The sequence below is a fragment of the Coregonus clupeaformis genome, chromosome 20 (genome assembly GCF_020615455.1).
Source record: "Coregonus clupeaformis isolate EN_2021a chromosome 20, ASM2061545v1, whole genome shotgun sequence".
Taxonomy (NCBI): domain Eukaryota; kingdom Metazoa; phylum Chordata; class Actinopteri; order Salmoniformes; family Salmonidae; genus Coregonus; species Coregonus clupeaformis.
In genome coordinates, this window is record NC_059211.1 from 10,484,525 (window position 1) to 10,556,613 (window position 72,089).

General features: G+C 42.8%; 1 protein-coding gene across 2 annotated transcripts; it reads left to right on the forward strand.

Annotated features, from left to right (window-relative positions):
- Positions 1 to 18,165: 18,165 nt before the first annotated feature.
- Positions 18,166 to 55,635, forward strand: vtg3 (vitellogenin 3, phosvitinless). 2 transcript variants are annotated; one of them, XM_041839103.2, is made up of 28 exons: positions 18,166 to 18,251; positions 18,344 to 18,364; positions 18,468 to 18,619; positions 18,818 to 19,069; positions 19,188 to 19,349; positions 21,133 to 21,281; positions 22,311 to 22,461; positions 22,598 to 22,755; positions 22,924 to 23,089; positions 23,268 to 23,399; positions 23,630 to 23,848; positions 25,871 to 26,088; positions 26,182 to 26,279; positions 26,411 to 26,535; positions 26,628 to 26,729; positions 26,848 to 26,967; positions 27,129 to 27,318; positions 27,415 to 27,502; positions 27,879 to 28,064; positions 28,162 to 28,297; positions 28,386 to 28,554; positions 28,911 to 29,020; positions 29,116 to 29,211; positions 29,446 to 29,658; positions 30,013 to 30,158; positions 52,603 to 52,741; positions 54,798 to 54,906; positions 55,141 to 55,635. In XM_041839103.2, exons 1-27 carry the CDS (start codon positions 18,212 to 18,214, stop codon positions 54,903 to 54,905), a joined length of 3,846 nt encoding a protein of 1,281 aa, XP_041695037.2. In that variant the 5' UTR covers positions 18,166 to 18,211; the 3' UTR covers position 54,906; positions 55,141 to 55,635. The 2 variants fall into 2 exon arrangements, with proteins under 2 accessions (XP_041695037.2, XP_045061247.1); XM_045205312.1 differs by lacking the exon at positions 55,141 to 55,635 and adding an exon at positions 55,039 to 55,134.
- The last annotated feature ends 16,454 nt before the right edge of the window (positions 55,636 to 72,089 follow it).

Below are 72,089 nucleotides of genomic sequence, written 5' to 3' on the forward strand. Positions count from 1 at the left end.
TTTTCAACCTCTCCCTGACAGAGTTTGTAATACCTACATGTTTCAAGCAGACCACCATAGTCCCTGTGCCCAAGAAAGCGAAGGTAACCTGCCTAAATGACTACCGCCCCGTAGCACTCATGTCGGTAGCCATGAAGTGCTTAGAAAGGCTGGTCATGGCTCACATCAACACCATCATCCCGGAAACCATCGACCCACTCCAATTCGCATACCGCCCCAACAGATCCACAGATGACGCAATCTCAATCGCACTCCACACTGCCCTTTCCCACCTGGACAAAAGCAACACCTACGTGAGAATGATGTTAATTGACTACAGCTCAGCGTTCAACACCATTGTGCCCACAAAGCTCATCACTAAGCTAAGGACCCTGGGACTAAACACCTCCCTCTGCAGCTGGATCCCCAGGTGGTAAGGGTAGGCAACAACACATCTGCCATGCTGATCCTCAACACGGGGGCCCCTCAAGGGTGTGTGCTTGGCCCCCTCCTGTACTCCCTGTTCACCCACGACTTCGTGGCAAGCACAATACCAACTCCATCATTAAGTTTGTTGACGTCACAACAGTGGTAGGCCTGATCACCGACATCAATGAGGCAGTGTGGTGCCAGGACTACAACCTTGCCCTCAACGTGAGCAAGACAAAGGAGATGATCGTGGACTACAGGAAAAGGAGGGCCGAACACGCCCCCATTCACATCGATGGGGCTGTAGTGGAGCGGGTTGAGAGTTTCAAGTTCTTTGGTGTCCACATCACCAACAAACTATCATGATCCAAACACACCAACAAAGTCATGAAGAGGGCACAACAACGCCTTTTCCCCCTCAGGAGACTGAAAATATTTGGCATGGGTCCGCAGATCCCCAAAAAGTTCTACAGCTGCACCATCGACGCCTGAAATGGCAAGTGCTCGGCATTCGACCGTAAGGCGCTACAAAGGGTAGTGCATACGGCCCAGTACATCACTGCGGCCAAGCTTCCTGCCAACCAGGACCTATATACTAGGCATGTCAGAGGAAGGCCCAAAAAATGGTCAAAGACTTCAGTCACCCAAGTCATAGACTGTTCTCTCTGCTACAGCACGGCAAGTGGTACCGGAGCGCCAAGTCTAGGACCAAAAGGCTATCTGGACTATCTACACTACCGTTCAACATTTTGGGGTCACTTAGAAATGTCCTTGTTTTCCATGAAAACATACATGAAATGAGTTTGAATAGGAAATATAGCAAAATGAATAGGAAATGTAGTCATTTGCAAGGTTAATTATTAATTACTTTGCTTTCGTCAAAGAATCCTCCATTTTCAGAAATTACAGCCCTGCAGACCTTTGGCATTCTAGTTGTTGATGTAATCTGAAGAGATTTCACCCCATGCGTCCTGAAGCACCTCCCACAAGTTGGATTGGCTTGATGGGCACTTCTTACGTACCATACGGTCAAGCTGCTCTCACAACAGCTCAATAGGGTTGAGATCCAGTGAATGTGCTGGACACACCATTATAGGCAGAATACCAGCTGACTGCTTCTTCCCTAAAATGTTATTGCAAAGTTTGGAGCTGTGCTTTGGGTCATTTTCCTGTTGTAGTAGGAAATTGGCTCCAATCAAGCGCCGTCCACAGGGTATGGCATGGCGTTGCAAATTGGAATGATAGCCTTCCTTCTTCAAGATCCCTTTTTCTGAGATATGGCTTTTTCTTTGCAACTCTGCCTAGAAGGTCAGCATCCCAGAGTCGCCTCTTCACTGTTGACGTTGAGACTGGTGTTTTACGGGTACTATTTAATTAAGCTGCCAGTTGAGGACCTGTGAGGCGTCTGTTTCTCAAACTAGACACTAATGTATTTGTCCTCTTGCTCAGTTGTGCACCGGGGCCTCCCACTCCTCTTTCTATTCTGGTTAGAGCCAGTTTGCGCTGTTCTGTGAAGGGAGTAGTACACAGCGTTGTACGAGATCTTCAGCTTCTTGGCAATTTCTCGCATGGAATAGCCTTCATTTCTCAGAACAAGAATAGACTGACGAGTTTCAGAAGAAAGTTATTTGTTTCTGGCCATTTTGAGCCTGTAATCGAACCCACAATTGCTGATGCAACAGATACTCAACTAGTCTCTCTTATTGCTTCTTTAATCAGCACAACAGTTTTCAGCTGTGCTAATTTGCTAATAATTGCAAAAGGGTTTTCTAATGATCAATTAGGCTTTTAAAATTATAAACTTGGATTAGCAAACACAATGTGCCATTGGAAGACAGGACTGATGGTTGCTGATAATGGGTCTCTGTAGATATTCCATTAAAAATCAGCAATTTCCAGCTACAATAGCCATTTACAACATTAACAATGTCTACATTGTATTTCTGATCAATTTGATGTTATTTTAATGGACAAAAAAATTGGTTTTCTAGGTGACCCCAAAGTGTTGAACGGAAGTGTCCATTGACAATTTTTACTCGCTGTTTTTTATCTATGCATAGTCATTTTACCCCTACCTACATGTAAAAATTACCTTGACTAACCTGTACCCCCACACATTGACTCGGTACCGGTACCATCTGTATATAGCATAATTATTGTTATTTTATTGTGTTATTTTTTACTTTAGTTTATTTAGTAAATATTTTCTTAACTCTATTTTCTTAAATCTGTATTGTTGGTTAAGGGCTTGTAAGTAAGCATTTCACAGTAAGGTGAACCTGTTGTATTTGGTGCATGTGAGAAATAAATTTTGATTTGATGTATTGCTACCACTGTATCATCAAATGTATTATCTAAGTGAGTTTCAGAGATACTCAGAATATGAACATAATCTGTTACTAGCAAGTTATTGAATTAATGAAACTTGTTTCTGTCACGATCGCTAGACGGAGTAGACCAAGGCGCAGCGTTGGAAGCAAACATACTTTATTAATCGAATGATAAACACGAACAGCGAAACAAAACAACAAACGATACGTGACATCCAAAGGACAAACCTAACTAGGAACAAACCGAAAGGAACAAGATCCCACAACTATTGTGGGAAAACAGCCTCTATAAATATGGCTCCCAATCAGAGACAACCAGCAACAGCTGACACTCGTTGCCTCTGATTGGGAACCACTCTGGCCAACACAGAAATACAATACATAGAATTTCCACACCCTGGCTCAACATATAGCGTCCCCAGAGCCAGGGTGTGACAGTACCCCCCCCTAAAGGCGCGGACTGCGACCGCGCCTAAACATCAACAAACCAGGGGAGGGCTGGGTGGGCATTCCTCCTCGGAGGCGGTTCCGGCTCCGGGCTTGACCACCACCCTTCAACCTTCCCCCCATGGCGCCCCTGGTCCGGTCTGGCCCCACTGACTGGAGCTGGACTGGACATCGTAGAAGCGGATTGCTTCAGCTCCGGTGTGGAACAGCTGACCGGTACCTGACCAGGCACCGGTGACCCAGGCACGGGTTGTGCCGGACTGACGACGCACACCCCTGGCCTGGTGCGTGGAGCAGTGACGGGCCGGACCGGGCTGACGATGCGCACCCCTGGCTTGGTGCGTGGAGCAGCTACGGGCCGGATCGGGCTGACGATGCGCACCCCTGGCTTGGTGCGTGGAGCCGGAACGGGCCGTACCGGGCTGACGATGCGCACCCCTGGCTTGGTGCGTGGAGCAGCAACGGGCCGTACTGGACTGACGATACGCACCCCTGGCTTGGTGCGAGGAGCAGGAACAGGCCGGGCCGGGCTGGCAACGCGCACCGTAGGCTTGGTGCGTGGAGAAGGAACAGGCCGGGCCGGGCTGGCGACGCACACCGTAGGCTTGGTGCGAGGAGCAGGAACAGGCCGGGCCGGGCTGGCGACGCGCACCGTAGGCTTGGTGCGAGGAGCAGGAACAGGCCGGGCCGGGCTGGCGACGCGCACCGTAGGCTTGGTGCGTGGAGCAGGAACAGGCCGGGCCGGGCTGGCGACGCACACCGTAGGCTTGGTGCGAGGAGCAGGAATAGGCCGGGCCGGGCTGACGACGCGCACCGTAGGCTTGGTGCGAGGAGCAGGAACAGGCCGGGCCGGGCTGGCGACGCACACCGTAGGCTTGGTGCGAGGAGCAGGAACCGGCCGGGCCGGGCTGACGACTCGCACTGTAGGCTTGGTGCGAGGGGCAGGAACAGGCCGGGCCGGGCTGGCGACGCGCACCGTAGGCTTGGTGCGAGTGGCGGGAACAGGCCGGGCCGGGCTGGCAATACACCTCAGTACCTCTCGCCGTGCCTCTACAACTTCCTTCCCTCCTCTCACCAATGGCTCCCGTAACCCGGTGGCCTTCTCTCCTCGTCTCCCATTTCGCCCTGTGGCAGCCTCCTGCTGCCCAGTCGCCCATGCCATGTGCCCCCCCCTAAAAATGTTCTGGGGTTGCCTCTCGTCCGTCCGACGACGACACTGTTGACGCCGTTGCTCCTCTCTCGCCAGGGCCTTAATCTTAGCCCATGGCCCCTTGCCCCCGAGCATGTCCTCCCAGGACCACGATTTGCCCACCTGGGCCATCGCCAACCTTTCCAGCTCCTTTCCCGGCGCTTCCTCCCATGTCCAGGCCGCCTGCTCCTGGACACGCTGCTTGGTCCTGGTATGGTGGGATCTTCTGTCACGATCGCTAGACGGAGTAGACCAAGGCGCAGCGTTGGAAGCAAACATACTTTATTAATCGAATGATAAACACGAACAGCGAAACAAAACAACAAACTATACGTGACATCCAAAGGACAAACCTAACTAGGAACAAACCGAAAGGAACAAGATCCCACAACTATTGTGGGAAAACAGCCTCTATAAATATGGCTCCCAATCAGAGACAACCAGCAACAGCTGACACTCGTTGCCTCTGATTGGGAACCACTCTGGCCAACACAGAAATACAATACATAGAATATCCACACCCTGGCTCAACATATAGCGTCCCCAGAGCCAGGGTGTGACAGTTTCTTAAGCTACCAATGTTAATCTGGGCTATTTTTAGCACTTTTCTGTGATGCTTTACTGGGAAGCTTAGCAGGAGTAGACATGCTCATTTTATTTATGTTAGTGCAGGGTGAGCTGCACACAGTGGACTTCCTACTAGGGCACTCCGCCTCAGTGCTAACAGTATAACTCTGGTTCATAAGCACATGACAACTGCATACAATAGCTGTAGGATCAGCAGAGGCATTCAGGGCAGTTAGAGGGACATAAATTAGGTTATTTATATTGTGTCTGCCAATGCCCCTGGGATAATGTACATTTGCTGAAGCATTATGACAACTCAGCGACACAATGGTAGGGATTAACTGAGCTGGGCTTGGGTCATTGATAAGTAATTGTCTCAAATCAGCCTTATAATGCTGTGAAAGGATCCAGGAACCCAAATTGTTTGGGTGGATCCCATCCTCCTCATAAAACGTGTTTTGTTTCCAAAAGGTGTTGAAATTGTCAACAAAAGTTACACCCATTGTTGTGCAATAATCACGTAGCCAGTTGTAAAGAGAAATAATCAATGCCACGATTCAGAGAGGGCACAGGGTCAGATATGATGGGTCTTTTTATCAGCGTCTAGCAGAGAATCAATAAGCTCTTTAAAATTCAGTTTTGACTGTTCAGAGCTGCCGTTCATAGTGTCATTAAAACCCACATGGACTATGATAGAATAGATTTCCATGTCCTGGTGTAGAACATTCGGGAGCAGCTTAGTAATGTCATTTACTAAAGCTGCAAGATAGCACAATGTTTTTGCACCAGGAGCAGTTCTTACTATGGAGCTGCCCAAAATCACGGCTGGGGAGAAGGACAAGGAAATCCGCGTACTCCCACGCTTCACAGGATCCAGAGAAACTTTTAAGGACGGGCGAGAGGCAGAATATCTTGAGCCCTGTAGCTCCCGATGTCTGGGCAGGCCTCCGACAGATGACGAAACCCCGCTCGTTCTAGAGCAGGGACGGAAGGTTGCCGACGTCGACTTCAAAATCGTAGGCGAAGGAGTAGGCACAGCGGCCATAGACACAGGTATCCCCAGCGATGAAGGTGCAGGAAGATCAGGCTCCAGGGAGGCGAATCTATTTGTTGTTTGTATCCAATCCCAGCCTCTCGTTGGGGTGTAGCCTGCGTTGAGGGAGGCCGTTGTCTTCGGCTTCCACGGCTCGTTGATTGGCATGCTCCTCTTGCTGTGCTCCTTCGATTCCGCTATCAGATGGGGGAGGAGATTAAGGAGATTGCTCCCCTGGCGAACGAACTCCGGGCAACACCGGCCTTTCGGACAATGACAAACGGCAAGGCGGAGATGCATCCAACAAGCCCGAACATCGTCCAGCCACCGGCGCAGAAAAGTTAAACATTCCACTAAAATTTTCTTACGTAGACTGGCGACCTGCTTGATCAAGGAAGCCACTTCAATCCTATAATCCTCATCAAGCAAACAATTGCCGCATTGGAACTCCAAGTGATTTAGCTTGTCCCGAAACTAATCATAGTAGATACAGCTCCTACAGCGCTGTAAACGTTAATTTACTTCTCCAGACAAGAAGGGCTCCATTGCAAAACTCATCTGGGACTAACTTCGTTAGCTTGATGGTTAGCAGCTTAGCTAGCTAGCTAGCTAAGTTTAGTGGCTCTGTCAAGCAGGCTTCAACTTGTCTGCTAAGCGGGATTCTGGGACAAGAAATAGCAGTCCTAGCTGTTAAAAGCTAACCGCATCTCGGAATCCATTGAAAAACAAGTTCAGTATTTACACTTAACTTAGATTGGTTACTTTTAGTCAAAAACAACAAACCGAGCATCCAAGTGTTTCCAGCATACAAACCAACCAAGTGTCAAAGTGTTTCCAGCTTACAGTGTTCAGCTGTGCACTCTGATGAATTATTATGGCTTGGATAAGTTTTAGCTTGGTCGGGGCGGAGGAGAGTGAGAACAGGGTGGATCAAGTCATGTAAGCGACAAAGTTTGTACGGATGATCAGATTGAATGGTGTGCGCTTGTAATCAGCTATATTGACTGCAGAGACCGTGGCATGAGTGAGGCGAGGTTGTAGATATAATGGGTTATCGTAAACTATGGAGTTCGACAGGATTATCTAGGTTTATGCTTTGGCGTCATCTATGGGCTGAATGTTACGTGGTTGGACCAGTTATCGATCTCCTTCCAAAACGTGGTTAGACTTGTATGAACTTCAAGTAATACTGAATACAAACCCCCCTAAAATGGTTTCACCCAAATCTGGCAACCCTGTTTAGCTTTCGCACTATGGCTAGGCTACGCAGTAGGCTTGTATTTGAGGTGATAACATTTGCTTTGTGATTTGTCAAAAACTGTAAATGACTTGTCAAGTCATATGCTCTGGTTCTTGTATACACTGTAAAAAGCACATAGAAGATTTGTAATATGCTGAAAAGTGGCCAAACTAAGTTGATCTTATTCGGGCATTGGGTGCAGCCATCTTTGACTTTGACTTTGTTTATTTGTGTCTTATAGTGAATGGCATTCTGGGATTAGGGAGTTTTCGCTTGTCAAACATAAACAAACATAGCTGCCATCAAATAATTTAGTCGCTATTAGCTTAGTTGACACGTATCTCTTTTCTAAACAATATTACATTTCTCCCTTGTGCTCACCAGAGATGTGGTACATTGTAAACAAGTCTAGCTGTTAAGATCGCTAACTTATGTTTAGTTTTTTTGTCAACGCAACCTGTTATTTAGACTGGTTTATGGAATGAGTTTAGCTGTGGATGTGTTCCGTGTGATGCTTGGATGATGAAGTTTGCATTTATCTTTTACAATAAAAGGTGAAATTGAGGAATAAAGTTGTGAAGACCTTTATTTTCCATCAGTACAAAACATTGAGATGCTTTTCAGACAACCATGCTGTTGACGCGTTTGTTGCATCATAGGTTCTGTTGCTACTGTTCCAATCACATATTTGCGATGGTACACTGCAAGGACCATTCAACAATAATCACAAATATGTGATCGTATGCGTCAAAGGGTTAACAGTCTTAATATATTCAGTTACTGCCAGCACATTTAAACAGACACAGCATCACACAAAGGAGAAATTCAATGCAGTGAGGTATTTATGTGAGTCTCCTCCGGTTCAGTGGGGATAGATGGCGGAGTGGTAAGCAGGGAAAAGCGGGCCAGTGGTCCTGGTGTTGGAGCTTTCAGTCAAAGGAGCTGCTTCCTTTTCATAGGAGCTCATGCGTATGCTCAACATCCTTTCTCGGTTCAGTTCTCAATTTGTTCAGTCCGAAGCGATAAAGTTTGTTAAGACACTGGGGTTTAATATAATTTTTGGGTCCCTTCTGGGAGAAATAGGAAACTCAATGGTTCGTCGTGATTGATCAGTGTGTTGTTCAACAAAGTTCCTCTCAGGTGATTGTTTCCAGTGGTGGAAAAAGTACCCAATTGTCGTACTTGAGTAAAAGTAAAGATACCTTTTTAATAGAAAATGACTCAAGTAAAAGTGAAAGTCACCCAGTAAAATCCTACTTGAGTAAAAGTCTAAAAGTATTTGGTTTTAAATACACTTAAGTATCAAAAGTAAATGTTATTGCTAAAATATACTTAGTATCAAAAGTTAAAGTATAAATAATTTCAAATTCCTCATATTAAGTAAACCAGACAGCACCATTTTCTAGTTTTTTTTTTAAATTTACGGATAGCTAGGGGCACGCTCCAACAGTTAAACATAATTTACAAACGAAGCATGTGTTTAGTGAGTCCGCCAGATCAGAGGCAGTAGGGATGACCAGGGATGTTCTCTTGATAAGTGTGTGAATTAGACCATTTTCCTGTTCTGCTAAGCATTCAAAATGTAAAGAGTACTTTTGGGTGTAAGGGAAAATGTATGGAGTAGAAAGTACTACATTTTCTTAAGGAAAAGTAAAAGTTGTCAAAAATGTAAATAGTAAAGAAAAGCACAGATACCCCAAAAAAATGACTTACTGTAAGTAGTACTTTCAAGTATTTTTACTTAAGTACTCTAAACCACTGATTGTTTCTCTTGGAGTCGGATGGTAAATGTCAGACCTGCGTTAGGTTTCTAAAGCGGTGAATCATTGAAACTCTAAGGTGGTGGCAACACCTCCCAAAGTTCCGATTTGATTTCTGGTTAGTAAGTCCTCATATTTATAGGGAGACTCACAGAAGGTCGGTCTGTTTAATTGGGACCGCCCTGCAGATTGTAAGGATTCAGCATAGCAATGTTCATATGATATAAACCTGAGATTTGCCCATAAGTGTTCACATAATGCCAAAAGGTGATGTTGAACAAGAAAAAACCATCTCCAGCATGAAATACAGTGGCTTGCGAATGTATTCACCCCCTTTGGCATTTTTCCTATTTTGTTGCCTTACAACCTGGAATTAAAATGGATTTTTGGGGGGTTTGTATCATTTGATTTACACAACATGCCTACAACTTTGAAGATGCAAAATATTTTTTATCGTGAAACAAACAAGAAATAAGACAAAAAAACAGAACTTGAGAATCTCCCACATGCCTTTTGGCAAACACCAAACGTGTTTGCTTATTTTTTTCTTTAAGCAATGGCTTTTTTCTGGCCACTCTTCCGTGAAGCCCAGCTCTGTCCTCTGGACAGATAATCCAATCTCCGCTGTGGAGCTTTGCAGTTCCTTCAGGGTTATCTTTGGTCTCTTTTTTGCGTCTCTGATTAATGCCCTCCTTGCCTGGTCCGTGAGTTTTGGTGGGCGACCCTCTGGCAGGTTTGTTGTGGTGCCATATTCTTTCAATGTTTTAATAATGGATTTAATGGTGCTCCGTGGGATGTTCAAAGTTTCTGATATTTTTTTATAACCCAACCCTGATCTGTACTTCTCCACAACTTTTTCCCTGACCTGTTTGGAGAGCTCCTTGGTCTTCATGGTGCCGCTTGCTTGGTGGTGCCCCCTAGCTTAGTGGTGTTACAGACTCTGGGGCATTTCAGAACAGGTGTATATATACTGAGATCATGTGACACTTAGATTGCACACAGGTGGACTTTATTTAACTAATGATGTGAATTCTGGAGGTAATTGGTTGCACCAGATCTTATTTAGGGGCTTCATAGCAAAGGGGGTGAATACATATGCACTTTTCCGTTATTTATTTTTTATAATTTTTTGAAACAAGTAATTTTTTTCATTTCACTTCACCAATTTGGACTATTTTGTGTATGTCCATTACATGAAATCCAAATAAAAATCAATTTAAATTACAGGTTATGATGCAACAAAATAGGAAAAACGCCAAGGGGGCTGAATACTTTTGCAAGGCACTGTACATAGTCTGCAGAGTTCAAGGATGGCCCTGGTCAAATATCTACCTTTTCATATTACACTTATTATTACACTTAGTACACTTTTAATACATAAACTCAGCAAAAAAAGAAATGTCCTCTCACTGTCAACTGCGTTTATTTTCAGCAAACTTAACATGTGTAAATATTTGTATGAGCAAAACAAGGTTCAACAACTGAGACATAAATTGAACATGTGACTAACAGAAATATAATAATGTGTCCCTGAACAAAAATCCAGAAAATCACATTATATGATTTTTAAGTAATTAATTTGCTCACCTACCAACCAGTAAGAATTCCGGCTCTCACAGACCTGTTAGTTTTTCTTTAAGAAGCCCTCCTGTTCTCCACTCATTACCTGTATTAACTGCACCTGTTTGAACTCGTTACCTGTATAAAAGACACCTGTCCACACACTCAATCAAACAGAGTCCAACCTCTCCACAATGGCCAAGACCAGAGAGCTGTTTAGGACATCAGGGATACAATTGTAGACCTGCAAAAGGCTGGGATGGGCTACAGGACAATAGGCAAGCAGCTTGGTGAGAAGGCAACAACTGTTGGTGCAATTATTAGAAAATAGAAGAAGTTCAAGATGACGGTCAATCACCCTCGGTCTGGGGCTCCATGCAAGATCTCACCTCGTGGGGCATCAATGATCATGAGGAAGGTGAGGGATCAGCCCAGAACTACACGGCAGGACCTGGTCAATTACCTGAAGAGAGCTGGGACCACAGTCTCAAAGAAAACCATTAGTAACACACTACGCCGTCATGGATTAAAATCCTGCAGCGCACGCAAGGTCCCCCTGCTCAAGCCAGCGCATGTCCAGGCCCGTCTGAAGTTTGCCAATGATCATCTGGATGATCCAGAGGAGGAATGGGAGAAGGTCATGTGGTCTGATGAGACAAAAATATAGCTTTTTGGTCTAAACTCCACTCGCCGTGTTTGGAGGAAGAAGAAGGATGAGTAAAACCCCAAGAACACCATCCCAACTGTGAAGCATGGAGGTGGAAACATCATTCTTTGGGAATGCTTTTCTGCAAAGGGGACAGGACGACTGCACCGTATTGAGGGGAGGATGGACGGGGCCATGTATCGCGAGATCTTGGCCAACAACCTCCTTCCCTCAGTAAGAGCATTGAAGATGGGTCGTGGCTGGGTCTTCCAGCATGACATCGACCCGAAACACACAGCCAGGGCAACTAAGGAGTGCCCTTTGCCTCTCTCCTTAGAAACATGGAACAGAATATGAACTTTCTGCACTTAGTAACGTTCCATTAACCCAGTCCCTATCTACCCTTCATTGACCCCATCATTTACATTCCTTATACATGTAAAGTAATCAATAACTTCTAGTATGGTAACATGAATAAGTATATTTCAAGCTAGAATCCAACATAATGTATTAATTTTCAGTCCTGTGGCCTTCACCAAGTGAGTTCCTAGGCAAATATTATAATTAAACTCTTTATGACAATGCATTACATACCTCATAAGGCCTTATTTTGAGGCCTAGCTTTACACTAATACAGTGGCCTGAAACTAATGGATTACAGGCCACATCAGGCCTGCAAGTAAGGTTGCACAATTCCAGTATTTTCCCGAAAATTAATTGGTAAAAAAAAGGAGGATTTTGGGAGGATTTCCAGGAATCTCCCAACAGGGATTTCTAGAAAACCTGGAAAATTTACCAGAATTTTGCAACCATGCCTTCAAGTCACATTATGCTGGCTTGCAAAGTGATGTATATTCCTGTTGGAATCCAGCCAGAGTCAGGATATCCAACAGTTGGAATTGTTATTCACCCACAACCTGCATCCATAATGAGGCCAGGGTTAGGAACAGTGTGAGGAGACTGCCTAAGCCATTTAAAACTGGAACAACCATTTCAGTAACAGGTGCAAAAAATCGAACTAAATGATTGGATTAGTTTATATATATATATTTTTATATTTGTATAGCATAAGATTAATCAATCAATCACTCAATGTACATGCAAAAGCACAGATATTAAGAACATTATTTTTTTTATCTTGACATGGACAGCTGCTGGATTTACAGAGGTATTCAGGGGAATTAGAGGAACATAAATGAACCGCACTAGAGGAGAGAATATGCTTTCCATGTCCTCTGTTGCTAATTATGACAGGGAGGACTGGAACACTACCAGACCCAGGCTGTTTGTCTTTCATCCCCCCCCTCCCAAAATCACCCTGTTTTGCTTTTTACTTTCAGATATTGATAAATGCAAGAACGGCCAAATCTGTGGACCATTCTCAATTTGCCACAATAGAAATTGATCTTTCTTTTGCACCTGCCAAAGAGATTTTCTCTCTACTTCAGGCACTAAGAGAATGGGATAATATGTCAAAGTAAGCATCTGGATGCAAATCTGCATGGAATATCAATTCACCCTCGCGCAAGTTTTGAAAATAAAGGTTTTGAGGGAAATGGGAGGATACAATATGCAAATTATTGAGGTTACCATATTATATAAAATCTTTGCTGAGAATTAATAAACAAATTGTGAGGAGTGCTATCATAATTACCCTTTAAAACTTAAATATGTAACAATTTTGGTATGTCCTGATGATATCATAGTTGTACATATTTAGATACTGTTAAACAAACCAGCAGTTTTGAGGTTACTCTGGTCGACTGTCAAATTAGTATTGTTTTCCAGAGCATCCCAAGAAAAATTACCATGACAACATTGTGTGCATAACACAGTGTCAACAGAACACTTGAATATGTAGGTACACCAAAAAATGAACTAGGGAAGTAGTACCACTTATAACATTATTTATAGGAGGACACTGCCCTCTGATGGTCACTGTCAAGACATAGATGTATTTTCTTTTCTTCCTTTCGTTTCCACAGTCATTTTTAAATGTGGTAAACAATTTGGTTGAGAAGGATGAGTTTTTGGCTTGGAACAGAATCAAAGAGGAGCACTGGGGCTACACCATCACCAAACTCTTACACACAGTGGAGGAGAGTAATCTGACCTTGCCCAGGAATTATTAAATAACAACTGAGATTGAGATCAAAGAGAGTGAAATTGGTAAGAAGACCACAATCGTGTCTCTTACATCTGACTCCAACACCCAAAGCTTTTCAACACCCACTTTTGACCTTAGCCATTTTGATTGTATAAAATACGTTCTGCAGATAATTCCTGTATGCTTAATTGTTAGACAAGGTCAATGATTGATTTTGTAAGGTATGATGCTATATAGATATATTTTTTGTATTTTATTTTTACCTTTATTTTAGCAGGGAGTCACCATTGAGACCAGTGTATCTTTTTCAAGGGAGCCCTGCATATACAATTTCATAGAATAAAAATATCTAATATAATATAAAACAAGTAAAATACTCACAACACAAATTGCAGAGACAAACATAAATATACACAATATACACAAAACACAATCAACTAAAACAAAAACATTCTTCATTATAAAATTCCTCTGTCCACTCTCTAAACTGCCCCAGGGACACTAAGGCATCTATATGTACTGTTTTTGGGGAGATTATTCCAAACAAAAACTAAAGTTCGATTTACCTAACTCTGATGACACCAAAGGTCTCCAGAGTTAACCAAACCTGTGAACTGGTTTTGGTAACTTGTCATTTCAAATCTTAATAGTGAAGTTAGGTAAGTCGGAAGCTTGTGGAGCAGGGCTTTGTAAACAAAAAGAGTGTAACGATGTGATCTACGTGACTTCAAGGAGGTTCAGCCAACCTTTTGGTAAAGAATATAGTGATGAGTAATAAAACTGTCTCCTGTGATAAAACGAAGGGCGCTATGAAGAACAGGTAGAAAGGTTGACTGCACAATTTGCTTCCTGCTGACTACAGAGAGACAAGATCTGTTTCTGTAAAAAAAAGCCCACTTTAAATCTTAGTTTCATAACAAGCTCATTTGTTTGTTTTTTAAACAATAAATCATTGTCAATCCAAATACCAAGGTATTTGTATGTAGAGACTCGTTCCATTTTATAACCATCCAATGAGTGAAGATGTAATCCATCTGAGACCATTTTATGAGAGTTAAAGTTAGTTTTATGCTGAAAAGTGTAATCTAGGTTTTTGGAAATGTGTTCTTCATTGACACAGATGCTGTATCAATCAAATTATTATTATTCCACACAACTGAATAATTTCTGTTCTTTCACATACAGTGCCTTCAGAAAGTATTAATTCCCCTTAACTTATTCCAAATTTTGTTGTGTTACAGCCTGCATTCAAAATGGATTCTATACATTTTTTTTTCTCTCACCCACAATACCCCATCATTTTTTAAACATTGATTGAAAATGAAATACAGAAATATCTCATTTACATACGTTTTCACACCTCTTTGCTATGACACTCCAAATTGAGCTCAGGTTTATCCAGTTTCCTTTGATCATCCTTGAGCTGTCACTACAACTTGATTGGAGTCCACCTGTGGCCAATTCAATTGTCTGAACATGATTTAGAAAGAAACACACCTGCTTATATAAGGTCCCACAGTTGACAATGCATGTCAGAGCAGAAACTATACCATGAAGTCCAAGGAACTGTCGATAGATCTCCAAGATAGAATTGTGATGAGGCATTTCTCTGGGTATAAAACAACTTCTAGAGTGTTGAACGTTTCCAAGAGCACAGTGGTCTCCATCATTGGGAAATTGAAAAAATTGACTCTGCCTAGAGCTGGCCGTCCAACCAAATTGACCTTGGTCAGGGAGGTGACCAAGAACCCAACAACCACTTTGCCAGAACTACAGAATTCCTTGGCTGAGATTGGAGAAACTGCCAGAAGGACAACAGTCTCTACAGCACTTCACCAATCAGGACTTTATGGGAGAATGGGAGAGTGGCCAGATGGAAGCCCCTCCTGAGAGAAAGCCACATAACAGCATGTCTGGAGTTTGCAAAAAGGCACATGAAAGACTGAGATCATAAGGCAAAATATTCTGTGTCTGATGAGACAAAAATTGTACTCTTTGGCCTGAATGCAAAGTGCTATTTCTGGAGAAAACCAGGCGCAGCTCATCACCCGTCTAACACCATCCCAACCATGAAGCATGCTGGTGGCATCATCATGCTATGGGGATGCTTTTTAGTGACAGGGACTGGCAGACTGATAAGGATAGAGGGAACAATGAATGGAGCCAAATACAGGTAAATCCTTGATGAGAACCTGCTTCAGAGTGCAAACAACCTTAGACTGGGGCGAAGATTTCCATTCCAACAGGACAATGACTCCAAGCATACAGCCAAAGCAACACTGGAATGGCTTCAGAACAAGAATGTGAAAGTCCTTGAGTGGCCCAGCCAAAGCCCAGACTTGAATGCCACTCCCCATCTAATTTAACAGAGCTTGAGAAAATATGCAAGGAAGAATGGGAGAAAATCCCCAAATGTGCAAAGCTGATACAGACATAACCAAGACGACTCAATGATGTAATCGCTGCCAAAAGTGCTTCTACAAATTATTGACTCGGGTGTGAATACTTATGTAAATGAGTATTTCTGTATTTAATTTTCAATACATTTACAAACATTTCTCAAAACGTGTTCACCTCGTCATTATGGTGTATTGTGTGTAAATGGGTGAGAAAAATTAAATATTTAATTAATTTTGAATTCAGCCTGCAACACAACAATGTGGAATAATTCAAGGGGTATGAAAGCTTTCTGAAGGCACTGTACAGAAATGAAACTCTACACTTTTGATGTCCGTCAAACAATGACAACCAAGCTGTCTGTCTTCATAGGAGGAGATCGTATCAATTTAAATCCAAAAAAACAGGAGGGAAACAAAAATGGTAAGAGACCAGATAAAAGGGAAAACAATCACTATGACAACATTAAGGCATATTGTCAGCAGCAACAGATGCATTTACATGTGACAAGAATCCTATCAAAGTAACAAGTCAAATGTTGTTGTTATTTTGGGTGGAACCATTATACAGTGGGGGGAAAAAAAAATCAGCTACCAATTGTGCAAGTTCTCCCACTTAAAAAGAGAGAGAGAACTGTAATTTTCATCATAGGTACACGTCAACTATGACAGACAAAATGAGAAAAAATTTCCAGAAAATCACATTGTAGGATTTTTAATGAATTTATTTGCAAATTATGGTGGAAAATAAGTATTTGGTCAATAACAAAAGTTTCACAATACTTTGTTATATACCCTTTGTTGGCAATGACACAGGTCAAACGTTTTCTGTAAGTCTTCACAAGGTTTTCACACACTGTTGCTGGTATTTTGGCCCATTCCTCCATGCAGATCTCCTCTAGAGCAGTGATGTTTTGGGGCTGTCGCTGGGCAACACGGACTTTCAACTCCCTCCAAAGATTTTCTATGGGGTTGAGATCTGGAGACTGGCTAGGCCACTCAAGGACCTTGAAATTCTTCTTACGAAGCCACTCCTTCGTTGCCCGGGCGGTGTGTTTGGGATCATTGTCATGCTGAAAGACCCAGCCACGTTTCATCTTCAATGCCCTTGCTGATGGAAGGAGGTTTTCACTCAAAATCTCACGATACATGGCCCCATTCATTCTTTCCTTTACACGGATCAGTTGTCCTGGTCCCTTTGCAGAAAAAACAGCCCCAAAGCATGATGTTTCCACCCCCATGCTTCACAGTAGGTATGGTGTTCTTTGGATGCAACTCAGCATTCTTTGTCCTCCAAACACGACGAGTTGAGTTTTTACCAAAAAAGTTCTATTTTGGTTTCATCTGACCATATGACATTCTCCCAATCCTCTTCTGGATCATCCAAATGCACTCTAGCAAACTTCAGACGGGCCTGGACATGTACTGGCTTAAGCAGGGGGGCACGTCTGGCACTGCAGGATTTGAGTCCCTGGCGGCGTAGTGTGTTACTGATGGTAGGCTTTGTTACTTTGGTCCCAGCTCTCTGCAGGTCATTCACTAGGTCCCCCCGTGTGGTTCTGGGATTTTTGCCCACCGTTCTTGTGATCATTTTGACCCCACGGGGTGAGATCTTGCGTGGAGCCCCAGATCGAGGGAGATATCAGTGGTCTTGTATGTCTTCCATTTCCTAATAATTGCTCCCACAGTTGATTTCTTCAAACCAAGCTGCTTACCTATTGCAGATTCATTCTTCCCAGCCTGGTGCAGGTCTACAATTTTGTTTCTCGTGTCCTTTGACAGCTCTTTTTTTCTTGGCTATAGTGGAGTTTGGAGTGTGACTGTTTGAGGTTGTGGACAGGTGTCTTTTATACTGATAAGTTCAAACAGGTGCCATTAATGCAGGTAACGAGTGGAGGACAGAGGAGCCTCTTAAAGAAGAAGTTACAGGTCTGTGAGAGCCAGAAATCTTGCTTGTTTGTAGGTGACCAAATACTTATTTTCCACCATAATTTGCATATAAATTCATTAAAAATCCTACAATGTGATTTTCTGGAGAAAAAAAATCTCAATTTGTCTGTCATAGTTGATGTGTACCTATGATGAAAATTACAGGCCTCTCTCATCTTTTTACGTGGGAGAACTTGCACAATTGGTGGCTGACTAAATACTTATTTTCCCCACTGTATGTACTTTGTGCATTTAGCACACTTTGTGCATTCAAATAATGTCAAAGTTGTTGAAATATAAACAATTCTTTGTAATAGACAATATGTGAGTTTCATAAAGCACATATTATTATTGTCCATTTCAGATCACTGTTTATTTTTCCTGAATTCCCTCCTTTTGCATGTCAGACTGACCACTGTCACCGGTCACTGGTTACACTCGTCTGACACACCTTTGCCCCCTTGTTACTTTATGTCCCTCATTGTTGCCAAATATGTGCTGTGCAGACACTGGGTCATGTACTCGTTTAGCCATTGTGAACACAGCATTGCATATAAAATAAAACGTTGAGCTGCAGGATCCCACTCCTGGATTTCACCATGTGGGGGTTCGTTCTTTGTCTCCTTGTGGCCTTGGCCGGTAAGTGTAGCTGAGAAGCAAAAATATAGAAAATATTTTATTGAGCTAATTATGACACTGGTTTTGATTATATATTCATTTTTTCATTTCAGCATGTAACAATATCAGTTATGGTGAGTTTGTTATCCAGCGATTTGAAATGTGTCATTTAAACCTAACCTTGCATTCAAATGAGCATTTATTCATAAATAATGGTATATCAATGATGTATTGTAGAGCCTGGCTTGAACCCTAAGAAAACCTATGAGTACAAATATGAGGGAATGGTGACTATTGGGCGTGGCATGCCAAACCTTGCAGAGTCTGGTGTGAGACTCATGTGCAAAGTCAAGATCATTGGTGTGTCTGCACAAACATACCTTCTCCAGGTATGCATTCAATTAAAATGACCAATGCGAGGTACTTCATAGGCATTTAGCTCATATTTCAGAACAGAAATATACTGCATGTGTTATTTTAAGGATCTAAGTTTGTTTTGATTAAACTAATTTAAAAACTTCAATTAATCGTAAATAAACTAACAAGTAATTCTACCTGGTGATCCAATTATATTTTCTTGTTTTAAGGTTTCAAACTTGAACTTCGAGGAGTTCAATGGCATTCCAGGGAAGAATGCATTTGATGCCTCACCAAAGCTTACCAAACGGATTGCTGCCGAGCTCAGCAAACCCTTCATGTTCGAGTACGCCAAGGCACGGGTTGGTGACATTCGCACCTCTGCTGAAATATCTGACACCATTGTCAATATTGTGAGAGGCATACTTGGGTTCTTCCAAGTCACAGTCAAGACCACCCAAAGAGTGTATGAGCTTGAGGAGGTAACTAAAACAGGTTTTACATAAACAATACTTACAGTATGTAATATTGCATTTTCATCTGTAAAGAAATTGCAGAGAGCATTGTTAATGTGAGGTTTTTCTACGTATTTGTTACCAGTTCGGGATCCATGGATTGTGCCAGAGTACCTATGCCATTGAGGAGGATGCCAACTCCCAAGAATTGTCAGTCACCCAAATTGTTGACATTAATAACTGCAAAGAAAAGGCAGCCATTTACAGAGGAATGGCCCTAGCTGTCGACGACAAACTCTCCAAAGAGGTTTGTCTTTCCTATCCATAGACCTATATGTGAACATGCACAATTCTATTTAAAATAGTATTCAGTGCCAAGACTACAGAGAATATCACAGTACAGTTGAAGTCGGAAGTTTACATACACTTAGGTTGGAGTCATTAAAACTCGTTTTTCAACCACTCCACAAATTTCTTGTTAACAAACTATAGTTTTGGCAAATCGGTTAGGACATCTACTTTGTGCATGACACAAGTAATTTTTCCAACAATTGTTTACAGACAGATTATTTCACTTATAAATCACTGTATCACAATTCCAGTGGGTCAGAAGTTTACATACACTAAGTTGACTGTGCCTTTAAACAGCTTGGAAAATTCCAGAAAATGATGTCATGGCTTTAGAAGCTTCTGATAGGCTAATTGACATAATTTGAGTCAATTGGAGGTGTACCTGTGGATGTATTTCAAACTCAGTGCCTCTTTGCTTGACATCATGGGAAAATCTAAGGAAATCAGCCAAGACCTCAGAAAAAACTATTATAGACCTCCACAAATCTGGTTCATCCTTGGGAGCAATTTGCAAATTCCTGAAGGTACCAAGTTCATCTGTACAAACAATAGTACGCAATTATAAACACCATGGGACCATGCAGCCATCATACTGCTAAGGAAGGAGACGCGTTCTGTCTCCTAGAGATGAACGTACTTTGGTATGAAAAGTGCAAATCAATCCCAGAACAACAGCAAAGGACCTTGTGAAGATGCTGGAGGAAACATGTACAAAATTATCTATATCCACAGTAAAACGAGTCCTATATCGACATAACCTGAAAGTCCGCTCATCAAGGAAGAAGCCACTGCTACAAAACCGCCATAAAAAAGCCAGACTACGGTTTGCAACTGCACATGGAGACAAATATCATACTTTTTGGATTAATGTCCTCTGGTCTGATTAAAGAAAAATAGAACTGTTTGGCCATAATGACCATCGTTATGTTTGTAGGAAAAAGGGGAACGCTTGCAAGCCGAAGAACACCATCCCAACTGTGAAGCACGAGAGTGGCAGCATCATGCTGTGGGGGTGCTTTGCTGCAGGAGGGACTGGTGCACTTCACAAAATAGATGGCATCATGAGGAAGGAAAATTAGGTGGATATATTGAAGCAACATCTCAAGACGTTAGTCAGGAAGTTAAAGCTTGGTCGCAAATGGGTCTTCCAAATGGACAATGACCCCAAGCATACTTCCAAAGTTATGACAAAATGGCTTAACGACAACAAAATCAAGGTATTGGAATGGCCATCACAAAGCCCTGACCTCATTCCTATATAAATGTGTGGGCAGAACTGAAAAAGCATGTGCGAGCAAGGAGGCCTACAAACCTGACTCAGTTACTCCAGCTCTGTCAGGAGGAATGGGCCAAAATTCACCCAACTTATTGTGGGAAGCTTGTGGAAGGCTACCCGAAACGTTTGACCCAAGTTAAACAATTTAAAGGCAATGCTACCAAATACTAATTGAGTGTATGTAAACTTCTGATCCACTGGGAATGTGATGAAAGAAATAAAAGCTGAAATAAATAATTATAAATAATAATTATTCTGACATTTCACATTCTTAAAATAAAGTGGTGATCCTAACTGACCTAAGACAGGGAATTTTTACTAGGATTAAATGACAGGAATTGAGAAAAACTGAGTTTAAATGTATTTGACTAAGATGTATGTAAACTTCCGACTTCAACTGTAAATAGTACATTTTAACAGTCACTCACTTTCAATCCTTTTTGTATTCCTTTACGTCATCTAGAGAGGTGACTCTGTCATTTCAACAGTGAGATATGTCTACACAGTGAAACCAACAGTTGACGGAGGCCTGATCAAGAAGGCTCATGCCTTGGAGCACCAGCATTTCTCCCCATTCAACGTGAAAGGGGGCAACTCCAAACTGCAAGCCATGTATGACAAATCTCATTGTTTTCTTTCATTTCACTATATCAAATTGGGTGTCTGAAAATGAGAACCACATGTAGTTGGACTGGAAAGAGATGTCAGGTTTAGAGGCGTAATGACTAAGCAGGAGTTTAGTAAAAAAATAGATAAATAAAACATAAAAATATAAAATAATTAAAGAGCAGCAGTAAAATTGTCTCCCGAGTGGTGCAGTGGTCTAAGGCACTCTATCGCAGTGCTAGCTGTGCCACTAGCGATCCTGGTTTGAATCCAGGCTCTGCCGTAGCCGGCCTCGACCGGGAGACCCATGGAGCGACGCACAATTGGCCCAGCGTCGTCCAGGGTAGGGGAGGGAATGGCCGGCAGGGATGTAGCTCAGTTGGTAGAGCATGGCGTTTGCAACACCAGGGTTGTGGGTTCGATTTCCACGGAGGGCCAGTATAAAAAAAAGATATAAAAAAAATAATGTATGCACTCACTAACTGTAAGTCGCTCTGGATAAGAGCGTCTGCTAAATGACTAAAATGTAAAAAAAACACCAACATATAGAATAATAGGTGAAAGTGGTTTATTTGCCATGTACACACTAAGGCTGCATTTACACAGGCAGCCCAACTCTGATCTTTTTTCACTAATTGGTATTTTGACCAATCAGATCTTTTGCCAATAATTGGGCAAACAATCAGAATTGGGCTTCCTTAGTGAAAACACAGCCTAACACTAGGTTATGTGAAGGAATGTCCAGAAGGAGAGGTTCAGACATGAGTTATAAGGCTGCATTTACACAGGTAGCCCAATTCTGCTCTTTTGCCCAATTATTGGAAAATGAGATGATCTAATTGGTCAAAAGACAAATTCTTGAAAATAAATGATAAGAATTTGGCTGCCTGTAAACGCAGCCTTAGATGAAGTGCAGCGAAGAGGTTCACTGAGAGGTTCTCAGTCTTGGGGCTACAGTGAGGAACAAACCATGATGACCAATTACCTGCCAGAGTTTGTATGTGTAAGGTGCTCTTCTTGTTGACGCTTCTTTAGGAAAGAGCTTGTGCTGCTCAGTGTAACTGACACAGTGGTGACCCCTGCTGTTGGTCCCGTGATTAGCCGAGGAAATCTGGTTTACAAGTTTGTGAAGGTGCTGGCCCAAATCCCCATTTTGATTAAGAAATTGGATGATCCAGTGCCCAAGGTAAACAACAGGGTATATCAACAATACTCAAAACCTACTTGCTCTAAAATTGTTTTTTCCTCAACCTGTCATGAAGATGTTTACGGCTCATGATTATTTGTAATATGCCACAAAAAAAACACATTGTTGTTCACAGATTGCAGAGATGATCAAACGTTTGGCCCAAGCGAACATCTACCAGACTGACAGTGCAACAAGTGAGGATGTTGTTGTTCTGTTCCAACTCCTGCGTGTGACATCGCTAGAAGACCACGAGGTTCTGTGGAAACAGCTCTCAGGGAATGATGAACACAGGTGCATATTCATGTTTATTTAATTTATATTCATAAATTATATGTATTTTTATATTCATTCAAACATTCTAAGGTTTCTATGGCAAACATTTCTATTTGAAGTGTAACATATGAAAGGATTGTTTGCTACGATGTGAGTTTTTTTATTGTCATCCTTATCCCTTGTCAGACGGTGGTTTTTGGACACGATTGTTGAAGTTGCAGACGCAAGAGTCCTCAAATTCCTAAAGAACAGATTCAAAGCCGGTGATGTATCAGCCAACGAGGCTGGACAAATGCTTCTGATCGCATTTAATCATGTAGCAACGGAGACTGACTTGATGGAGATGGCCAAGGTGAGTTGTCTTGGTTGGAAGTATTATTATTATTATACAGTAGAAAGACAAAGAGTACATTGTCCCTACATAGGCTTGTGGACCATTTCGCACATAATTTTCATACTAGATGACAAAATCATGTGGTCGATGTGATGTGCTCAGAGAGATTTATAATCTATCAATCGTCCCTCTGTAGGAGTTCCTGTCCATGCCCTTCAGTAAGTCCCACCCAATGCTGTGGAACACTGTGGTGCTGTCCTATGGATCACTGGTCTACAAGTACTGTGCCTATGAATATGGTCAGCCTTGCCCGGTGGCAGTTGTTCAGGTAATTAGCTACATTACCATTGCATTACTTACTGGTAAAGAAACCAAATGCATAGGCTATGTTCAAGTTTATTCTGGTTATATGGCAGAAGATGGTAGTGTGAATGTTATGACTACTGCTAAGTTAATATTGTGTAGCTTTGCTGTTGTACAGACTCTTTCTGTATAGATATTAGCTGCAAATCACTGCGGATTAGAGAATTCAAGATGTGACACGTCCGTTTCAAACAGCCCCTGTTGGACCTGGTGACCGATGGCCTGAAGAGAAACAGTGAGTTGGACATGGTGCTAGCCCTGAAAGCCATTGGGAATGCAGGCCACCCCTCCAGCATTAAGACCATCATGCGCTTCCTCCCTGGAGTGTCTGCCGCCCCTGTGACCCTCCCAGCCCGTGTGCTAAGTGCAGCCGTGCAGTCTCTGAGACACCTGGCTGTCAGAGAACCCCACAGCGTTAGTAGTAGTAGTAGTAGTAGTAGTAGTAGTAGCAGTACTAATTTAGTAGTAGTAGTAGTAGTAGTAGTAGTAGTTTGGTTTATTTCATTGTGTACACATTCCCAACTAAAAGCTAAATTCCAGTATACGAACAAGAAAATAAAAAAGGTGTCATGGATATTGTGGTTCTGGTGTCAGAGTTGAATTGGTGTCAATGCCATTTCGACCCAGTCACATTAGTACAGTGGGGAAAAAAAGTATTTAGTCAGCCACCAATTGTGCAAGTTCTCCCACTTAAAAAGATGAGAGAGGCCTGTAATTTTCATCATAACTATGACAGACAAAATGAGGAAAAAAAATCCAGAAAATCACATTGTAGAATTTTTAATGAATTTATTTGCAAATTATGGTGGAAAATAAGTATTTGGTCAAAAACAAAAGTTTCTCAATACTTTGTTATATACCCTTTGTTGGCAATGACACAGGTCAAATGTTTTCTGTAAGTCTTCACAAGGTTTTCACACACTGTTGCTGGTATTTTGGCCCATTCCTCCATGCAGATCTCCTCTAGAGCAGTGATGTTTTGGGGCAAGTCTGTGGGCAACACAGACTTTCAACTCCCTCCAAAAATGTTCTATGGGGTTGAGATCTGGAGACTGGCTAGGCCACTCCAGGACCTTGAAATGCTTCTTACGAAGCCACTCCTTCGTTGCCCGGGCGGTGAGTTTGGGATCATTGTCATGCTGAAAGACCCAGCCTCGTTTCATCTTCAATGCCCTTGCTGATGGAAGGAGGTTTTCACTCAAAATCTCACGATACATGGCCCCATTCATTCTTTCCTTTACACGGATCAGTCGTCCTGGTCCCTTTGCAGAAAAACAGCCCCAAAGCATGATGTTTCCACCCCCATGCTTCACAGTAGGTATGGTGTTCTTTGGATGCAACTCAGCATTCTTTGTCCTCCAAACACGACGAGTTGAGTTTTTACCAAAAAGTTATATTTTGGTTTCATCTGACCATATGACATTCTCCCAATCCTCTTCTGGATCATCCAAATGCACTCTAGCAAACTTCAGACGGGCCTGGACATGTACTGGCTTAAGCAGGGGGACACGTCTGGCACTGCAGGATTTGAGTCCCTGGTGGCCTAGTGTGTTACTGATGGTAGGCTTTGTTACTTTGGTCCCAGCTCTCTGCAGGTCATTCACTAGGTCCCCCCGTGAGGTTCTGGGATTTTTGCTCACCGTTCTTGTGATCATTTTGACCCCACGGGGTGAGATCTTGCGTGGAGCCCCAGATCGAGGGAGATTATCAGTGGTCTTGTATGTCTTCCATTTCCTAATAATTGCTCCCACAGTTGATTTCTTCAAACCAAGCTGCTTACCTATTGCAGATTCAGTCTTCCCAGCCTGGTGCAGGTCTACAATTTTGTTTCTGGTTTCCTTTGACAGCTCTTTGGTCTTGGCCATAGTGGAGTTTGGAGTGTGACTGTTTGAGGTTGTGGACAGGTGTCTTTTATACTGATAACAAGTTCAAACAGGTGCCATTAATACAGGTAACGAGTGGAGGACAGAGGAGCCTCTTAAAGAAGAAGTTACAGGTCTGTGAGAGCCAGACATCTTGCTTGTTTGTAGGTGACCAAATACTTATTTTCCACCATAATTTGCAAATACATTCATAAAAAATCCTACAATATGATTTTCTGGAAAAAAAATTCTCAATTTGTCTGTCATAGTTGACGTGTACCTATGATGAAAATTACAGGCCTCTCTCATCTTTTTAAGTGGGAGAACTTGCACAATTGGTGGCTGACTAAATACTTTTTTTCCCCACTGTATATCAAGTAATTTCCCAAAATGAAAATTAATTAAAGACCTCATAAAAAAATGTGCAACTGAGTTTCTATTGATTTACTCAATTGACTTTATATCAAATAAAATGATAACCAGTTGACATACAGTTGGATGTTGTATTAGTCCCAGTCTAATCTCTTTGATAATATGACTTTAGCTACAGTATGACTTACGTGTGTGCTTTCAGGTCCAGGACATCACAGTGAGCCTGTTTGTGCAGAGGCACCTTCCCACAGAGATACGTATGCTGGCCTGTATGATCCTGTTTGAAACTAAGCCACCTTTGGCTTTGGTGTCAACAGTGACTGCATTCCTATTGGAGGAGGCTGACATGCATGTGGCTAGCTTCTCTTACTCTCTCATTTGGAGCATTGCCAAATCCAGCACTCCGGACAACCACTTCCTGTGAGTGTTTCTGTCAGGGCACAGTGACATTTCTTGTGTCAATGCTTCTGATTTTGCATTAAAACTGTGGCTGTTTTGTTATCTTTGTAAAAGCTCAACAGCCTGCAATGTCGCTGTGAAAATCCTGGCCCCTAAATTTGGTCGTATCAGTTACCACTACAGCAAAGCTATGCACCTCGATTGGTTTAATGGTAAGTTCAAAGGACCTGTAAGGGGCATGGGTTTACTTTGAGAACATACAGTATATGCAAGGCTGAGGAAACTGTTTTCTTCGCTCATCAGTAAAAAACGTTGACTAACCACATATCTCTTGAATATCCAGATGACTTCTTGATTGGTACAGCCACTGAGATCTTCATGCTGAAAAATGCTGCAAGCTACATCCCAACAGAAATAGTGACTAAAGGGAAATTCCATTTCATTGGCAAAATATTACAACTTGTGGAGGTAATCGGTAATGTTCATATTAATTGATCTGTACATGTTCTCCTGTTTCATGCTGAAATATTTTTTTGGGGACTATTGTTTGTGTCATACAGCTTGGTTTCCGTGCTGAAGGAATCAAGGAACTGTTTAGACAGAACATTCAAGTTTTTAACGGCCATCTCAGCTACACTGACTTTGAGGCCATATTCAAAGTGGTGAGTTCATGACTTTTCAAGACGCATACTGCACAGTTGCGGGCACAAAAATAGCCCTCAATGGTACTGTACCATCCCTTCAAACTCAACTTTATTCTATTGAATCATCTTCTTTCAGCTGCAAGATTGGCTGACATTGCCCGAGGATAAGCCTCTTTTGTCTGCCTATACACGAATCTTTGGTCAAGAGTTCTTCTTCGTGGATTTGAACAAGGACTTAATTCAGAGTGTTATCAAGGTGAGATTTCAACAGTCAATCAAGTATTGCATGTTACTCAGTATAACATTGTGTCCCGCTCTATCCAGTCTGGGCAATAACAAAACCTTATGATACACATTTCCTGTGGTCTCCATAAGCTGTTACACACTGTGCTCTTCTGCCACGGTTACTCCATGCAGACTGTCAGTCCATCTGCAGGCAAAGAGAGCCCAGTCTGGAAAATGATTGAACATCTTCAGAAGGGGATGTCATGGCACTGGACCAAGCCCTTCCTTATGTTTGAGACCCGCTACATCCAAGCCACCTCCCTCGGTCTCCCACTGGAAATCAGCAAATATTATAACACAGTAACAACCATTACTGTCAATGGTAAACATTGAATACCAGGGCCCTTTGAATTCCAAAGCAGAATAGAGTTTAAAAATATAAATAATCAATAAAACGCAAACATTTTCTCTTATGTAGCTAAGGCTGCAATCAGCCCACCCCTGACTGATCGCCTGGGACAACTGTTGACCTCAGATGTTTCACTAGTGACTGATGGATTTGCTGGGTAAAATATTTATTTATGTTTTGGTAGCAGGGGCAGTCAAACTCCTTGCATATTTGTATGTTTCTTGTAAAGGATAGTGAGAAAGAGAGATAGTGGGTCGCTTGCAAGAGAGATAGTGGGTCGCTTGCAGCACTACCAAGTAAGTGTGATCTAGAGGCACTGAGGCAGCGACTTAAACAGCTGGACCACCCCAGGCCACATCAAGTATTTATTTAATGGACAACCATGTACAGTATTTTACATCATATTATGAGAAGAACAAGACTATGAGGAACCCTCCCATATCAGTGGCTTCATATTACAGAATGTCTTCATGGCTCAATTATTATTTAATGCTAACATAACTGATTGTATTCTATATGTAATTTTATTGCAGTTTCTCAAAGGACCAATTTGTCTTCCATGGGATAAACACAGACATTTTCCAGTGTGGTGCGGAACTGAAGAGTAAAACAGTAGTTGCCATGCCATGGGAATTCAGCATGAAAATGAACATCAAACAAAATACATTTGAACTTGACCTTCCTCCTTGCAAAAAGGAGACTAAGCTATTCTCAGTCAAGTATGTTTCTCACATTTCCTTACACCTGTCGAAAAAATATTTTAAGTGTCGATGGATAGTAACTTAACAGATGCTACTTTTCTTTTTGTTACAATAGGTTTGATGTATATGCGGTCTCAAGGAATATTGAGGAACCATCATTTGCTAAAATGACCCCAATGATGCCTGACTCTATTGAGTCTAATGAGGATATAGAGCCACCTAAGCAAAGACATTTGACTTCTGGACGAAAGGTACAATCACCCTCCATTGCAAAGAATATTACATGTAACGTAAGAGAGATGTGTGCATGCCTAATATGCTTTCTTTTTTGTCAAATAGATTGTAAAATTTGACATTTACCATCCACAAGTAAAAGTGTGTGCAGAGGCTAACATCTATGGGGCAGCTTTCTGTGTTGAGTCTGAGGCAACGAGATCACACTACATTGAAGAATACCCCCTTTACTACTTATTGGGATACACCAACTTTGCATATACAATTAAACCAGGTAACAGCATCTACAAGTATACAGTACAATATAGACAAAATATGCTTTTTCCTTGTACATTGTTTTGGACTGTCATTTATTGAGCCTTATTGGATGTGCCAGGGATTGGTCTAGCGGTAGTGCTGCCGACCCTGGACTGTACATCAGCCCAGTGGCAGGGTTCAGTCCTTGCTTACACCTTACTTAACTTTACCTATTCTATACTTCCCTCTAATCTATCTTCCCCTTTCATTCTTTCACAAGAAAGCACCACAATTTGAAAGGGAAATAAAATTCCATAAAATAAACCAAGCCTTTAGATTTCATACATGTAACATGCGTGATTATGAAATGTAATTCCTCTCTTTCATTATCAGTCCAGTCCAACAAACCTGTTGACAGGATTCACATTGAGATGAACGCCAGCCCAACCAAGTACCCAGTTAGTGTCCGCCAACTGCTTGACACCCTGCGGAGGCATTCCAAGGTACTTGGTCATGGTTGTACTGTCATCATCTGCACACATGCATTGCTAAGTTCATACAGTATGTGACCATTTCTACTCTGTTTTTGTGTCTGCAGGACGCAACCAAGCATTTCGATCTCTCCTCTGATTCCTCAAGCAGCAGAATGTCTCGTCACGCAAGCTTCAAAGCCAAAGAAGCTTCTGCTTCTGAGGTAGAGCTATGGCTGAAGTGCACCATTGACTAGTGTACCTTTTTGTTGTGGTTGTTGTTTTTTGTTGTTGTTTTAAGGGGGCGGGGTATATTCATATCAATCAATATGCAAAGACTGACTGCATTCTTTCGGATATGGCGAAGGTACTATGTATTTCACTCTGAAACCTAGTTGTGTATACAAAACAGTGATGGCAGTATAAGGACTTTTGCGCCTTCTTGTACTCCTCCTCAGGCTTGGAATGCCACTCCTGAACCATTGTTCACCATCAAGGCTCTGGCCATGAGTGGCAACACGAAGCCAGAGGGTTACGAAGCAGCTGCTTACTACACCCCTGCTGCCCAGATGGACAACACCCAGCTGATTGTGTCTCAGGTTGGGGAGGAGGCCAACTGGAAGTTGTGCACAGATGCCAATGTGGATAAGGTCCGGCAGGAAGAGCTAAAGGTAATATACAGTACACTCTTAGAAAAAAAGGTGCTATCTAGAACCTAAAAAGGTTATTCGGCTGTCCCCATATGAGAACCCTTTGAAGAACCATTTTTTGGTTCCAGGTAGAACTCTTTTGGGTTCCATGTAGAACCCTTTCCCCAGAAGGTTCTACATGGAACCCAAAAGGGTTCTACCTAGAATCAAAAAGGGTTCTACCTGGAACCAAAAAGGCTTCTCGTATCAGGACAGCCGAAGAACCCTTTTGGAACCCTTTTTTCTAATAGTGTAGATATCTCTAACTAGGGATAGGAGAAACAGGACTTGTTATTCAATGTGATGGCTTCATACGTGTTCTCTTTTGCATGTTAGATGCACCTAAGATGGGGAGCTGAGTGTCAGTCATATGAGATGTCTATGAGAACTGCCACTGCACATCTGCCCGGGTCCAAACCCACACTGAAGGCAAAGATTCACTGGAAGACTGTTTCAGTGTACATGACAGAGGTTGGTAAAAGGTGAGACAAGCACACATTCAGTACACTGAAAATTATATTCAGTTTCCCAATCCTACTGTAATCAGAGACATGTATTAGCAGGTCGTGTGACTATTCACATTATACATAAATGCTATTGGTTCCTTAATGAAAAACGGTGAACTTCATTTTTATGCTGATGACACTGTGCTGTACTGACTCCTCTGTGAACCAGGCTATAGCCGATCTGCAGACTGCATGTAATGTCATACAAAAAGCACTTGTTGACATTAAACTGGTACTGAATTTAGAAAAAAGTTGTTTTCTAGAGAGCCCACAACATTGACTTCACTGATTTAACCCTTTGGACCCCAATATAATTCTAGAATGCTGCTGTAGATTACTGAGGATTTTCAAGATGAAGCTAATTTTCTCACAAATTTCAAACAAACAGACATAGCTCAAGAACAAAAAACAAATGACAATTACAATTTAACTTAGTTTTAATATGACACCACATTCATGTCAATAGGAATAACACTAATTGTTGTCTCCCATTGTGTAAAGACACTATCAAAAAACAATTAACACTCAACACAACTAAAAACTCTAGAGTTTTTAAATTGTTGTAAATTTCACCAAATTATTTCAAAACCCACACAAAGTAGGCTATTGGATTGGCAAAGATTCTTACTTCTGTTACAATGTAAAAATACAAACAACTATTCAGAGACTATTTCAAAATGTAGATAACCTTTCTCAATACAATTTAGAACAGACCAGGCCTGACACAAAATGTAGAAATAGTACTTTGACAACAATTTAGTGAATGCAACAAGTATCAGATAGAGAAAGATTCAGAGAGAAAAAAATCTAATATACCAAGTATTAGATAGAGACAGATACAGAGAGAAGATAAAAAACACAACTGTTCAGAGACTATTTTAAAACATCCACAATGTGCCTATAAGATTTGTAGGGCACATTAATGTGTCACACTGTCACTTGAGTGTTTGCATGTAGCCTACAACATGTCATGGAAGTTGTTGAAGCATGGCCCCATCCTACAAAGTGACACAGAACATGTAGACCACCCAAAGGAGGTTTCAACACATCTCCCACTCTTTGTTCTGCGTCCAATCCGGATGCACACAACACACCCTCTCTTGCGCCCTTCAAACTTCACCAAGGAGTGGCCTGCTTTCAAATTATGAGTTACAACTAGGTCCACACTCCCTGGTGCCACACTCTTAGCTCCCCGCTTCCTGCCACCGTAGCTATAGCATTTTGAATGCCTTCAGGGACACGCGCCTGCAGTTTCTGGGAAGGGGCCTTTGCAGGGCCAATGTAAGCATTGATAATAGCGATGTTGAGCATCCCCCAAAACACATACTTCCACCATTTCCTGAACTGGCCGAGACAGTCAACCCCACCTAAAAAAATAATATTAGGGGATGGATCAGCTTTAATATTGCAACTGGATTGTGGCTTCTAACATTGTAATTGTCTGCATCATTTCCAATCCCCCATATATGTTTTTTTGAATATATATATTATTTTAAATATATAAATATATATTATTTTCCCCTAACCCTACCACCCCTCCCCTAATTGGAGTAAACTGATGTACAACAACACTTAGGCTTCTACTTCCAGCTTATACATACTATATACAGTGCCTTCGGAAATTATTCAGACCCCTTGACTTTTTCCACATTTTGTTACTTTACAGCCTTATTCTAAAATTGATGAAATATTTATTTTTCTAAGCAATGTACACACAATACCCCATAACGACAAATATTTTTGCAAATGTATTACAAATACAAAACAGAAATACCTTATTTACATAAGTATTCAGACCCTTCGCTATGAGACTCGAAATTGAGCTCAGGTGCATCCTGTTTCCATTGATCATCCTTGAGATGTTTCTACAACCCAATGGTGGAGCTCTAGAATTCCTCTGTGGAGATAGGAGAACCTTCCAGAAGGACAACCATCTCTGCAGCACTCCACCAATGAGGCCTTTATGGTAGAGTGGCCAGACGGAAGCCATTCCTCAGTAAAAGGCACATGACAGCCTTCTTCGTTTGCCAAAAGGCACCTAAAGGACTCTCAGACCATGAGAAACAAGATTCTCTGGTCTGATGAAACCAAGATTGAACTCTTTGGCCTGAATGCCAAGCGTCACGTCTAGAGGAAACCTGGCACCATCCCTAAGGTGAAGAATGGTGGTGGGAGCATCATGCTGTAGGGATGTTTTTTAGCGACAGGGAGACTAGTCAGAATTGAGACAAAGATGAACGGAGCAAAGTACCGAGATCCTTGATGAAAACCTGCTCCATAGCGCTCAGGACCTCAGACTGGGGCGAAGGTTCACCTTCCAACAGGACAACGACCCTAAGCACACAGCCTAGACAACGCAGGGGTGGCTTCGGGACAAGTCTCAGCCAGAGCCCGGACTTTAACCCGATCAAACATCTCTGGAGAGACCTGAAAATAGCTGTGCAGCAACGCACCCCATCCAACCTGAGAGAGCTTGAGAGGATCTGCAAAGTGGAATGGGAGAAACTCCCCAAAAACAGATGTGCCAAGATAGTAGCGTCATTGCCAAGAAGACTCGCGGCTGTAACCGCTGCCAAAGGTGCTTCAACAAAGTACTCAGTAAAGGGTCTGAATACTTATGTAAATGTCAAATTTCCGATTTTTTTTTTTTATACATTTGCACAAATAAAAAATAAAAAACTGTTTTTGCTTTGTCATTATGGGGTATTGTGTGTAGATTGATGAGGGGGGATTTTTATTTTTTTAATCAATTTTAGAATAAGGCTATAATGTAAATTAATTGGAAAAAGTCAAGGGGTCTGAGTACTTTCCAAATGCACTGTACATTTTATGGACACAGTATATTTTACATTAGTTATCTTTTGTTTGTTTTTAGTCCTATCTTTCAGCAACCCTCAACCCCTCCCATCTATCTCAAAACACCATCATTTATTATTTCTATTTGCCATACAGTACCAGTCATAAGATTGTACACACCTACTAATTCCAGGGTTTTTCTTTATTTTTACTATTTTCTACATAGTGAAGACATCAAAACTATGAAATAACACAGTAACCAAAAAAGTGTTAAACACATCAAAATATATTTTATATTTGAGATTCTTCAAAGTAGCCAGCCTTTGCCTTGATGACCGCTTTGCACACTCTTGGCTTTCTCTCAACCAGCTTCATGAGGTAGTCACCTGGAATGGATTTCAATTAACAGGTGTGCCTTGTTAAAAGTTAATTTGTTAATGCATTTGAGCCAATCAGTTGTGTTGTGACAAGGTATGGGTGGTATACAGAAGATAGCCCTATTTGGTAAAATACCAAGTCCATATTATGGCAAGAACAGCTCAAATAAGCAAAGAGAAACAACAGTCCATCATTACTTTAAGACATGAAGGTCAGTCAATACGGAACATTTCAAGAACTTTGAAAGTTTCTTCAAGTACAGTCGTAAAAACCATCAAGCGCTATGATGAAACTGGCTCTCATGAGGACCGCCACAGGAAAGGAAGACCCAGAGTTACCTCTGCTGCAGAGGATAAGTTCATTAGAGTTAACTGTACGTCAGATTGCAGCCCAAATAAATGCTTCAGAGTTCAAGTAACAGACACATCTCAACATCAACTGTTCAGAGGAGACTGCGTGAATCAGGCCTTCATGATCGAATTGCTGCAAAGACACCACTACTAAAGGACACCAATAAGAAGAAGAGACTTGCTTGGGCCAAGAAACACAAGCAATGGACATTAGACCGGTGGAAATCTGTCCTTTGGTCTGATGAGTCCAAATTTGAGATTTTTGGTTCCAACCTCTCTGTCTTTGTGAGGTGCAGAGTAGGTGAACGGATGATCTCCGCATGTGTGGTTCCCACCATGAAGCATGGAGGAGGAGGTGTGATGGTGTGGGGGTGCTTTGCTGGTGACACTGTCTGTGATTGATTTAGAATTCAAGGCACACTTAACCAGCATGGCTACCACAACATTCTGCAGCGATACGTCATCCCATCTGGTTTGCACTTAGTGGGACTATGACCCAACACACCTCCAGGCTGGGAGCATGATAAAGTGCTGCATCAGATGACCTGGCCTCCACAATCACCCAACCTCAACCCAACTTAGATGGTTTGGGATGAGTTGAAAAACAGCCAACAAGTGCTCAGCGGCGCACAATTGGCCCAGCTTCGTCCGGGTTTGGCCGGTGTAGGCCATCATTGTAAATAGGAATTTGTTCTTAACTGACTTGCCTAGTTAAATAAAGGTAAAAATAAAATATAAAAATATGTTGGAACTCATTCAAGACTGTTGGAAAAGCATTCCAGGTAAAGCTGGTTGAGGGAATGCCAAGAGTGTGCAAAGCTGTCAAAGGCACAGGGTGGCTACTTTGAAGAATCTAAAATATAAAATACATTTAGATTTGTTTAACACTTTTTTGGTGACTACATGATTCCATGTGTTATTTCATAGTTTTGACGTCTTCACTATTATTCTACAATGTAGAAAATAGTACAAACAAAGAAAAACTCATGAATGAATAGGTGTGTCCAAACTTTTGACTGGTACTGTATATTTTTCAACTGTGTTGTGATGTTTCACTAAAGTTCGGAACCTTTCTATTCTCATAGTTTCTACAGGTTGTAAATGAAAGATAAACATTTTTGCTATTTTTGCTATTTTTTTTTTGCTATTATATTATTGATCGATTGACTATGACTTTCCAGATCACCCAGCAGTGCTATTTGCAGAGTTAATTGCAGGAAAACGTTGCAATTCTTCAGCCATTCCTTAACCTGCAGCCAAAAATAAGCTACATATGGACAGTAGAAAAACAAATGATCTAATGATTTGTATTGGTATTTGTATTTATTAGGGATCCCCATTAGCTGCTGCCAAACACATTAAGGCACTTACATTACATATAAAACAAAAGATAAAACAGTGCATCATATAACATTATGACAGCACTACATATCTACAATACAAAATGTACAATACCACCATACAACAATATTACAATGTACGTGTGTGTAGATTGCGTGTTCTAGCGCTTCTGTGCGTATGCGTGTGTCTGTACCTGTGTGTGTCTCTTCACTGTCCCCACTGTTCCATAAGGTGTATTTTTACCTGTTTTTTTTTCAATCTGATTCTACTGCTTCCATCAGTTACCTGATGTGGAATAGAGTTCCATGTAATCATGGCTCTATGTAGTACTGTGCGCCTCCCATAGTCTGTTCTGGACTTGGGGATTGTGAAGAGACCTCTGGTGGCATGTCTTGTGGGGTATGCATTGGTGTCCGAGCTGTGTGCTAGTAGTTTAAACAGACAGCTCTGTACATTCAGCTTGTCAACACTTCTTACAAAAACAAGTAGTGATGAAGTAAATCTCTCTTCTATTTTGAGCCATGAGAGATTGACATGCATATCACTAATGTTAGCTCCCCGTGTACTTTTAAGGGCCAGCCATGCTGCCCTGTTCTGAGCCAATTCTAATTTTCCGAGGTCCCTCTTTGTGGCACCTGACCACACGACTGAACAGTAGTCCAGGTCCAGTCACCTTAACTTGCTCAATTTCCACATTATTTATTACAACATTTAGTTTAGGGTTTAGTGAATGATTTGTCCCAAATACAATGCTTTAAGTTTTTTAAATATTTAGGTCTAACTTATTCCTTGCCACCCATTCTGAAACGAACTGCAGCTCTTTGTTATGTGTTGCAGTAATTTCAGTCGCTGTAGTAGCTGACGTGTATAGTGTTGAGTCATCTGCATACATAGACACACTGGCTTTCCTCAAAGATTGAATGTTGTTAGTAAAGATTGAAAAAAGGGGCTTAAACAGGTGCCCTGGGAAATTCCTGGTTCTACCTGGATTATGTTGGAACTTCGGTTTTCCTAGATATGGCTACTATATTGTGATCACTACATCCAATGTATCTGGATACTGCTTTCAAGCACATTTCTGCAGCATTAGTAAAGATGTGATCAATACATGTTGATGATTTCATTCCTGTGCTGTTTGTAACTACCCTGGTTGGTTGACTGATAACCTGAACCAGGTTGCAGGCACTGGATATAGTTTGAAGCTTTTTCTTGAATGGGTAGCTTGATGAAAGCCAGTCAATATTTAAAATCACCCAGAAAATATACCTCTCTGTTGATATCACATACATTATCATGCATTTCACACATATTATCCAGATACTGACTGTTAGCACTTGGTGGTCTACAGATGCTTCCCACAAGAATGGGCTTTAGGTGAGGCAGATGAACCTGTAGCCATATTACTTCAACAGTATTTAACATGAGATTCTATCTAAGCTTTACAGGAATGGATGTGGTTCTGAATATAAATAAAATAAAATAGTACTGGTCACATACATATGTGACCGACCGGTTTGATTCGGTCTTATGTAGCAAAATTTGAAATGGTGTTTTTTACATTGGATAAAAGTAGAAAATTATACAGTTGAAGTCGGAAGTTTACATACACCTTAGCCAAATACATTTAAACTCAGTTTTTCATAATTCCTGACATTTAATCCTAGTAAAAATTCCCTGTCTTATGTCAGTTAGGATCACCACTTTATTTAAGAATGTGAAATGTCAGAATAATAGTAGAGAGAATGATTTATTTCAGCTTTTATTTATTTCATAACATTCCCAGTGGGTCAGATGTTTACATACACTGAATTAGTATTTGGTAGCATTGCCTTTAAATTGGTTAACTTGGGTCAAACGTTTCGGGTAACCTTCATGCAGCAAAGCACCCCCACAGCATGATGCTGCCACCCCGTGCTTCACTGTTGGGATGGTGTTCTTCGGCTTGCAATCTCCCCCTTTTTCCTCCAAACATACCGACGGTCATTATGGGCAAATAGTTATATTTTTGTTTCATCAGACCAGAGGACATTTCTCCAAAAAGTATGATCTTGGTTCCCATGTGCAGTTGCAAACCGTAGTCTGGCTTTTTTATGGCGGTTTTGGAGCAGTGGCTTCTTCCTTGCTGAGCGGCCTTTTAGGTTATGTCGATATAGGACTCGTTTTACTGTGGATATACAGTGGGGAGAACAAGTATTTAATACACTGCCGATTTTGCAGGTTTTCCTACTTACAAAGCATGTAGAGGTCTGTAATTTTCAAAAATCCAGAAAATCACATTGTATGATTTTTAAGTAATTAATTTGCATTTTATTGCATGACAGAAGTATTTGATCACCTACCAACCAGTAAGAATTACGTCTCTCACAGACCTGTTAGTTTTTCTTTAAGAAGCCCTCCTGTTCTCCACTCATTACCTGTATTAACTGCACCTGTTTGAACTTGTTACCTGTATAAAAGACACCTATCCACACACTCAATCAAACGGACTCCAACCTCTCCTCAATGGCCAAGACCAGAGAGTTGTGTAAGGACATCAGGGATAAAATTGTAGACCTGCACAAGGCTGGGATGGGCTACAGGACAATAGGCAAGCAGCTTGGTGAGAATGCAACAACTGTTGGCGCAAATATTAGAAAATGGAAGAAGTTCAAGATGATGGTCAATCACCCTCGGTCTGGGGCTCCATGCAAGATCTCATCTCGTGGGGCATCAATGATCATGAGGAAGGTCAGGGATCAGCCCAGAACTACGCGGCAGGACCTGGTCAATGACCTGAAGAGAGCTGGGACCACAGTCTCAAAGAAAACCATTAGTAACACACTACGCCGTCATGCATTAAAATCCTGCAGCGCACGCAAGGTCCCCCTGCTCAAGCCAGCGCATGTCCAGGCCCGTCTGAAGTTTGCCAATGACCATCTGGATGATCCAGAGGAGGAATGGGAGAAGGTCATGTGGTCTGATGAGACAAAAATACAGCTTTTTGGTCTAAACTCCACTCGCCGTGTTTGGAGGAAGAAGAAGGATGAGTACAACCCCAAGAACACCATCCCAACCGTGAAGCATGGAGGTGGAAACATCATTCTTTGGGGATGCTTTTCTGCAAAGGGGACAGGACGACTGCACCGTATGGGGCCATGTATCGCGAGATCTTGGCCAACAACCTCCTTCTCTCAGTAAGAGCATTGAAGATGGGTCATGGCTGGGTCTTCCAGCATGACAACGACCCGAAACACACAGCCAGGGCAACTAAGGAGTGGCTCCATAAGAAGCATCTCAAGGTCCTGGAGTGGCCTAGCAAGTCTCCAGACCTGAACCCAATAGAAAATCTTTGGAGGGAGCTGAAAGTCCGTATTGCCCAGCGACAGCCCCGAAACCTGAAGGATCTGGAGAAGGTCTGTATGGAGGAGTGGGCCAAAATCCCTGCTGCAGTGTGTGCAAACCTGGCCAAGACCTACAAGCAACGTATGATCTCTGTAAATGCAAACACAGGTTTCTGTACCAAATATTAAGTTCTGCTTTTCTGATGTATCAAATACTTATGTCATGCCATAAAATGCAAATTAATTACTTAAAAATCATACAATGTGATTTAATGGATTTTTGTTTTAGATTCCGTCTCTCACAGTTGAAGTGTACCTATGATAAAAATTACAGACCTCTACATGCTTTGTAAGTAGGAAAACCTGCAAAATCGGCAGTTTATCAAATACTTGTTCTCCCCACTGTAGGTACTTTTGTATCTGTTCCCTCCAGCATCTTCACAAGGTCCTTTGCTGTTGTTCTGGGATTGATTTGCACTTTTCGCACCAAAGTACGTTAATCTCTAGGAGACAGAATGCGTCTCCTTCCTGAGCGGTGTGATGGCTGCGTGGTTCCATGGTCTTTATACTTGCGTACTATTGTTCGTACAGATGAACGTGGTACCTTCAGGCATTTGGAAATTGCTCCCAAGGATGAACCAGACTTGTGGAGGTCTACAATATTTTTCTGAGGTCTTGGCTGATTTCTTTTGATTTTCCCATTATGTCAAGCAAAGAGGCACTGAGTTTGAAGGTAGGCCTTGAAATACATCCACAGGTACACCTCCAATTGACTCAAATTATGTCAATTAGCCTATCAGACGCTTCTAAAGCCATGACATCATTTTCTGGAATTTTCCAAGCTGTTTAAAGGCACAGTCAACTTAGTGTATGTAAACTTCTGACCCACTGGAATTGTGATACAGTGAATTATAAGTGAAATAATCTGTCTGTAAACAATTGTTGGAAAAATTACTTGTGTCATGCACAAAGTAGATGTCCTAACCGACTTGCCAAAACTGTAGTTTTGTTAACAAGAAATTTGTGGAGTGGTTGAAAAACAAGTTTTAATGACTCCAACCTAAGTGTATGTAAACTTCTGTCTTCAACTGTATATAATCCACTGCAGTTGAGGAACAATGGGAAAGTATTTCTGTTTTGAAAGTTGATCAACTTGTAACCTCACTTTTGAGAAAATGGCCCTTGAATGTTTTGGTACACCTACTGGAGAGCTCTTATAATAATAATATAATAATATGCCATTTAGCAGACGCTTTTATCCAAAGCAACTTACAGTCACGCGTGCATACATTTTTTGTGTATGGGTGGTCCCGGGGATCGAACCCACTACCTTGGCGTTACAAGCGCCGTGCTCTACCAGCTGAGCTACAGAGGACCACAAAGCTCTTCTTTGTCTACACCCATTCATCATCGTTCACACACTCTTAAGCTTTAGCCCCACCCAGCTCTTTAAGGATTCACATGTGAGGCCATGTACTAAACAACCAAAGATTTCAAGACTAAAGGATGGTTTATACTATAGTTTGTTCGTAAATTCAATCTGGAGTGTCAGAGTGGACTATAGTTTGTTCGTAAATTCAATCTGGAGTGTCAGAGTGTGCTCAGAGTGCGCTCTAGGCATTTGTAAACTCAGAGCGTTGTCAGATTGTCCGTTCGTAAATTCAGAGCGTTTCAAATTTGTCAATTATTTCTGCGCGATGGCACACTAAGACAAGTGCTCAACATCATAGCCAGAGCGAATTTACCAGCTATGTCTATCGACAGCTGTCACAGTGACATCCATGAACATTCTATTGAAATGGTTCCTTGCATAGTGGAGTCTTTTGTTCAGACATGTATCTAGCTAGCTAGCTAAACAAGGAACCATAATCCCAACTCATAACATTACTACCCTATATGAATCTGCAGGTAACTAACCAACCAGGTTCAATGTTAGCTAGCTAGCTAACATTAGGCTATAAATAGCAATGCAAATGGCTCTGAGATACGAATAATATTACTACACAGATCATACACGTAACGTTAGCTAGCGAGCAAGCCAGCTAATGTTAGAAAGCAAGCTAACAGTACGCTTTAACTTGAAATGAAAATGACTTTCTGACAAAATTAGAAATGTGTAATATCTGAAAATGTAGCTAGCTAGACTATCTTACCCGTATACACGGATGGATGCTTCAAACTCTCTGTCATGGATGCCATGGTTGCCTTAGTTTGAAGATGTAATCCGGAGACAGGTGTTTTATAAAACAGCCTTGTGTATTCTCTTTTCGACTCGTCCTGTTATTTGCAATCAAACGCCAGAATTCTCTTAATCTCCTTAGCTATCATGCTCTACTTCCACTGTCCACGGTCCTCCAAAAAGTGGAGAGCAACACTTTTGCAGTTCTACTACGTGATATCTTTCAAAAAATCTGCATTAGAAAGGATTACCTACACATATTGACCCGCTCATGTTATAGACAGAAGCGTTCTACATGGCAGACCAATCCAAATTCATCTCTCGGCATGTCCAGCCCACTCATTATCTCAGCCAATCATGGCTAGCGGTAAGGTTCCTGTCTTTGTGGCTAAACCAACTAGACTCGTAATTTTACAATTGTATTCGTATTTACAGATGTCATACAAGTTTGTTGTTAAGGCACATGAAAGTTCACATGTTCCAGAAGGCATTTCTGCCCAAAAACGCATTTTGCTAAAAAAAAGTTTTTGTTCAAATGGCTCTCCTGTGAAGTAGTGATGCACGTCATACACCTAGTTTCCTGAAATGACTCACATATTTAGCAGATGTTATTGCGGGTGTAGGAAAATGCTTGTGTTCCTAGCTCCAATAGTGCAGTAGTGTCTAACAATTCACAACAATACACACAAATCTAAAAGTAAAATAATGTAAATAAGAAATATATAAATATTAGGACTAGCGGCATTGACTAAAATACAGTAGAATACAGTATATACATATGAAATTAGTAAAACAGTCTGTAAACATTATTAAAGTGACTAGTGTTCCATTTAAAGTGACCAGTGATTCCATGTCTATGTACATAGGGCAGCAGCCTCTAAGGTGCAGGGTTGAGTAACCGGGTGGTAGCCAGCTAGTGATGGCTATTCAACAGTCTGATGGCCTTGATATAGAAGCAGTTTTTCAGTGTCTCCAACACATATGGAATCATCTAGTAACCCAAAAGGACCAATGATGGGAGGTACATTTTAAATTCTGCTCAGGCTACAGTCACAAGTGAGTTGATGCACTCCCCAAAAAATATTTGGATCCACTTCAATTCAATTTTGGAAAGTAGTTACACAATAAATTGTTATTTTTTACATTAAATGATTATTACATACACTACCAGTCAAAAGGTTGGACACATCTACTCATTCAAGGGTTTTTCTTTATTTTTACATTGTTGAATAATAGTGAAGACATCAAAACTATGAAATAACACATATGGAATCATGTAGTAATCAAAGAAGTGTTAATGTAAAATATATTTTATATTTGAGATTCTTCAAAGTAGCCACCCTTTGCCTTGATGACAGCTTTGCAAACTCCTGGCATTCTCTCAACCAGCTTCATGAGGTAGTCATCGGTGTGCCTTGTTAAAAGTTAATTTGTGGAATTTATTTCCTTCTTAATGTGTTTGAGCCAATCAGTTGTGTTGTGACAAGGTAGGGGGGGTATATAGAAGATAGCCCTATTTGGTAAAAGACCAAGTCCATATTATGTCAAGAACAGCTCAAATAATTACTTTAAGACATGATGGTCAGTCAATCCGGAACATTTCAAGAACTTTGAAAGTTTCTTAAAGTGCAGTCGCAAAAACCATCAAGCGCTATGATGAAACTGGCTCTCATGAGGACCACCACAGGAATGGAAGACCCAGAGTTACCTCTGCTGCAGAGGATAAGTTCATTAGAGTTACCAGCCTCAGAAATTGCAGCCCAAATAAATGCTTCAAAGAGTTCAAGTAACAGACACATCTCAACATCAACTGTTCAGCGGAGACTGTGTGAATCAGGCCTTCATGGTCGAATTTCTGCAAAGAAACCACTACTAAAGGACACCAATAAGAAGAAGAGACTTGCTTGAGCCAAGAAATACAAGCAATGGACATTAGACCGGTGGAAATCTGTCCTTTGGTCCTATGAGTCCAAATTTGATATTTTTGGTTCCAACCGCTGTGTCTTTGTGAGACACTGTGTGGGTGAACAGATGATCTCTGCATGTGTATTTCCCACCGTAAAGCATGGAGGAGGAGGAGGTGTTATGGTGTTGGGGTGCTTTGCTGGTGACACTGTCTGTGGTAGCCATGCTGGTTAAGTGTGCCTTGAATTCTAAATAAATCACAGCCTTCTGCAGCAATACGCCATCCCATCTGGTTTGCGCTTAGTGGGACTATAATTTGTTTTTCAACAGGAAAATGACCCAAAACACACCTCCAGGCTATGTAAGGGCTTTTTGATGAAGATGACCTGGCCTCCAAAATCACCTGAACCTAATTGAGATGGTTTGGGATGAGTTGTACCGCAGAGTGAAGGAAAAGCAGCCAACAAGTGCTCAGCATATGTGGGAACTGCTTCAAGACTGTTGTAAAAGTATTCCAGGTGAAGCTGGTTGAGAGAATGTCAAGTGTGTGCAAAGCTGTCATCAAGGCAACAGGTGGCTACCTTGAAGAATCTAAAATCTAAAATCTATTTTGATTTGTTTAACACTTTATTGGTTAGTATATTATTCTATATGTGTTGTTTCATAGTTTTGATGTCTTCACTATTATTCTACAATGTAGAAAATAGTAAAAATAAAGAAAAACCCTTGAATGAGTAGGTGTGTCCAAACATTTGACTGGTACTGTATATTAAACAAATCTTGCATATCTTAATTTATTTCCACAATTAACTAATAATATGCATAATAATGTAGGCACTTCATACGAAGGATTGTTAACCAATAACTAGGACTGACATTGCAAAAAATATTTTTTTGGGCAATAAATTATTATTTTGGGAAACAATTATTGTTAATCATCCTATACTCTCCCTAACGTCATTACCCCTTAGCAACAGATGTGGGACACATACATACTCTCTCCACCCTTCACCCACAAACAACCACAAGCTTAGATGTTCCAGTTGTTCCATCCTAGAGCCCAACTCAAGAGAATACCAAAAAAAAAGAACAATCCTTTGAATATTAAAACATACAATCTACTTGCAGTGAAGCCGCTCAACATTTACATTACATTCAGTCATCTAACAGACTTCCATACAGTGCGACCCAAAGAAACAACCAGGGTCAACGCCCTGCTCAAGGGCACGTCGAAAGATCTCCCACAAGGTCAAAACGGGGACGCGAACCAGCGACCTATCAGCCACCGGCCCAAGCTCCCAACCGCCAGGCCACCAGCCCTCCAAGATCCCCCTCCACAGTTCCCTGAGAGCTGCCCCTCAACCATCCGAGACCCCCCCCAAAAAAAATAAATAAATATATAATATAATTACATTCCCCACCCCCAAGAACCCCCCCATGCACGAACCACCAAAACAAATTTACAAAAGAGAAAAAAGAGAAAGAGAAAGGAAAACTGATAACAACAATGCGAAAAACAAAAGACATCAAGGACAACACAAATCATAACAGCAAGGCCAACTGAATACATTTGAGTGCATTAATGGCACTATTTACAGTGGGGGGAAAAAGTATTTAGTTGCCACCAATTGTGCAAGTTCTCCCACTTAAAAAGATGAGAGAGGCCTGTAATTTTCATCATACGTACACGTCAACTATGACAGACAAAATGAGAAAGAAAAATCCAGAAAATCACATTGTAGGATTTTTAATGAATTTATTTGCAAATTATGGTGGAAAATAAGTATTTGGTCAATAACAAAAGTTTCTCAATACTTTTTTATATACCCTTTGTTGGCAATGACACAGGTCAAATGTTTTCTGTAAGTCTTCACAAGGTTTTCACACACTGTTGCTGGTATTTTGGCCCATTCCTCCATGCAGATCTCCTCTAGAGCAGTGATGTTTTGGGGCTGTCGCTGGGCAACACGGACTTTCAACTCCCTCCAAAGATTTTCTATGGGGGTTGAGATCTGGAGACTGGCTAGGCCACTCCAGGACCTTGAAATGCTTCTTACGAAGCCACTCCTTCGTTGCCCGGGCGGTGTGTTTGGGATCATTGTCATGCTGAAATACCCAGCCACGTTTAATCTTCAATGCCCTTGCTGATGGAAGGAGGTTTTCACAAAAAATCTCACGATACATGGCCCCATTCATTCTTTCCTTTACACGGATCAGTCGTCCTGGTCCCTTTGCAGAAAAACAGCCCCAAAGCATGATGTTTCCACCCCCATGCTTCACAGTAGGTATGGTGTTATTTGGATGCAACTCAGCATTCTTTGTCCTCCAAACACGACGAGTTGAGTTTTTACCAAAAAGTTCTGTTTTGGTTTCATCTGACCATATGACATTCTCCCAATCCTCTTCTGGATCATCCAAATGCACTCTAGCAAACTTCAGACGGGCCTGGACATGTACTGGCTTAAGCAGGGGGACACGTCTTGCACTGCAGGATTTGAGTCCCTGGCGGTGTAGTGTGTTACTGATGGTAGGCTTTGTTACTTTGGTCCCAGCTCTCTGCAGGTCATTCACTAGGTCCCCCCGTGTGGTTCTGGGATTTTTGCTCACCTTTCTTGTGATCATTTTGACCCCACGGGGTGAGATCTTGCGTGGAGCCCCAGATCGAGGGAGATTATCAGTGGTCTTGTATGTCTTCCATTTCCTAATAATTGCTCCCACAGTTGATTTCTTCAAACCAAGCTGCTTACCTATTGCAGATTCAGTCTTCCCAGCCTGGTACAGGTCTACAATTTTGTTTCTGGTGTTCTTTACAGCTCTTTGATCTTGGCCATAGTGGAGTTTGGAGTGTGACTGTTTGAGGTTGTGGACAGGTGTCTTTTATACTGATAACAAGTTCAAACAGGTGCCATTAATACAGGTAACGAGTGGAGGACAGAGGAGCCTCTTAAAGAAGAAGTTACAGGTCTGTGAGAGCCAGAAATCTTGCTTGTTTGTAGGTGACCAAATACTTATTTTCCACCATAATTTGCAAATAAATTCATTAAAAATCCTACAATGTGATTTTCTGGAGAAAAAACATCTTAATTTGTCTGTCATAGTTGACGTGTACCTATGATGAAAATTACAGGCCTCTCTCATCTTTTTAAGTGGGAGAACTTGCACAATTGGTGGCTGACTAAAAACTTTTTTCCCCCACTGTACATGTGTATATGTGTGTGTGTGTGTGTGTCCGTGTATGTGCACGTGTGTGCGTTTGAATGAGAGTGTGTGTATATGCAGGCAAACAGGCATTAGATGTAACAATGTTGCCCCTGTGTCATTCAAACATACTTTTTGTTTTGTCATATTTTGACTATTTTTTTTTACTTTTATGTTTGACCGTCATTCTATCCCCTTGCCCAGTACCTCCACTCCCACTTGTCTCCAATTCCACATCCCAACCCTCAGCTTCCCTCAGCCCATCCCACCTAACTCTGCTGGCCACCCTCTTCGGATATCTACTCACCTTATATCTTTCAAAAATGCTGTGATGTTAACAACTTGAATCTATCTAATCAAACAGAATCCACAGATTCTGAGTTGGAGATAAATAATTTTACTAAGAGTATTAGTATATTACTAATTGACTGACCAGGTCTCTCCAGATCTCCCAACAATGCTATTTCTAGGGACAATTTTAGATTCATGTTATGCTTTTTCAGCCATTCCTGAACCTGAGACCAGAAACAGGCTACATGAGGGCAATACCAAAACAAATGGTCTATTGTTTCTGTATCCTCACAATAAAGTCTGCAGATCTGCAATGATTGTATACCCCAAATATTCAACACTTGGTTGCTGGCAAGAATGCTGTATAATAATTTTAACTGAAAAGCACAAAGTCTTGAATCTTGAGTCGTTTTATATATCAACTCATACACCCTGTACCATGGAATCGGTACATCACAAATCTCTTCCCAACTATTTTGCAATCTGTATGGCACAGCTGTCAACATCCTGGTCCTCAAATGAAACTGGTATACTTTCCTATTTATGCTATTTTTATTCCTCCGCCAGTTTTGATCCTTTACAATGCCTTCGGAAAGTATTCAGACCCCTTGACTTTTTCCACATTTTGTTAAGTTACAGCCTTATTCTAAAATGGATTAAATAAAATCCTCAGCAATCTACACACAATACCCCATAATGACAAAGAGAAAACAGGTTTTTAGAGATTTTTGCTAAAAAATGTACATAGGTATTCAGACTCTTTGCTATGAGACTCGAAATTGAGCTAAGGTGCATCCTGTTTCCATTGATCATCCTTGAGATGTTTCTACAACTTGATTCAATTGATTGGACATGATTTGGAAAGGCACACACCTGTCTATATAAGGTGTAAAAACCAAGCCATGAGGTCGAAGGAATTGTCCATAGAACTCAGAGACAGGATTGTGTCGAGGCACAGATCTGGGGAAGGGTACCAAAACATTTCTGCAGCATTGAAGGTCCACAAGAACACAGTGGCCTCCATCATTCTTAAATGGAAGAAGCTTGGAACCACCAAGACTCTTCCCAGAGCTGGCCGCCCGGCCAAACTGAGCAATCGGGGGAGAAGGGTCTTGGTCAGGGAGGTGACCAAGAACCCGATGGTCACTCTGACAGAGCTCTAGAGTTCCTCTGTGGAGATGGGAGAACCTTCCAGAAGGACAACCATTTCTGCAGCACTCCACCAATCAGGCCTTTATGGTAGAGTGGCCAGACGGAAGCCACTCCTCAGTAAAAGGCACATGACAGCCTGCTTGGAGTTTGCCAAAAGACACCTAAAGACTCTCAGAACATGAGAAACAAGATTCTCTGGTCTGATGAAACCAAGACATAACTCTTTGGCCTGAATGCCAAGCGTCACGTCCCTACGGTGAATCATGGTGGTGGCAGCATCATGCTGTGGGGATGCTTTTCAGCGGCAGGGACTGGGAGACCAGTCAGGATCGAGGCAAAGATGAACAGAGAAAAGTACAGAGAGATCCTTAATGAAAACCTGCTCCAGAACGCTCAGGACCTCAGACTGGGGCAAAGTTTCACCTTCCAACAGGACAACGACCCTAAGCACACAGCCAAGACAACGCAGGAGTGGTTTCGGGACAAGTCTCTGAATGTCCTTGAGTGGCCCAGCCAGAGCCCGGACTTGAACCCGATCGATCATCTCTGGAGAGACCTGAAAATAGCTGTGCAGCGACGCTCCCCATCCAACCTGACAGAGCTTGAGAGGATCTGCAGAGAAGAATGGGAGAAACTCCACAAATACAGGTGTGCCAAGCTTGTAGCATCATACCCAAGAAGATTCGAGGCTGTAATCGCTGCCAAAGGTCCTTCAACAAAGTACTGAGTAAAGGGTCTGAATACTTATGTACATTTACATTTAAAAAAAAACATTTTTAGTCATTTAGCAGATGCTCTTATCCAGAGCGACTTACAGTTAGTGAGTGTTTACATTTTTCATACTGGCCCCCTGTGGGAATCGAACCCACAACCCTGGCGTTGCAAGCACCATGCTCTACCAACTGAGCTACAGGAGGCCTGTCATATTTCCATTTTTTTTTTTTTATACATTTGCAAAAATGTATAAAAACCTGTTTTTGCTTTGTCATTATGGGTTATTGTGTGTAAATTGATGAGCAAAAACATTTTTTTGGAATAAGGCTATAACCTAACAAAATGTAGAAAAAGTCAAGGGGTCTGAATACTTTCCGAAGGCAATGTTCCCTATCTCCTCCCGCTGCCACCTGCCTCCTCCATTTTTGGGGTAATGCTGTAATCAATTGGTTGTAATCTTGGATTGAGCAGACCTTCCCATACAATTCTGATAATTCCATGAAAGACATAATTCTACCATTCCAATTTTCAATATTATTCAAAAACAAAATACCCTTTTCAAACATATTTTCCATAAATACAGGTATTTTATCAACCAGCACATCTGAGTTCAGCAATAATATTTGTTGTAATATTGTTCTATCTTTTCAGGGGAATAAAATTATAACCAGCTCTGCAATGCTTGAGAAGACTTGATGTGTGTATGCATATACAGTTGTAGCTGTTTGAGAAGGCATGCAAAATTTAGCAAGAATGTGGAGATTTGCTAAACCAATGTCAAGTCTAGCTGATTGAGCTCAGATACACCCCTTTCCTCTGAAACACTCTATGGTCCCCCGATGTGACCATTTCCCCAAGCATCTCTGAGCAGTCAGTCTCTGATTGTCCAAGTGTTATCCCCTCCCCATGGGTTACAGCAGCTAGTGTTACCAGCACTGCCACTATTTGGGTGGGGGTCTCCACCAGAATTCCCATCGGCTAGGTAAAAGGTTGTCAAGGTTCTCATTATCAGCTTTCAGAAATTCCTTGTATATTATGCTCACTCACCTGGGGGCTTTGGCTTTGTTGGACCAACCCTGCCAGGCGGGCTCACACTCTTGAGGGGCGGAGCTGCTTTAGTGGGTCTCTGACAATTAAATCCATTTTAATCCCACTTTGTAAAACACAACAAAATGTGGAAAAAGTCAAGGGGTTTGAATACTTTCCGAAGGCACTGTATGTTCATATAACTAGGAATAAAAGTGACAGATGATAAACAGTAGCAGCATGTGTGATGAGACAAAAAAGTTTGTGCAAAAAGGGTCAATACAGATAGTCCGGGTAGCTCTTTGGTTAACTATTCAACTAACTATTTAGTAGTCTTATGTTTTAGGGGTAGAAGCTGTTCAGGGTCCTGTTGGTTTCAGACTTGGTGCATTGGTATCGCTTGCCGTGAGGTGGCAGAGGGAACAGTCTATGACTTGGGTGGCTGGAGTCTGAACATTTTTAGGGCCTTCCTCTGACACCGGCTGGTATAGAGGTTCTGGATGGCAGGGAGCTCGGTCTCAATGATGTACTGGGCTATATGCACTACCCTCTGTAGTGTCTTGCGGTCAGATGCCAAACAGTTGCCATACCAAGCATGGATGCAGCCAGTCAATATGCTCTCAATGGTGCAGCTGTAGAACGTTTTGAGGATCTGAGGGCCCATGCCAAATCTTTTCAGAATCCTGAGGGGGAACAGGGGTTGTTGTGCCCTCTTCACGGCTGTTTTGGTGTGTGTGGACCATGATAGATCCTTAGTGATTTGGACACAGAGGAACTTGAACCTCTCGACCCACTCCACTACAGCCCCGTCGATGTGAATGGGGGAATGCTTGGCCCTCCGCTTCCTGTAGTCCATGATCAGCTCCTTTGTCTTGCTGACATTGAGGGAGAGGTTGTTGTTCTGGCACCACACTGCCAGGTCTCTGACCTCCTCCCTAGAGGCTGTCTTATCGTCGCTGGTGATCAGGCCTACCACCGTCGTGTCATCATCAAACTTAATGATGGTGTTGGAGTCTAAATGGTGCTGGCATGTGTAGCGGCCGTTTTACGAGCTCCGTTTTGCACTGATCGTAAATTTTTTTGTACATAATTTTTCCGCCATCATTTTCTATGACGAAAAACAGCTTCTGGAAATCAGAACAGCAATCACTAACCTCAATTTGGATGAAGAATTCTACTTCAATGACTCGGCTGTGCAGGACATACTCGGGCTCCCGAGTGGCGCAGCGGTCTAAGGCACTGCATCTCAGTGCTTGAGGCATCACTACAGACCCCCTGGTTCGATTCCAGGCTGTATCACAACCGGCCATGATTGGGAGTCCCATAGGGCGGCGCACAATTGGCCCAGCGTCGTCCCGGTGTAGGCCGTCATTGTAAATAAGAATTTGTCCTTAACTGACTTGCCTAGTTAAATAAAGGTAAAATTAAAAATTACATAAATACTGCTCACCTGGGACCAGGCCATAATCCCAGACACTCGGAAGAGGAAAATATGGTGATATAGAGGCCGACGTGGGGGCAGCCTGATAAAACTATGGAGGCGTTCTATTGGCAAATGTACAATTACTGGAGAACAAACTAGACGAGCTCCGTTCCAGAATATCCTTTCAACGGGACCTGAATAAATGTAATATCCTATGCGTCAGTCGTGGCTGAACGAGGACAGCAGGTGCGCATTCTCTAATATTAATTAAGTATTGAGTTTCTGATCGCCTAAGTTAGAATACCTCATGATAAGCTGTAGAACATACCCTTTTTTTTTTTGCTGTATACAGACCGCCACAAACTGATGGTGGCAGTAAGACCGCACTCCTAGTGGCTGGTCATTTTAATACAGGAAAACTGAAATTCTTTTGATCTATTTTTTTTCCCAGCATGTGACCTGTGCAACTAGAATGATAAAAACGCTAGATCATCTTTACTCCACACACAGAGATGAATACAAAGCTCTCCCTCGCCCTCCATTGGCAAATCTGACCATAACTCTATCCTCCTACTCCTGCTTCCAAGGAAACACTCAAACAGGAAATACCAGTGACACACTCAATTTGGAAGTGGTCCAATGAAGCGGATGCTAAGCTACAGGACTGTTTCGCTAGCACAGACTGGAATATGTTCCGGGGTTCATCTGATGACATTGAAGATTTACCACATCAGTCACCAACAACATTAAAAATTGTGTCAACGACGTCATCCCCACAGTGACAGTACATACATATCCCAACCAGAAGCCGTGGATTACAGGCAACATCCACACTGAGCTAAAGGCTAGAGCTGCCACTTTCAAGAAATGGAACACTAACCCTTATAAGAAATCCCGCTATGCCCTCTGACGAACCAACAAACAGGCAAAGCATCAATACAGGACTAAGATTGAATCCTACTGGCGCTCGTTGGATGTGGCAGGGCTTGCACACTATCATGGATTACAAAGGGAAATCCAGCCACGAGCTGCCCAGTGACACAAGCCTACCAGATGAGCTAAATGCCTTCTATGCTCGCTTCAAGGCAAGCAAAACTGAACCATGCGTGAGAGCACCAGCTGTTCCGGACAACTGTGTGATCACGCTCTCTGTAGCCGATTTGAGTGAGACCTTTAAACAGGTTAACGTTCACAAGGCCGCAGGGCCAGACGGATTACCAGGATGCGTACACAGAGCATGCGCTGACCAGCTGGCAAGTGTCTTCACAGACATTTTCAACCTCTCCCTGACCCAGTCTGTAATACCTACATGTTTCAAGCAGACCACCATAGTCCCTGTGCCCAAGAACACCAAGGTAACCTGTCTAAATTACTATTGCCCCGTGGCATTCATATCCGTAGCCATGAAATGCTGGTCATGGCTCACATCAACACCATCATCCCAGACACCCTGAACCACTCCAATTCACATACCGCCCCAACAAATCCACAGATGACGCAATCTCTATTGCACTCCACACTGCCCTTTCCCACTTGGACAAAACACAGGCAACAAAACATCCGCCACACTGACCCTCAACACAGGGGCCCCTCAGGGATGAGTGCTCAGTCCTCTCCTGTACTCCCTGTTCGAGGATTAGGGCCTGGTCCGGGGTGAGCAGTATGTCCTGCGTCTCCGACTCGTTGAAGTAGAAATCTTCATCAAATCTAGGTTAGTGATCGCTGTTCTGATGTCCAGAAGCTCTTTTCGGTCATAGGAAACGATGGCGGAAACATTATGTACAAAAAAAGTTATTTGGTCAAGAGATTGTAAAATGTCTGCTATGCAATGCAGCGCCATTCTCCAGGTCAGAAAGTGAGCTGGCCGTTATTAGTGACGCGTAGATCGAAACATTGCATCCTGTTAATAAAACTCTTATGCAAAAACTCCCATGTTACCTTACATCATTGCTAACTTACAGAAGTACGAGATACCATACCCGCTCACAGCAATGGCTAACTCTTAAAATGCCTTCCTTCACTACAGATTTAGATACTTTTTACGCACCACACATGGAACAGATTTCAAAATACCCTACAATTGGATGCATTAGTGCCCTTTTGGGCAGTTCAGAGTAATGGTGGAAGACCTCTTCACAGAGTAATGTGCAAATTTTTTTGTTGTTGTGTTTTGTGTTTGTGTGTTTCCTGTGCTCCCGCCTTAATTGATGTATTATGTCACTAACTCCTTGCTGCTTTTGTAATGCAGGGCTCCCTTGTAAAAGAGACATTGGTCTCAATGGAATTTCCTCCTGCTTAAATAAAGGTGAAATAACTCAAATAACAAAATGATCTCTTTCTCCTTTAGTATTGAGAAGTACATTCCAGGCATGGCATTCCTTTTGGGGTTTTACCAGAAACATGACACAAATGCAAAACATGAAGTTTCTGCATCAGTTGTTGCAGCAACAGCAGACAGCATTGCTATGACGATCAAGCTCCCTGAGGTGGGTAATACACTAAGCTATTAAGACATTGGTTATAAATCTGTTTTTTATCCATAGCAATAATTTCTAAGCCTCACTTTATAAAAACTTTATGTTTTTCTAAAAGCCATTATAAGTTTATAAATGCTTAATGAATTGTTGTAAATGTTAACCATTAAATGCAATTGTAATTCTTATCCATTGTAATTAGGGCTGCACGATTAATACAATTGTTGACATGCGCAATATCCATATAGCAAGATGCTGTGATATTTTGAAATGCCACTTAGCCATCTGTAATGGCCGCATAAAAAAAATAAAAATGATATTGCTCGTCTTTTGGCCGCTTCCCAATCCCACACACACCAAACCCTACACAGTCAATCAAGCAGATAGTTCCTCGTGCTCGGAATTCACACTGCATGCATGGACCAAACAACAGCATACAGTCAACAGAGTTTTCCAAACAAGCTTACCACTTTGCTTCTTAATATAACATCCACATTTTCTATATTATACTATTCGTTTGTGTAACTTTCTCTTTGCAAAACGCTAGTTAGTTGGTCTTAGCAAGCTGCAAATGTGCCCCAAAAAAAGATTTGCCCTATCTTGCTAGCAAACTTTTGCTCTTACTCCACCCCTGGTACTGGGCTGTATATATCAGCATTGTTAGTTCAACAGCTTGTTCTTAACTAGAGAATAATATTCTATAATATTTGTCTGAATTTAAACATTTAAACCTAATTAGGGTCCCCTGGGAAAAACTGGCCAACACTTTGGTTCCTACTATATCACAACCATCTCCTCCCTTACTTCCGTTGTCATGCCAAACAAAACTGAATTCCAAGTGCCCACTGTATTGCAACAATACAATTAGAATGATCATTCTATTTCTATGATTCCAAAAGTTTACCAAAGTGTTTTGATCTACACTGAACAAAAATATAAACACAACATGTAAAGTGTTGGTCTCATGTTTCATGAGCTGAAATAAAAGGTCCCAGAATTTTCTATATGCACAAAAAGCTAATTTCTCTGAAATGTTGTGCACAAATTTGTTTACATCCCTGTTAGTGAGCATTTCTCATTTGCCAAGATAATCAATCCACCTGACAAGTGTGGCATGTCAAGAAGCTGATTAAACAGCATGATCATTATACAGGTGAACCTTGTGCTGGGGACAATAAAAAGGCCACTCAAAAATGTGCAGTTTTGTCACACAACACAATGCCACAGATATTTAAAGTTTTGGTCACAGATACCTTTAAAAAATTGCCCTCACAATGTGCCTCAGGATCTCGTCACGATATTTTGGTACATTCAAATTGCTATCCATAAAATGCAATTGTGTTTGTTGTCCGTAGCTTATGGCGCCTGCAATTGGCATGCTGACTGCAGGAATGTCCACCAGAGCTGTTGCTAGAGAATTTAATGTTAATTTCTCTACCATAAACCGCCTCTAGCGTTGTTTTAGATCATTTGGCAATAAATCCAACCGGCCTCACAACCGCACACCATGTGTATGGCATCATTTGGATGAGCGGTTTGCTGATGTCTGCCAAATTCTCGTTGTGAACAGAGTGCCCCATGGTGGCAGTGGGGTTATGGTATGGACAGGCATAAGCTACAGACAATGAACAAAATTGCATTTTATCAATAGCAATATGATTGCACAAAAATACCATGACTAGATCTTGACGCCCATTGTGAGGCCCATTTTTTTAAGGTATCTGTAACCAACCAACCAATGTGAAATCATAGATTATGGCCTAATGAATCTATTTCAAATTGGCTGATTTCCTCATATGACCTGTAACTCAGTAAAATCTTTGAAATTGTTGCATGTTGCATTTATATTTTCGTTCAGTGTATAATCGCAAGTAAAATCACAATATTTGGTACAAAAATTTCACTTTTTGCCCATATTGTGCTGCCCTAATTGTAATACAAAATAAATGTTTACTATTTATTAATAGTTTATAAATAGTTTTTTAATGCTTGTTCATGACCTTTGTTATAAAGTGTTTCTAGCAGTTTTTGGTGCTTTTCTAACAGTACGTTTTTGTCATTACATCAGTTGACAGTGTATCATCAGGCGATCGCTATTCCAATCCAAGTGACCGATTTTGAGGATGGTCAACAGTACATGGGAAACTCAACATTGGGGATGCATAGAGAGCTATAAGGTAAATTACAAGATTGTTTTTGGTTTGAAAAAAATGTGTACTGAGCTCAATTTATAAATGTACAGGTGATATTTTATATATTTGATTTGGATTGTTCTTAATGCCCCATTATTCCCCCATCTTACTTCATAGGTGTTGAGCTCAAAACATCAGGGGCCTTTGTTTTTTAGCATAAAAGTTGATGAATCATGTTGATTGTCTTACTAGTCTTACCATTGCAATTGTGTACTGCAGAAGGACAACGAAAGGAACAGACATCAATGCAGTACATCTCTTCATCAGCAATCATTCAAATGGCAGACATTCCCATTTCTAAAAAGGGAAGACCTGGAGAAGGCATCCTACATACCCACCATAAGTCTTATTTGTACAATAAGATGTGTTAAACTTTCATTTGGATATCATATCTGAAATCAATCTTGTGAAAAGTCTACCTTCTTTCACTTGACAGTTTGCCCATTGATGTGAAATAAAATGGTAATCTGCATTGTTGAAATTCTTTGATTATCCCCTTCAACACATAGAAAATAAATAGAACATTCATCATTTGAAAGAATGTCGGTTTCACGAATATGTAAACAATCCCGAAATTATATTATTCACAGATAATGTGAATTTCAAGAAAAATTAGACCCCAAAATATAACTAGAAGATGTGATTCCATCTTGAGCTGTTGTCAACCTCCTGAAACTTTGTTGTATTATTTTAGATTAAAACTATGTGCAAATATCTGAAAGGTGTATTATTTTCTTTAGAGTAGTAATGGTTTCCATTACTTGCATAGACAACTAATATGCTTCAAATTATGTTTGAGTATATACACTGCTCAAAAGAATAAAGGGAACACTAAAATAACACATCCTAGATCTGAATGAATGAAATAATCTTATTAAATACTTTTTTCTTTACATAGTTGAATGTGCTGACAACAAAATCACACAAAAATGATTAATGTAAATCAAATTTATCAACCCATGAAGGTCTGGATTTGGAGTCACCCTCAAAATTAAAGTGGAAAACCACACTACAGGCTGATCCAACTTTGATGTAATGTCCTTAAAACAAGTCAAAATGAGGCTCAGTAGTGTGTGTGGCCTCCACGTGCCTGTATGACCTCCCTACAACGCCTGGGCATGCTCCTGATGAGGTGGCGGATGGTCTCCTGAGGGATCTCCTCCCAGACCTGGACTAAAGCATCCGCCAACTCCTGGACAGTCTGTGGTGCAACGTGGCGTTGGTGGATGGAGCGAGACATGATGTCCAAGATGTGCTCAATTGGATTCAGGTCTGGGGAATGGCGGGCCAGTCCATAGCATCAATGCCTTCCTCTTGCAGGAACTGCTGACAAACTCGAGCCACATGAGGTCTGCATTAGGAGGAACCCAGGGCCAACCGCACCAGCATATGGTCTCACAAGGGGTCTGAGGATCTCATCTCGGTACCTAAAGCAGTCAGGCTACCTCTGGCGAGCACATGGAGGGCTGTGCGGCCCCCAAAATAAATGCCACCCCACACCATGACTGACCCACCGCCAAACCGGTAATGCTGGAGGATGTTGCAGGCAGCAGAACGTTCTCCACGGCGTCTCCAGACTCTGTCATATGTGCTCAGTGTGAACCTGCTTTCATCTGTGAAGAGCACAGGGCGCCAGTGGCGAATTTGCCAATCTTGGTGTTCTCTGGCAAATGCCAAACGTCCTGCACGGTGTTGGGCTGTAAGCACAACCCCCACCTGTGGACGTCGGGCCCTCATACCACCCTCATGGAGTCTGTTTCTGACCGTTTGAGCAGACACATGCACATTTGTGGCCTGCTGGAGGTCATTTTGCAGGGCTCTGGCAGTGCTCCTCCTGCTCCTCCTTGCACAAAGGCGGAGGTAGCAGTCCTGCTGCTGGGTTGTTGCCCTCCTACGGCCTCCTCCACGTCTCCTGATGTACTGGCCTGTCTCCTGGTAGCGCCTCCATGCTCAGGACACTACGCTGACAGACACAGCAAACCTTCTTGCCACAGCTCGCATTGATGTGCCATCCTGGATGAGCTGCACTACCTGAGCCACTTGTGTGGGTTGTAGATTCCATCTCATGCTACCACTAGAGTGAAAGCACCGCCAGCATTCAAAAGTGACCAAAACATCAGCCAGGAAGCATAGGAACTGAGAAGTGGTCTGTGGTCACCACCTGCAAAACTAGTCCTTTATTGGGGGTGTCTTGCTAATTGCCTATAATTTCCACCTGTTGTCTATTCCATTTGCACAACAGCATGTGAAATGTATTGTCAATCAGTGTTGCTTCCTAAGTGGACAGTTTGATTTCACAGAAGTGTGATTGACTTGGAGTTACATTGTGTTGTTTAAGTGTTCCCTTAATTTTTTTGAGCAGTGTATTACCAACCATTCTATCTGAAGCAATCATCAACATCACAAATACAGAATAGGCTGATGCATTTACTCAGACAAATCAATCAAATAATAATCAAATATTCAGACAAAAGAAAGGAAATTATTGCCTACTTTACCCATATTATCTCTTATTTTTGCAAGAAAAGTAGTGTGTAGTTCCAGTAGTTAGCTACACCACTACATGGCAAAAAAGTAATTAAGTACTGAAAACACTAAGATTTGAATTTAGTTCAACTACCACCAAGCGAAATGCAACTAAATTACTAGTTGTAGTATTTACGAGTAGTATTTCACTACGAGTAGTATTTCACTACTCCCCAAGACTGATCACATGCAGGGATTCTTGAAAGTTTGTATTATTATTATTTAAGCTTAAAAATTACATTTAGGGAAATTGTATATATAGTGGCAGATCAGGGGGTTGGGTCAAGACCGAGTATGAGTAGCTCGGTTTCAAGGGTGTTTATTAATAAAATAATCAAAAGAAAAGGTTAGGTCTCCCCCATGAGACCCTCTCCAGGATACTGTCTCCAACTACACGGAAGTTACCTTACTTCCCCCAGTCCTCCCTCATGTGCTGCCCTTCTGGCAGTTTTATGGGCCTTGCACAGCTGGTGAGCAATCCGCCCTTAATTACTCACCAGCTCCCAATCAGCCCCAATTAGTCCTGTCCGGAGAGCCGTCGAGACGTGGCACGTCCAGCAGATGGAGCCACCGCCTCGTGATGTATACTCCATCTGTTACCAGGCCTCGACGAGTCTCCCCCTGGAGGCTGACCTGCTTTACCCCCCCCCAGCTCTGTCGGGGAGGGGACGGTCATCAGTGCAACGTCTGTCTCCCTTCTTGATAGTGCATCCGCGTTTCCATGCGTCTCCCCTGACATGTGCACAACAGAAAAAGAGAAGCGTTGAAGGGACAAGAACCACCTGGTGACCCGATCGTTTGTGTCTTTACCCCTGGCCAGCCAGACCAGGGGAGCATGGTCCGTGACCAGGGTGAAGTGGGTACCTAAAAGGTAATACTTGAGAGTGTCTAGCGCCCACTTCACCGCCAGACAATCTTTCTCAGCAATTGAGTATTTTTTCTCTCTGTATCAGCTTTCGGCTGATGTACATGATGGGGTAGTCCTCCCCATCGTGTATCTGGGACAGAATGGCCCCTAGTCCCGTATCACATGCATCCGTCTGGAACACCATCGGCACCTGGAAATCGGGCGTTACGAGAATTGGATGGGAGCACAGCGCTTCCTTCAGACGGCTGAATGCCGCTTCTGTCTCGTCCGTCCATTTAACTGTTTTCGGGAGGCAGGCCCTGGTTAGATCGGTAAGGAGGGAAGCTATAGACGCAAAGTTGGGAATAAACCGGCTATATTATCCTGCCAGTCCCAGGAAGGACTTGACCTGTGTCTTGGTGCGTGGAACGGGCCAGTCACGTACCGCGTGAACCTTCCTCTCCTGGGGCTTGATGTTCCCCTGTCCGATTAAATACCCCAGGTACTCCACCTCCTCGAACGATAGCTTGCATTTCTTGGGGTTTGCGGTCAACCCGGCTTGTCTGAGCGCGTCTGTTCGTCAGTCACTGGAATAATAATAATAATAATAATATGCCATTTAGCAGACGCTTTTATCCAAAGCGACTTACAGTCATGCGTGCATACATTTTTGTGTATGGGTGGTCCCGGGGATCGAACCCACTACCTTGGCGTTACAAGCGCCGTGCTCTACCAGCTGAGCAGGGCTCCGTGGAGACCGAACGGGAGCACCCGGTACTGGTACAGACCGTCTGGTGTCGAGAACGCCGTCTTCTGCCGGGAGGAGGCTGCCAATGGTACCTGCCAATATCCTTTGGTCAGGTCAAGGGTGCTGATGTACCGGGCCTTTCCCAATCGGTCGATTAGCTCGTCCACCCTCGGCCTGGGGTAGGCGTCGAATACGCTTATGTCGTTCACACCTCGGAAATCATTACAGAAGTGTAGGCTACCGTCCGGTTTGGGCACCAACACAATGGGGCTGCACCATGCACTGTGGGACTCTTCAACGACCCCCATCCTCAGCATAGCCTCCACTTCTTGTTTCACGGCCTTCCGTCGGGCTGTGCGGTCCGGCTTCTCGGAGAACACCGCCGTGTTCCGATCGACAAGCTCCCGGAGCTCTTGCTTCTGGGCCGGGTTGAGGTCCTCACTGCTCGGGACCACCACTGGTACCGTTGGCGTCCTGGGTCCCGACCATAACACGGCCGAGGCTGTCCTCTCATGCCACTTCTTTAACAGGTTCACGTGGTAAATCTGTTGAGGTTTCCGTCTCCCCGGTTACGTACGCGGTAGTTGACAGGTCCCAGTTTCTCGACCACCTCGTATGGTCCGTGCCATGTTGTCAGGAACTTACTTTCGGCCGTGGGGATCAACACCAACACCCTGTCTCCCACCTGGAATTCTCGGGGTTGGGCTCACCGATTGTAGACCTGGGCTTGGGCGCGTTGGGCCTTCTCCATATGTTCCCTCACGACTGGCCATATGGCTGTCATCCGCTCCCGCATTGTCTCCACGTGCTCTACCACGCTGCGTAATGGGATCGGTTGGGCTTCTCACACCTCCTTGGCGAGGTTCAGTAGGCCACGTGGCCTCCTCGCGTAGAGGAGTTCAAACGGGGAAAACCCAGTGGAGGATTGGGGTACTTCTCGGATTGAGAACATTAGGTGGGGTAGCAGCTGTTCCCAGTTCTTCCCGTCCTGCTCGTTGAACTTCCGCAGCATTTGTTTGAGCGTTTTGTTAAAGCGCTCAACGAGTCCATCCGTCTGCGGGTGAAAAACGGAGGTTTGGATCTGCTTGATCTGCATGAGGGCACACAACTCTTTCATGAGGCGGGACATAAACTCTGTACCTTGGTCTGTCAGGATCTCGTTCGGGATGCCCACCCGGCTAAAGAGGTGCAACAGCTCACCGGCGATTCCCTTGGATACCACCGCCCGAAGTGGAATGGCCTCGGGATACCAGGTGGCATAGTCTACTATTACCAAGATGTACCTGTGTCCTCGTGCAGTCTTTACCATGGGTCCCACTATGTCCATGGCGATGCGTTCAAAGGGCACCCCGATGATCGGCAGGGGGACCAGAGGGTTTCGGAAGTGTGCTTTCGGGGCAGTGAGTTGACACTCCGGGCAGCTGTGACAGTAGTCTTCCATGGCCCTCCTCATCCCGGGCCAGTGGAACTGGGCGGCAACCCATTCCCGGGTCTTCTCCATTCCCAGGTGCGCCCCCAACAGGTGGGTGTGGGCCAGCTGAAGAATGGTTCCTACGTACCGTTGGGGAAGCAACAATACCTCTCGAAGTTCCCCCTGTTGGCGCGACACTTAATACAAAAGGTTATTCTTATTTTGGAAATGGGGGTATCGCCAGTCACTCACCCCCGGAAGTAGCTGTCCATCCACCGCTATCACTTGGGCTGCGGCAGCTTTCAAATTCGGATCCTCCCACTGGGCCGTCCAGAATTGTCCCCTCAGTTGGCCCCCACCGGGGATCTCAACTGGCCCCTCGAAATCAAGAAGGGGAAGGCTGGGCTCCTCCTCCAGTGGTTCCCCAGGGGGTTCGGGTTCCAGCTCCCCCTCCGACGCCGACTCCGGACCCGTAGAGTCAGGTTGGTTAACCGGTGGCGTCCTGGCCGCACAGGCGAGGGGTCGTCCCCGCTCTCTTCTTCGGCCGGCTCGTATCTTTTTTTTCAACTCATGCCCCCATAGGGCCGCGAACAGCGGACAATCCCGTCCCACTAGGATAGGTACCGGCAGCTCTGGTACTGCACCCACCATCATCTGGAAGCTCACTTGTGGTTTCACGATGTTGGTCCATACGGCGGGATACCGCTTTGTGTCACCGTGAACACAGGGAATGGACATCTCCCTACCCCGTTCGGTCTCCTGGTTCAGCAGGCTCGTGGTTACGAGCGTAACCATGCTTCCGTGTCATGTCCGTCAACCTTCACCGGGACCATGGGAGCAGTTGATTCATGGTGCGCCCAACAGGAGGTGACATAGTTCACGGCGTGACCCACCTGGCCTCTGGTGCTAGCTGATGGCATCGACTCCTCTTGAGCAGGGCAATTCCAGGCAATGTGCCCCCGGGCACCACACTCAAAACACCTCTGTTGGTCTCCATCTACCTGGGGTCGTCGGTGGCGGGTCGGCCCTTCCCCAGCCGTCTCTCCACGGGTTTGCGGCCCCTTGGCCCTGCTGACTGTCGGTTTGGGGTACACCGCGGTGGGGTTGTCCTTCCGTCCCCTCGCACAGGTCGCCGACTCGTCCCGGCTCCCCCTCAGTAGGGCCTGAGTGTTCTGATGCGTCTCCACTGCTTCCAGGAGGCCCTCCAAGGTCTGGGGCGCGCATATGCTCGCTGCCCTCTTCATGTCGTGGGGTAGCGCCTGTACGAAGCGATCCAGGACCACTTTGTAGAGGAGGGAGAGGGTGGATACGTCGGTTAGGAGCCATGCCCTGGTGATGCGCAGAAGGTCGCTCATCTGGGCTCGGGGGGGATGCGTCGGGTACGAACCTCCAGTCGTGGAACTGTTGAGCCCAATGGGCCAGGCTGTACCCGTAGTGGCTGAGTATCTCCCGTTTGAGTCCGTCGTAGTTAGCCGCCTGTTCGTCGTTCAGGTCCCAATACGCCTTTTGGGCATTCCCAGAGAGGAACAGGGCCAGCAGATTTGCCCACTTCGGCCTTGGCCATCTTTCCCGTAGCGCTGTCCGTTCAAACGTACAGAGGTATGTTTCAATATCATCGTCTTCCGTTAGCTTGATAAAAAACTGGTTGGGATGGGATTCAGGTGACGCTCCTCCTTGCAGCTTCCTGACTTCCTCCACGAGGCGGACGTTTTGTAGTCGCTGTTCCTCCAGCGTTCGTTCCTGAACCGCCTGTTGTGCTTGTTGGGCCCGGACGAACTGAGCTATCAACTCGTCCATGCTGATGCTGTGTAAATGTTAACCATGAACTGACCACATTATCAGTATGCCCGCATTCTCCACCACTTGTGGCAGATCAGGGGGTTTATTCAAGACGTTTACACAGATCAGACATGGACAAAGTGTGAGCAGCTCGGTTTCAAGGGTGTTTATTAATAAAATAATCAAAAGAAAAGGTTAGGTCTCTTCCATGAGACCCTCTCCAGGATACCATCTCCAACTACACGGCAGTTACCTTACTTCCTCCAGTCCTACCTCATGTGCTGCCCTTCTGGCAGCTTTATGGGCCTTGCACAGCTGGTGAGCAATCCGCCCTTAATTACTCACCAGCTCCCAATCAGCCCCAATTAGTCCTGTCCGGGGAGCCCGTCGAGACCTGGCACATCCAGCAGATGGAGCCACCCCCTCATGATGTATACTCCATCTGTTACCAGGCCTCAACGAGTCTCCCCCTGGTGGCTGACCTGCTGTACGCCACAATATATAGAGTACCAGCCAAAAGTTTGGACATTTTACTATATTCTACATTGTAGAATAATAGTGAAGACATCAAAACTATGAAATAACACATATGGAATCATGTAGTAACCAAAAAAGTGTTAAACAAATCTAAATATATTTTATATATAAGATTCTTCAAATAGCCACCCTTTGCCTTGATGACAGCTTTGCACACTCTTGGCATTCTCTCAACCATGAATTGTCTTGTTGCACTACATGTAATCAGGAGATGAAGAAGGGGTTCCTATGGTAGCTGAACCTGCACAATTTTACCAAAACTCTGGATTTTTTTGGGAGGAATCACAGTTTTGAGAGAAATATTTGTGAAAGTCAGAGAGGACTATTGCAATAAAGTACTTTTTCAGTTAATATTCACTTTAGCCCGTTTTTTAAATTTAAAACACTTTTTGGAGTTCTTTGCTCCGGACAAGGGCACTTCCTGTCACAGAGCTGGCATGGAAATGAATATATATAAATTTTTTTGTTGTTGTGCACTCTCCTCAAACAATAGCATGGTATTTTTTCACTAATAGCTACTGTAAATTGTACAGTGCAGTTAGATTTAAAGAATTCAAGCTTTCTGCCCATATGTCCTGGAAAGTTTGCTGTTACTTACAACAGTCATGCTAATCACATTAGCGCACGTTAGCTCAACCGTCCCGTATACGGGACACCGATCCCGTAGAGGTTAACTGCAGGGCTCTCCAACGCATCACCGGGGGCACACTGCCTGCCCTCCAGGACACTTACAGCACCCGATTTCACAGGAAGGCCAAAAAGATCATCAAGTACATCAACCACCCGAGCCACGGCCTGTTCACGGCGCAATCATCAAGAAGGCGAGGTCAGTACAGGCACATCAAAGCTGGGACCGAGAGACTGAAAAACAGCTTCTATCTCAAGGCCATCAGACTGTTACATAGCCATCACTAGCCGGCTACCACCCGGTTACTCAACCCTGCATCTTAGAGGCTGCTGCCCTATGTACAGTGGGGAAAAAAAAGTATTTAGTCAGCCACCAATTCTGCAAGTTCTCCCACTTAAAAAGATGAGAGAGGCCTGTAATGTTCATCATAGGTACACGTCAACTATGACAGACAAATTGAGAAAAAGAAATCCAGAAAATCACATTGTAGGATTTTTTATGAATTTATTTGTAAATTATTGTGGAAAATAAGTATTTGGTCACCTACAAACAAGCAAGATTTCTGGCTCTCACAGACCTGTAACTTCTTCTTTTAAGAGGCTCCTATGTCCTCCACTCGTTACCTGTATTAATGGCACCTGTTTGAACTTGTTATCAGTATAAAAGACACCTGTCCACAACCTCAAACAGTCACACTCCAAACTCCACTATGGCCAAGACCAAAGAGCTGTCAAAGGACACCAGAAACACAATTGTAGACCTACACCAGGCTGGGAAGACTGAATCTGCAATAGGTAAGCAGCTTGGTTTGAAGAAATCAACTGTGGGAGCAATTATTAGGAAATGGAAGACATACAAGACCACTGATAATCTCACTCGATCTGGGGCTCCACGCAAGATCTCACCCCGTGGGGTCAAAATGATCACAAGAACGGTGAGCAAAAATCCCAGAACCACACGGGGGGACCTAGTGAATGACCTGCAGAGAGCTGGGACCAAAGTAACAAAGCCTACCATCAGTAACACACTACGCCACCAGGGACTCAAATCCTGCAGTGCAGACGTGTCCCCCTGCTGAAGCCAGTACATGTCCAGGCCCGTCTGAAGTTTGCTAGAGTGCATTTGGATGATCCAGAAGAGGATTGGGAGAATGTCATATGGTCAGATGAAACCAAAATAGAACTTTTTGGTAAAAACTCAACTCGTCGTGTTTGGAGGACAAAGAATGCTTAGTTGCATCCAAAGAACACCATACCTACTGTGAAGCATGGGGGTGGAAACATCATGCTTTGGGGCTGTTTTTCTGCAAAGGGACCAGGACGACTGATCCGTGTAAAGGAAAGAATGAATGGGGCCATGTATCGTGAGATTTTGAGTGAAAACCTCGTTCCATCAGCAAGGGCATTGAAGATGAAACGTGGCTGGGTCTTTCGGCATGACAATGATCCCAAACACACCGCCCGGGCAACGAAGGAGTGGCTTCGTAAGAAGCATTTCAAGGTCCTGGAGTGGCCTAGCCAGTCTCCAAATTTCAACCCCATAGAAAATCGTTGGAGGGAGTTGAAAGTCTGTGTTGCCCAGCGACAGCTCCAAAACATCACTGCTCTAGAGGAGATCTACATGGAGGAATGGGCCAAACTACCAGCAACAGTGTGTGAAAACCTTGGGAAGACTTACAGAAAACGTTTGACCTGTGTCATTGCCAACAAAGGGTATACAACAAAGTATTGAGAAACTTTTGTTATTGACCAAATACTTATTTTCCACCATAATTTGCAAATAAATTCATTAAAAATCCTACAATGTGATTTTCTGGATATTTTTTTCTCATTTTGTCTGTCATAGTTGACGTGTACCTATGATGAAAATTACAGGCCTCTCTCATCTTTTTAAGTGGGAGAACTTGCACAATTGGTGGCTGACTAAATACTTTTTTCCCCACTGTACATAGACATGGAATCACTGGTCACTTTAATAATGGAACACTATTCACTTTAATAATGTTTACATACTGCTTTACTGATTTCATATGTATATACTGTATTCTAATGTATTTTAGTCAATCAAATCAAATCAAATTATATTTGTCACTTGCACCGAATACAACAGGTGTAGTAGACCTTACCGTGAAATGTTTACTTACAAGCCCTTAACCAACAATGCAGTTTTAAGAAAAATAAGAGTTAAGAAAAATATTTACTAAATAAACTAAAGTAAAGAATAAAAGAGCAACACTAAAATAACAATAACGAGGCTATATACAGGGGGTACCAGTACCGAGTCATTGTGCGGGGGTGCAGGTTAGTAGAGGTAATTGAGGTAATATGTACATGTAGGTAGGGTTAAAGTGACTATGCAGAGTCACCCCCCCCCCCAGAGGGGGGGTCAATGCAAATAGTCCGGGTAGCCATTTGATTAGCTGTTCAGCAGTCTTATGGCTTGGGGTAGAAGCTGTTAAGAAGCCTTTTGGACCTAGACTTGGCGCTCCGGTACCGCTTGCCGTGCGATAGCAGTCTATGACTAGGGTGGCTGGAGTCTTTGGCAATTTTTAGGGCCTTCCTCTGACACCGCCCAGTATAGAGGTCCTGGATGGCAGGAAGCTTGGCCCCAGTGATGTACTGGGCCGTACACACTACCCTCTGTAGCGCCTTGCGGTCGGAGGCTGAGCAGTTGCCATACCAGGCGGTAATGCAAACAGTCAGGATGCTCTAGATGGTGCAGCTGTATAACCTTTTGAGGATCTGAGGACCAATGCCAAATCCTTTCAGTCTCCTAAGGGGGAATAGGCGTTCTTCACGACTGTCTTGGTATGTTTGGACCATGAAAGTTTGTTGGTGATGTGGACACCAAGGAACTTGAAGCTCTCAACCTGCTCCACTATAGCCTCGTCGATGAGAATGGGGGCGTGCTTGGCCCTCCTTTTCCTGTACTCCACGATCATCTCCTTTGTCTTGATCATGTTGAGAGAGATGTTGTTCTCCTGGCACCACTCTTCCAGGTCTCTGACCTCCTCCCTATAGGCGGTCTCATCATTGTCGGTGATCAGGCCTACCACCGTTGTGTTGTCGGCAGACTTAATGATGGTATTGGAGTTGTGCTTGGCCAAGCAGTCATGGGTGAACAGGGAGTACAGGATGGGACTAAGCACGCACCCCTGAGGGGCCCCCGTGTTGAGGATCAGCATGGCAGATGTGTTGTTGCCTACCCTTACCACCTGGGGGCGGCCCGTCAGAAATTCCAGGATCCAGTTGCAGAGGGAGGTGTTTAGTCCCAGGCTTAGTGAAAAGCTTTGAGGGCACTATGGTATTGAACGCTGAGCTGTAGTCAATGAACAGCATTCTCACATAGGTGTTCCTTTTGTCCAGGTGGGAAAGGGCAGTGTTGAGTGAAATAGAGATTGCATCATCTGTGGATCTGTTGGGGCAGTATGCAAATTGGAGTGGGTCTAGGGTTTCTTGGATGATGGTGTTGATGTGAGCCATGACCAGCCTTTCAAAGCACTTCATGGCTACATACGTGAATGCTACGGGTCGGTAGTAATTTAGGCAGGTTACCTTGGTGTTCTTGGGCACAGGGACTATGATGGTCTGCTTAACATGTACACGCCTGTTCAAAAGTTTGGGGTCACATAGAAATGTCCTTGTTTTCGAAAGAAAAGCAATTTTTTAGTCCATTCAAATAACATCAAAATGACCAGAAATACAGTGCAGACATTGTTAATGTTGTAAATGGCTATTGTAGCTGGAAACGGCTGATTTTTAATGGAATATCTACATAGTCGTACAGAGGCCCATTATCAGCAACCATCAGTCCTGTGTTCCAATGGCACGTTGTGTTTGCTAATCCAAGTTGATCATTTTAAAAGGCTAATTGATCATTAGAAAACCCTTTTGCAATTATGTTAGCACAGCTGAAAACTGTTGTGCTGATTATAGAAGCAATAAAACTGACCTTCTTGAGACTAGTTGAGTATCTGGAGCATCAGCAATTGTGGGTTCGATTACAGGCTCAAAATGGCCAGAAACAAACAACTTTCTTCTGAAACTATTAAGCGAGTCACTGAGCAATGCCATTCCGACATTGCTCATCCTAATATTTATTCATTCTTTTACTTTTAGATTTGTGTGTATTGTTGTAAATTGTTAGATAGTACTGCACTGTTGGAGCTGGGAACACAAGCATTTCGCTACACCCGCAATAACATCTGCTAAATACAGTAGCAGTCAAAAGTTTGGACACACCTACTCATTCAAGGCTTTTTCTTTATTTTTACTATTTTTTACATTGTAGAATAATAGTGAAGACATCAAAACTATGAAATAACACATATGGATTCATGTAGTAACCAAAAAAGTGTTAAACAAATCAAAATATATTTTAGATTTTAGGTTCTTCAAAGCAGCCACCCTTTGCCTTGATGACAGCTTTGCACACTCTTGGCATTCTCTCTCTTGGTAGTAGGTGCCAGGCGCACCAAGTTGTGTCAAGAACTGCAACGCTGCTTGGTTTTTCACGCTCAAGAATGGTCTACCACCCAAAGGACATCCAGCCAACTTGACACAACTGTGGGAAGCATTGGAGTCAACATGGGCCAGCATCCCTGTTGAACACTTTCAACACACTGTTACTTCTTTCCTCACTGTCCATTGAGTTCATCAGTGCTGATGAAATCTCTGGCAATTCTCTCATTCTAGTGAGGGGACATTCTGGGATTTAAAAAACAACATACAGCTGAGGTATACAGCTGAGGGATGGTGCAAGGGAAATGTAACCCTGTTTACAGAAAATTTGAAGCTATAAATTGTTTGTTTACTTTCTTGTTGTTTGTAATCAACTGATTACTAAAACCTTACAGTGGGGAAAAAAAGTATTTAGTCAGCCACCAATTGTGCAAGTTCTCCCACTTAAAAAAATGAGAGAGGCCTGTAATTTTCATCATAGGTACACATCAACTATGACAGACAAATTGAGGAAAAGAAATCCAGAAAATCACATTGTAGGATTTTTTATGAATTTATTTGCAAATTATGGTGGAAAATAAGTATTTGGTCACCTACAAACAAGCAAGATTTCTGGCTCTCACAGACCTGTAACTTCTTCTTTTAAGAGGCTCCTCTGTCCTCCACTCGTTACCTGTATTAATGGCACCTGTTTGAACTTGTTATCAGTATAAAAGACACCTGTCCACAACTTCAAACAGTCACATTCCAAACTCCACTATGGCCAAGACCAAAGAGCTGTCAAAGGACACCAGAAACAAAATTGTAGACCTGCACCAGGCTGGGAAGACTGAATCTGCAATAGGTAAGCAGCTTGGTTTGAAGAAATCAACTGTGGGAGCAATTATTAGGAAATGGAAGACATACAAGACCACTGATAATCTCCCTCGATCTGGGGCTCCACGCAAGATCTCACCCCGTGGGGTCAAAATGATCACAAGAATGGTGAGCAAAAATCCCAGAACCACGCGGGGGACCTAGTGAATGACCTGCAGAGAGCTGGGACCAAAGTAACAAAGCCTACCATCAGTAACACACTACGCCGCCAGGGACTCAAATCCTGCAGTGCCAGACGTGTCCCCCTGCTTAAGCCAGAACATGTCCAGGCCCGTCTGAAGTTTGCTAGAGTGCATTTGGATGATCCAGAAGAGGATTGGGAGAATGTCATATGGTCAGATGAAACCAAAATAGAACTTTTTGGTAAAAACTCAACTCGTCGTGTTTGGAGGACAAAGAATGCTGAGTTGCATCCAAAGAACACCATACCTACTGTGAAGCATGGGGGTGGAAACATCATGCTTTGGGGCTGTTTTTCTGCAAAGGGACCAGGACGACTGATCCGTGTAAAGGAAAGAATGAATGGGGCCATGTATCGTGAGATTTTGAGTGAAAACCTCCTTCCATCAGCAAGGGCATTGAAGATGAAACGTGGCTCGGTCTTTCAGCATGACAATGATCCCAAACACACCGCCCGGGCAACGAAGGAGTGGCTTCGTAAGAAGCATTTCAAGGTCCTGGAGTGGCCTAGCCAGTCTCCAGATTTCAACCCCATAGAAAATCTTTGGAGGGAGTTGAAAGTCTGTGTTGCCCAGCGACAGCTCCAAAACATCACTGCTCTAGAGAAGATCTGCATGGAGGAATGGGCCAAACTACCAGCAACAGTGTGTGAAAATCCTACAATGTGATTTTCTGGATATATTTTTTTCTCATTTTGTCTGTCATAGTTGACGTGTACCTATGCTGAAAATTACAGGCCTCTCTCATCTTTTTAAGTGGGAGAACTTGCACAATTGGTGGCTGACTAAATACTTTTTTTCCCCACTGTATATTTTGAGTTATGATAGAAAAATAAGCTTGCTAAGCTCATGAGACATTTATATTCATCAAGAATTCAAATGACCATTGAACAGATTCCCAGATCCCAGACTCTGGCTTTAATGGTGGGACTCCCGACTGAAACATATGAAAGATGAGAGGTTTGGCTAATAGACTGGGAATTGTTCTGACTGTGACACTCAGCGTTAACAAATTATATTACAGAAATAAAATAAAAAATACTATAAAACGTATTCACCTTATGTAGCCCTACCAATTGACCTGAGCCATTTTGAACGAGTTTGTCTTTCAACTTCGTACACATTGCCACACAATTAAGCAAACCCAGAGAGGAGATGTCCTTAAATTTGAATTACATTTAAAACTATTAAATAAAAGTGCAGAGAATTTGAAAGATATGTAAATTCTCTGATGAGGAAAGTTAAAGAAATGTTTATATTTGTTCAATCATTTTCCTGAACAGAGAATGAACGTATCTTTCAAATTCTTTTAAATTCTTCTATTTAATAGTTATTTTGACCAGTGTCATTTATATTTAATACATCTCCTCACTGTGTGTCAATGCGCCAGAAGTTGAAAGACAATTTCAACAAATGGGCTGCGCCCTTGTTGCCAGGCTACATAAAGTGGATCATTTGCTGCACAATTTGAGTTATAAGCAGCAATGGTGTTATAAGGAGGCACTTTCTTAACCAGAGTTTTGTTAACTGTGTGATGCATAAATGCAAACACAAGTTGCAGTCTTTGGAACTGCCTTGAATATTGTGCCTTCCCTTAGAGGGCTGCATTCCCGCAGGATATACACACATGGTGAGGTGTAGCTTAACGTGACCACGCCCCCGAGTAGGGTACAGACGTAGGGTACTCCCATTACTCCCATGTAATTAGCCTAACTTTGGTGTCATTCTAAGCAAACTACTGACACTTTTTTGTTGTTTCAATAGAAGGTTTTCAGCAGTGTCAAATGTCGTTATTAACATACTTGGCTGTCACAACAACAAATTATTTGCATGATATGTATTCTGTCACTCTGTGTTACCCGACCTGCTAACACTGACAGTAAAACTAGTAAAGCTGTCACATTATACTTATGTCACTGTTTGTTTACCCCTAGTTTTTTCGCCGGTTAACAGAAGTTAGCTGGCTGGCTAGCAAGAGAAGTTCATCTTTATCTAATTCAATAGTCTTAGATATGCCGCATAACTACTTCCAGTCTTTGCCGGCCCTTGAACGGTCTAGGTATTTAGAATTGTTTATTCTTTTTGGCTTGCCTATATGTCCTTTGAACTTGCCGGAGACCAGCTGTGCAAACAACCCTACTAAATGGCCCAAAGTAGCCTATGGCGATATTTATATATTTATTTATATATTTACAGTGGAATCTCCAGGTTTACACAGGCAATAAACATACAGTTGCTTGTTAGATACAAACAAGTGTTAGCTAGCGACTTACCGTTACTTAGAGTAACCGGATCCCACATATTTCCATAATCTTTGCGGCGTACAGCCTGAAACCAGTTCGTCTAACCTGGTCCTTGGGCAGTTGATGAAACTTGATTTGGTGGTGTTGTCTCCTTTGGTGGTGTTTTGTCCTACTTCAGCTTTTCAGCACCTTAGCTATAAAAGCAGGGTTAGTTAGCTAACATTAGCTAGCTGAAGAAAGTCCATTGGAATCGTCTCTTTGGCTGATAATGGTGGCGTACATTCCATGTGACAGTCTATCTGTTCATGCTAACATTTTTACATTTGGAATCAAAGTGTTTTTAGGTATGATGTAGTTTGTTGATTAAGACGACATGGAAGTATGTTAAAAACAACCAACCAAGCATATCCAAAATGTTTATAAAATGATATAAAAAAAAGGTATACAGACATTATTGGGTGATGAGTAAAGTAGGCACTTTAACATGGGAGTAAAGGGAGTACCCCACATCTGTACCCTATTTGGGGGCGTGGTTACGTTAAGACCTCTGTAGCTCAGCTGGTAGAGCACGGTGCTTGTAACGCCAAGGTAGTGGGTTTGAACCCCGGGACCACCCATACACAAAAAAATGTATGCACGCATGACTGTAAGTCGCTTTGGATAAAAGCGTCTGCTAAATGGCATATTATTATTATTATATTATAAGACACTCCTCGCTGTGTGTATCTATGGCTGCAGGACCTGCAGTCCTGACAGAGATCATTGTAGCACAGTTGACAGAGATCATTGCAGTGCAGTTGACATTTTTCATGCTGCGGTTGGAAGCGAGTGGTCAGACAACTTCAGGATTAAAATGTTTTGTTGTCCCTCAGATTATTTAAATGTTTGTCTTTCTGCTTTGTATGCGTTAGCCTAGGCCTACCTATTGTATTGA

What these genes read in the sequence shown, in the direction of transcription:
- vtg3 (XM_041839103.2), top strand. Translation starts at nt 18,212, where the DNA reads ATGTGGGGGTTCGTTCTTTGTCTCCTTGTGGCCTTGGCCG. An exon ending in TGGATGATCCAGTGCCCAAG is followed by an intron (nt 22,462 to 22,597) that starts GTAAACAACAGG and finishes TGTTGTTCACAG; the next exon opens with ATTGCAGAGATGATCAAACG. An exon ending in TCCGGCAGGAAGAGCTAAAG is followed by an intron (nt 29,659 to 30,012) that starts GTAATATACAGT and finishes TTTGCATGTTAG; the next exon opens with ATGCACCTAAGATGGGGAGC.